The sequence below is a fragment of the Corapipo altera genome, unplaced genomic scaffold (assembly GCF_003945725.1).
Source record: "Corapipo altera isolate COAL_440 unplaced genomic scaffold, ASM394572v1 2b, whole genome shotgun sequence".
Classification (NCBI taxonomy): Eukaryota; Metazoa; Chordata; class Aves; order Passeriformes; family Pipridae; genus Corapipo; species Corapipo altera.
The window spans coordinates 11,076,753-11,148,841 of record NW_020884874.1 but is presented as its reverse complement, the minus strand read 5'-3'; the positions used below and the strand labels follow the sequence as shown (position 1 = coordinate 11,148,841).

Genomic DNA, 72,089 nt, shown 5'->3' with positions numbered 1-72,089 from the left:
ACAGAGATCGAATAGCTAATCTTTGTATAATATGCTTATTTATCCAGCAGAAATTGCAGGGCAGACAAAGCCAGTGAAACTGGAAGGTTTCCTGGAACCTGCTGTACCTACCTACCTGTAAGTATGGTACAGCTGTAGAATCTGCTGAGGCAGAAGAATTGCTTGCTTTCAATTTAAAAGAAAAATACAAGAGTAGCAACTGTTTGAAAGTGAAATAAGCTACAGTTAACTGGACAGAAGGGATTTAATTGACTTAATTGTATCAAATTTAGCTAATTATTGTTCAGCTGGTGCAAACAAAGCTACTGTTCTATGCTATACAACAAACTCTGTAGAACTTAAATACTTATGATTAGCTACTCTCCCATGAATTACCATAATGTTAATATGACTGTCTATCAAAGTCAAGCCTGAGTCCACTTTTCAGCTGTAGTGGTACCCCTCTTCTATAGTCACCTAGAACAAAAAGCTCTTCCCAGCAGCTCTTTTTTCTTGTAGCAGTATGGACCTTCAGGTTCTTGGCTAAATTTCAAGTTCCAAATATATGATGTTGAGGGAAATGCTGAAGTTATACCTCTCCACAGCTGATAGACCTTCCCTGCCCATTCACATTTACTGAGAAAAAAAAAAAAGATCAGTGTTGCCTGTGTTTTCTCTATGCTATGGCCTCTGGGATATGATCTGAGAAGTCCAAATATTTCAATCTACCTATGGAGAGCTGGAGGGAAATGGTAAGCAGCCAGGCATGTCTCTACTCACAGCCACAGTTTATACTGTGGAAGCCATAGTTTATACTTCAAAAGCAGTGCAATTGCAGTAGGATTTTTTATTTTTAAATGCAAATTGAATCCCTCAAGTAAAGGGATACATGTCTGATCTTCAAACTGTCTGACCTTCAAACTGTCTGACCTCAAAACTGTAGAAATACCCTGTACCAAACAACACTATATAAACCATCTTTTTTCTTAGAGAACATTTGTTTTGATTCTTCTTACTGTCTGCCTGTTAACTAACTAAACCCTTTCCTTCCTCACCTACAGCTTTATTTCCATGGACGTGCAACATACAGGTGTTGCAAACAGTTAATTTACTCTTTCATTACATTTATACAGCATCTTCTCATTACTGCTGGCCTCTCATTCATCACAATGTGCAACTAAGCAAATGCAAACTTGTAACATCCAGGCTGCATCACAAATTTCTATTCATGTAAGAAGAAATAATTCTGTGTCCCGTGTCAGCTGGCTTTGTGGTTTGGAAAGGCTGTAGTATCACAGGGTGATTAGAGACAGAAGGAAGAATGCAGCAAACACAGTTTGTTTTGCTACTGCTACCCCCACCAAAGCAAGCAGTTTTCATTTGTCTCTGTAAGAGGGAGCCTTCCCAATCCCAGGTACATTAAAAAAGAATGTGTGCATGGGGGAGTCCCCATTGTGCAGTTACCCTAATGTTTTCAGGACTTTTCATAAGGCTTCTGCTGAATCAGGTGCATAAGGGAAGAACTAATCTTGCTGAATCAGGAAATGAGACGATAGGGATACTTTGTATGATTCCCAGTAACATTATATTACAGCCTGCAAAGGCTACAGCTCTCTATATATGATACTTGTCTAATTTCCACTGAAACCAGTGGGAATTCAGTCTACAAGTTCAAATAAACTGCATTGGGAATGAGGAGGACCCCGGTGAGCAAAAAAAAACCATTTTCTGTGCTATTCAGGTATTTAGAGTCTGCATCTCAGTGCTTTGAGTCTCATCTATAAAATAGGATTATTGAGGCTTCAGAATAAGACTGTGAAACAATTTACAATCTTGTTCTCTGATATGCCTTAAGCTTCTGGTTGTGTACCATTAACATTTAGAATTACAAAGAAAAAGTTCTATTATAGAGCAAAAAAGTTCATTTTAACTGCAGACCATATGTTCAAATATCACCTATATTTCCGTACTGTTAACCAAACTACTGGCATCAGCTTGATCTGTTGAATAAATAGATTAATTAATCTAAGAGAGGCATGGTACACATCCCCATTATCTTCCATTCCCTACACAAAAATGGAGCAATCATGATGTGCACTTGTATTAAATTTTGTCAGTAAAATATGCTTGCTTGATACTGTAGGCATTTGCATTTTATATACTTCAGTTACCATCTGCTAATGGTAATTTAATCATTCAATAAATAACACTAAAGAGAGCAACATTAATGAAGATTGGAGAATTTTTTAATATAATGAATAATTTTTGGTTTATTTCTTCAAACTGCAACTGCAGCCAGCAATAAAGAGGATCATCCATTCAAACTAGAGCACAATAATGAAAGCTGTTTTTATGGTTCTGGCATAGTGGATGACCAAAAGGGATTGTAAATTCCCAGAGTGATGACTTTCTCTACCCTTTACTAAGGAATAATGTGTGAATTATTATGCTATAGATAGATGGGACTACTCCAGTAAGGCTAAGATTGCATGCTAGCCTAGAAGAAGTTTCAGGAGGCATTCATAGCTTGGATAATCACAATGTCTCCTGCAGGGAAGGAAGAATCTGGGTATGACCAGACTGTTACAGAGTGAAAGCTTTAGATCCCAACTCTAGAAAGAATGCCTTTTAGAGGGGGTACTTCAGGCCTGCTGAATAGTTAAGTCAGCTTGACTACCACACAAGTTTAAATATAAGCACTTGATTACAGGTTTTTCTTAGCAAATGTGTGCTGAAAAATGCTTATAGGTATTTATTTGCCATCTAAGATTTTCATTTGATTTTTTGCTCAATCCATCAAAGTATGAAAAATCTTCTTTAAAGTTTTAAACATACACCGACTTTGATTCTATTTTCTGAGGTATAGCCCAGATTTTTTTCATAAGTAAGGCTGAAAACTATTGTCTTAGTAAGATAAAAACTGACTTAATTCAAAATAAAAATCTGTTTTCCCACAGTAAATTCCAGTCTGCCAGAGCTCACATCTCCTGCCCTGAACATCATTTGTAATTCAAATACTGGATCCAAGAAATGTAACAGAGACACAACAGCATTAGTGATGTGTCCAAGCAAATAGTTAAATAAGAAGAATTAATGATAAAAAGATACGTCCCATGGATCAGAACAACTGTTCATTTCCCAAGTATTTTCCTCTTGGTTAAGTCAACAGGAGGTGCTACTTAGAGTGACAACATGAGCATAGTGCTACCAAGTACTCTTTTAGTTCATCCCCAGCATTCACAATCATCAGGGATGTCAGAGGGCACATCTGTGCCTGATTCTTTCCTATCTGTTTGTGGAATATTGTCAATGGATTTGTCTAAACCCTGAATGAATTTCCTGGTGTGGTCTATATCCCTCCATCACCCTCAGAAAAAATATCCAATAGTATGCAGGATCATAGATTATTGCAGGTTGGTCAAATCTCTAGAAACTACCTAGTACAACGTCCTGTGCATTTTAGGATTAACTTCAATGTTAGATCAGTTTGCTTAGGCCCTTGCCCACCCGAGGTTTGGAAATCTCCAAGGATGGATACTCTGCAGCCTCTCTGGGCAAAATGTTCCTGTATTTAACCATACTTCTTGTGAAAAACATTTTCCTAATTGGAATTTCTCTTGCTTCCCTTTCCTCAGTCCACTTTGTCAACCTTTCTCTTACATTTTTTATCTACTGTGTAAAAACTACTTCTTTTAGTTGTTTTAAAATAATCACCTCCTAATTTCAGAGATTGCCCCCTATAGTATTGTCATGTGGTGAGAACTGTCATGAGGTTTTTTTACACTAAGAGTGAAATTTCCACAAAATTAAGAGGATTTTGATATGAATGTATGAATATTGAATGCAGTGAAGTGGTCTTTGCTTCTGTTGAGGTGGAAATTTTGACTGCATCTCAGCCTTTGGATTATCTATAATCAAAGATGAACTATGACAGTAAAATTAAATATGTAACCAGTGGTTTATTCTTGGTTGAATGTGACTGATTACTGCAAAATAATTTATTCAAAATCAAGTTTGCACACTGAGCAGTGAGTGCAGGTATGGGAATATGCAACATTAGCAAACACTTTGTATGAATGTCCTTCTTTTGTACAAATCCTGAACAATCTGTGGTTGTAGCAACTACAGAATACTTAAGAGTGACTTTGGGTCTGGTCAGTAAGGGGTATAGTACTTGCTGGTCAGCTGTCTCAGAAAAGGGTAGCTATGGCCATGACAGCTGAGTCTAGATCAGCATCCTACCTATGCTAATCACATCTGCTTTATTTTGCTTGAAGTGTTTACACATAAATAAGCTTCCTCCTGAGAATAAATTTCCTATTATTTTTTCTCACTCACCCTGTAACTTTTTGTCTTTCAGTCAAAGATCTCCTAAGTATTTGCTCATCAATGAAGTGATTTTTTCCCACTGATTGATGTCATCCTGGTATAAACCCATAAAACAATCCCTCACCCATTCTGCAATCTTCAGAGGTAAATAACTTACCACGTCAACTACTGTGCTAAATAATCCTTAGTTTATGAGTTTCTAGCCCCTGTGGACTGAGGCACCATTTCTTCATTATAATTCTAAAATAAAATACAATAAAATATTTTATCATAGTCTTGAGTAAATGATGACCTCTCCGACATGGAGAGGTTTCTAGGACACAGTAGGGGAAAGATTAAAAACAAACAATAAATACAGACAATTGTAAGTAGAGTGCAACAATAATGTAAAATTCTATTGAAGAGAAACTTGTCATTCTTTCCAATGGCAAAAGGCAAAGGACAAATTAAAAAAGGAAATATATATATGGAATGATGTGCTGTAGGAAGTGTGCCTAGATTTTGGTTAACATGTCAGACCAGAAGTGGACAAAGAGGGAAAGAGAGTAATGGCAGTAATGGCCAAGAAATTCTGTCTGGGTGCATGTAGCATGAGAGGTGCTGAACACCAGGGGCTGCTCAGTATTACTGTGTCTGTGGTGGGTGAAATGGGGGTGTTGAGGGAGGAGCAGCTGCAGCAATTGCAGGTCTATAGGGGCCATTGGTCAACTCCCCACTGCAGTCTGTGCATTGTCCAAGTCCATTATGGATGGGGCTGGGCAAATGTGTGATGGCTGTGGTGACTCCGACTTCTCAAGGCCCTTTGCTATTGTGTTCCTGCTCCTGCCTCCACAGCCCTGCTGAAGCTGCAGCACCTGGCTTCTCTTTGGCTTCAGGTGATGCTCAGTACATGACACAGTTCAGAGGGTGTTGCCAGTGTTGTGGACCTCCAGCCTAGTGTTGCTGTCCCATCCTTTTGCATGTCTTAGCTCACAGTCTAGCTGTTGTGAATGTGGATTGGCCACACTAATGTACATGGGGTGAATACAGGCATTTGCTTCCAGTGTGTTTTGTCTCCTGTGATAACATCTGGGTGAACCTAGAGGGCTACCTTCAGGATATCCTGCATTTCTTTCTTCTGAATTGAGGCCAGAGACATTTGGGAGACAAAAAGATCTCCACTAGACACTGCCTCCCTCTAATTATTTCTTAACCTATATCCCAGCCCTTTAGCCCCCCACAGAACTGTTTTGGCAGTGAATGGACTCTGCAATTTTCACTAAACTTTTGCCAGTAGTCTGAAGGGAAGGTGGTTGTTGCCCTGAATGAACTAATTAGCCTGAACCCAGCTTAAGGATGAAGCCAACTATTCATGCACCAGTGAAAAGGAACAGAGCCGCCCCCACTATTTTTCATAGTTCGTTTTAGTGAATTTAGTTCCCACTGGAGACATGAAAGCAGATGACAGCAGCTATAGCCTGCTTTGTTCTGATTATTTCTGGCCTACTCTAAAAGTAATTTACTATAGGATAACCTGTGTTAGAAGCTTTGGCTCTGCAATCTTACACAAAGCAAGTATAGCATGAGCATCCTTCCTACACTGTCCTGAGAAAGATTCCTCGCCCATGTTGAGAGAGTGAATTGCTCCCAATACTCCATCAGCACCCAGTCTGTCTGCTAAAATTTTCAGCCAATGAGGTTGCCCCTGGTAACAGTGTTTTATTTTGGATACAGAATGGTATTTTTTTCTAGGTCTAAATGTCTGGTAAGCCTATTTATTGTGCCCATTCCAGCAAGAAGTTGAAGAGATGTAGTTATAACAATTAACATCCAAATAGTCATTCATTAAAAAAAAACAAACAACCAACCAAAACAAACAAACCAAACAAACAAAAAACCCCACAAAAAATAAAAAAAACAAAACAAAAACCCCAAACAAACCAACCAAACAAAAAAACAAAAACCCAACTTGAAATACCAGTTTCATGCTTAGCGCTAGAATAGTCCTTAATTCTTTCAAATCCATTAGATTGGAATATTGTTAGGCTGAGAAAATGCAATTTGGAGCTACACAGGCAGTTTCAAGGTAGGGTAAGTATTGGACAATTTGTCACTTTAGCATTATTTTACTAAAATCAAAGGGGTTGTCCTAGTTAAGGATGATTCAAGGATTTGCCTCATTGCTCTATTAGAATGTCAAGCCACAAATCAAGTAGGAAAGTATTGATGCTGCTTGAGGTAATCAAATGGCCATGTGAAGGCTGAAGTCATGCAAAATAATCCAGTAGGCTCTCTTAACCCTGTGTGGGTGAACTCAGCCATCTCAAGCAAAATCCCAGTGGTGCTGGAAGGCTAATCTATGTATAAGCTTAGCAAACCAAACCATTTAGCAGGAAGAGAAAATGAGATGTTATATTGTACCTACTTCAGGAATTCATTTGGATGACAGAGATTCGAGAGTAAACAACAAGCAAAAATAAATGCACAACCCAAACAACCTAAGGGACTATGTATTTGAAATTCTGAGGATAAGATGGACACTGCTGGGTGGATCACTTTACTCTTTGAATTAAACTCTGAGATATTTAACCACCAGATGAGTTCCTCTTGTTCCCAGGAGAGTCAGTGAACATTTATTTCTTATGCCCTCTTCATTGCAAACTGTTCAAACAACTGCAGTAGAACTCCGCCCCAGAGCCAGCTGAACCAAAATATCATAAAAAGCAATTTTTCTAGCATCCATTCAGAGACCCAAGAGTTCTCCTGCTGGCAAAAATAGTGATGTGTGGCATTTGGACTCAGCCAAGCTCATGCCCTATGAAAGATGACGGGCGACAAACTTGGAGCTTGGGAACAACAAGGAGACAAGGCAAGAAAATGGCACCTGCTGCCCTCCTCAAAGCCAGAGAGGATGTGTTGCCTTCACCATTTCTTGCTGTCTACACTTTATGCTGTGGGAGTTTTTTGTTCCTTAGTAATATAAAGGCAGGTTTAGCCTGCATGGGGAAAAACGTTAGGTTTAGGATTGCTGCCTCAGCCAGTGTGAATCAAATACTTGTTTCATCTTCTGAGAATAAAGGAAAGTGTGTAGTGATAGGGAAGCTTTTAGGAGGCAAACGTAGAAAGAAAAGCAGCAGCTTTTATTATTATTGTTAGAAAAGATATATAAGCAAGTCATCAGCTCAGACTGAGCATATTATGTACACCTTACATAGAAAGAAAAGGATTAAAGTATGATCAAATTAGGTTTAATACAAAGTAGTGACATGTTTCTGCTGTGGAATTGTCTCTGGGGAAACATGTAAGTAAATTGAAATGTTACCCCAGCTTCCTTCGCAGAAAATCTGTTAAAATGTCATTTTATGTAGTTATCCCAAATACTGCTGAATAGGACATTCTTTGAACAACATTGCCTCTCAAAGGGTAGGTGGTCTCCCTCCTAGGAGGACCGACATGGGCCTGCCTGTACACACCTGTTGTCCCAGTAAATAACCGGGTGACAGAGAACATTACACCTGCTTTACCACTGCACAACATCAGTTTATGAAGCTGAAAGGTATTACACTGACAGATAACTGCAATGATGTAGTTTGCAGAAAATGTAGTAATCAGGACTACATCAAAACCCTCAGAATTAAGGATCATATAAAAATTTGAATTGTAAGAGACTTAAAGATCATCTAGTTCCAAGCTCCCTGTCATGGGCAGGGACGTCTTCTACTAGACCAGGTTGCTAAAAGCCCCATTCAGCCTGGTCCTGAACACTTTCAGGCATGGGACATTCACAGCTTCTCTGGGCAACCTGTTTCGGTGCCTCATTGTCCTCACAGTAAAAAATTTATTTTTAATGTCTAATCTAAACATATCCTCTTTCAGTTTGAATCCATTCCTCCTTTTCTTATCACTACATGCCCTTGTAGAAAGCTTCTCTACAGCTCTCTTGTAGGCCATCTTTAGGTACTGGAAGGCTGCTATAAGGTCTCCTTGGAGTTTTCTCTTCCCCAGACTGAACAACCCCAGCTCTCCCATCCTATCTTCATAGGAGAGGTGTTCCAGCCCTCTGATCATCTGCATGGCCCTCCTCTGAATTTGCTCCAGAGGTCCATATCCTTCTTGTGTAGGGGGCCCCAGAGATGGATGTAGTACTCCAGGTGGGGTCTCAGGAGAGCAGAGGGGGAGAATCCCCTCCCTAGACCTACTGGTCATTTTTCTTTTGATGCAGTCTCAGATGGAGTTGGTTTTCTAAACTGCAAACGCACATTGCCAAGTCATGCTGAGCTTCTCATCAACCAGTCCTGTTCACGATGTATGAAAAGTGCTTAGTCTGAGCTGATGAACTACTTTTACATATTCTAAAGCACTAGTAAATATATATATATATATAATATATATTTATATATATATTTATATATATATATATGTATATATATATCAGTATCAGAAGATGTCAAAATGTTTCAGCCCACTTCCTTTGCCCCATTCCTCTCCTTATAGTTTTCACAGAGAAGAAGCCTGGACACCCAGATCTCCAATATCTGGGAATGTTTCTTGCTTCTGTAAGGGAAAATGTTCCAGCAGTCTGTGCCATTCACCCACTGCTTAGGTGAAATGCAGACATAATGATCCCTCTGCTTCTGGTGTGCCTTCATTCAATAAAATCTTGAGCTATATCTATTTCTTACTGAAATAACTCGGATGAGGCTCACCTTTCATGTAAAAATGTTTATGGGAATAAAGAATCCAATCTTGATGTTGTCAGTGAAATTGCTGCAGACTTACTTCAATGTAAGTGGACCAGAAATTGAGGTATAATAATTTGAAAACATTTTGAGGGTGTCATTTTCCCCAGAACTCTTTTATCAGTTTCACTTGGTGTGTTATTTATTCACCACACATTATACTGCAGTTTCCTGACCAGACTGTGACATTTTCCAACATTCTTTCAGCATTAGTGTCAAAATTGTCTAAACTAAAAGCTAAAACTTTAAAAAAATCGATTTTGCCAGTTTGTTTTAGTCTTATCTTTGCCTCTGGAATCTTTCCAAAATCTATAGCAGACTGAAATCAGTCCAAACTGCCTTCTCTGAATTTCAAAAGAAAGGGAGAAGAAAAGAAAAGAGGCTTTTGGAAGAAAGCTTAGCAAGTCAATTAAAAAGAAAAGTACAGTCTAAAGAAGTGGTTGCATGGTCTAGGGGAAAAAATCATTAGCAGAATCTTACGGAAGACATTCACTTTAAAGTCAGAATTGACACTAAGGACAACAGAGAGAATAAAAAAATAATAATAAAAAAGAAATAATGTTCCTTCTTCCTAATGAGAAAGAAAAGAGAAGACACTTAGTATTATCTCTTTTGAATGGCTTTTAAAAAAACAACCAAACAAAATACACCACTGTATGCCCCACTGACATGAAACTTTTTGCTTAATTGTGTTGTCAAGTCAATTAAAAAACGTCCTTTGTAATGGATGGGGCAGGAAAATAATAAACTCTCAAGTGTTTTTTTCTGAAACAGAACTTTCAGAGATAGACTTCATGTACAAGGATCTTTATTTAGGCTTGATTCTGGTCAAATTAAGCACTAATACTAAACATTGTGCATTAACACAGTAAGCCCTAAATACAATAAATTATTTTCCTATTTCTCTGCTAGTGAGTTTTCACAGATTTCACAGAATATTCTGAGTTGGAAGGGACCTACAAGGATCATCAAGTCTAACTCTTAAGTGAATGGCCCGTACAGGAATCAAACCCACAACTTTAGTGTTATTGATATCATGCTCTTACCAACCGAGCTAATCTCAGGATCAGTTAATCAAGGCCAGGGCAATTCTGTGGCACTGAAGTCAACTGGAAGAGTACAGCAAATGTTCATAACATAAAATTACCATACTCTTCAAAACTGGATGGCCTCATCCAAACTGCCTATTGGAAATTATCCATAATCATACTCAATTCTGAGCCATGTCCAAGGCCTATGCTTGGAAGACTGATGATCAGTCTGAGTCAAAACCAGTAATGACAGGCACTTGTACAGCACAAACACTTGAGGTGCAATGTCTAAGAAAACACACTGCAACTGTTCAGTTTGCTGCTATAGATGTAGAATTTGCAGGTATTAATTCCTACAGCAAATACAAAATGCTTGCATGCCATCTTGTTAAGTTTACAGTACAGCTCAGAAACTCAGAAAAGTTTCTGAAAACCAGAACTTTCAGTAAGTCTTCCCCCACTGTGTATGAGAGGAATAAGAATATACATCAGGTTGTATGGTAAATGGAGACTGTATAGGTCTCCAGGTTGATGGAAAGCCACCTACAGCCAGCTAATAAAAAACTCAGAAGCTCCTCCAAGGTAGGTGCTCTGCCTGTTTGGAACCCACAGCCTGCTTTGGATAGCTGGTGCTGACTGCAGTTTCTCCTGAACCTTTCCTCTAAAGCATCTCTGGAGCTGTCTTTCTTCCTCTGTATAATAGCTTACCAGATAGAATGCTTACAGTACAGCAAATTTCTGACAGCGATAGAAATGTAAGCAGCTCTTGTCCCTCATTATTTGCCTTACATGCACCCTGTCAGAGTTAAGCTTTGTGATTTCTTCTTTCACCCTAGAAACGGTGAAATTAAAAACAGATTCTGCACAGCCAGTCACAATTGGTGGTGAGTTGTTCCACAGTAAAAGCTGTGATTCACTACATGTGGACAGGCAGAGAAGGCTCTGACACCACCAACCCAGTCACTGGGTTTTATGGCTTAAATCCTTAGACATAAAACTTTTCCTAAGTAAGACAGTTATACAGGTGTGTGACCAGTACTGAAATTAGTAAAGATGAGGGATAAATGAAGAAAGTAAAGAAAGTAAAGTCACATTTCTGGTGACCCAGATGGTCTCACCCATGGTGACCTGCTTAATAGTTACCACACTAAGACCAGCTTAATAGTTAGCACACCTGTTGTCACCAGGTCTCAAGACCTCTCCTCCTCTCCCTTCCTCTTTCCTCCTCCTCTATCTCCTGATCCTCTCAGTTACTCTGTTCTCCTCACACTAGCTGACCACGCTCCTCTCCTCATTCCCAACAATGTCATGACCCTGTTTTTTGTGTCCTTTCTCCTGCACATAGGATTCTCCTATGAGCTAATTCAATTGACATATCCAACACAAAATCACTTGTTACCTTCGCAAGCTTACTTTTTTGCTTAGTGGTTTGAATTAGTGTGTGGAGAAACCCAGTGGCTTCAAGACAATCAGCATGTCACGAGGTCCCCAGGAGGAGGTGGAAGCTGCAGCCTTTAGTAGGGATGATCTCTCTTTGGAACTGCACCTGTAGGAAGCAGAGGCTTCTCTCCTCTTCCTCAGACACTATCACACATCTTCCCAGACATTAGAAGCCAGCTAAATTATAGACACAGGTCTGGAGGAGTGAAAAGTAATATTGTTCAAGTTTTTTATTGAGGTTTTGCAGAAAGGAACTCAGGATTTCTTGAAGCTGAAAGAGCAAGTATAAGGAGAAGCCCTATGCTGTGCCTATTCTTGTCTCTGTAGACCAATTTCCTTTTTATAGATTTAATTTCTTGTTTTCTTGGTCTGCATACCTTGCCTTAAAGGAATTAAACAGTGTGTAACTGAACTAAGTGTTCCCTTCCACAGGCTCTCTTTTAATATATGTTTATCCTCCTGATTCCTAACAGAGCTTCTTGGGGTCTTTTATAACAGATTCCCTGATATGTGCACTTAAATAATTGTATGTAAACAATGTGCTGGTTTTATTCCATTGGCTGCAACACAGAATTAATTCTATTTGGATTTACTGTGGTATCAATGCTACAAAAGTAAAAAGAGAGAACTTGTGGAGCCACTGAAAATTATTGCCTTGATAAATCAAAATCTTGAATCATAACTTAAAAATTGTTTTAAATTATGATTCACAGTTCTTAGACCCTAATTCTGTATGTTCTAAGCATGTGATGATGAGAACAATGCTACTAATAGATATATAGAAATATTTCAGAGCTGGGAAAACTAATTGAACATGCTAAACAAAAATATATATATAAAAGGTCAAATTACTTCAACAAAATGAATAACAAAGCACACATAACATTTCTTGTTATGGATGACCTATAACTATCCCATAATTGCAAGCAGTATCATTAAGAAATGCTTCTTCCTACTTACTGCTTATTTCTTGTGCTATTCTCTTTGTGACTGGCCAAATAGACCATGTAACGCATTTTGTCCCGTATGTTTCTCACACAGGAGAAAAATATTTCCTTAGATTTTAGGTCTTACATTGTTTTTAGCATACACATTTTTAGCTATTTACCCAAAGTGTATAAAAATATCTTCTGCATCACATGTATAAATATTAGCAGTTAGCATATGCACAGTTTAGATTTGGCAAGTAAGCTGTAAAATATATTGGCATCTTTTAAATGTTATTTCTTTGTTCTCCAGGTCATAAAGACTTGGGAGGTGAGGGGAAATATGTGTGTTTGTTGCTGTTTGCCTCAGAATGAAATCTCCAGCTAACATGGTGGGAGACATGCACTCAAACACAGGAAGAGGGTGTAACAGATGTAGTGGTATCTGCTTGCACTTTTGGAACTTTAACTAAAAATGTTCTGAGGAACAATTTCCTGCATCCTTCACAGTGAGCATCAACTTAGCTACCCATTGATAATGTTTTAAATGTCAATATCTGTGATGGATGAAAAGACAGAATGGGAGAGATATGCTGCCTGGAAAAGCATAAATGGACTCTGAATGGACTTGTTACTGACAGAGGACTGACAGTTTTACCCCAGTTTATTGTCAAAAGTTATGAATTCTGTTGAACCTCCATATTGTCCCCATCTCTCCCTCAGATTTTCCCTTCGAAAGTTTGTCCCTTTGTTCCCCTGTTTTCCCGCTCCTCTGTTACTGATTGGCTGTCGTGTACCACAGTGCAGGGAGAGCTACCATTCGCCAGTTCCCTCAGAGACCCGGGGATTCCACCCATCTTCCCCCTGTCTCCCTATCACATTTTTCCCTAAGCTGTCAATCTCTTGCACCTCCCCGGTTTGGAACCCACCCCTCAAACCTAGTTTATTTAACCCCTTGTTCCCCCTGAATAAAGAGGGCATTGTTACACCAGACCTCAACTGTGTCAGAACCCTAATTGCAGTGCCCGGTCCCATCCCCCATACCCCTGCGGACCGAGGCAAATATCTTTCTATCATTGCTTATCAAAGACAGAAAAGGAATGACTGCAACATATCATCAAATTTCCCCAACCCTCAGACTGAAAAAAACCTTAAAATACTTACCAATGATATTCTGCCTTTGCAAGACCAGGTTGAGCAAAGGACACCTGAAGGTCTGAAGCAGGACTGGGCTCAGGAATCCCAATATTAATTTGGAGGGTGTGGTACATATTCACAAGATCATGCATATGGCATTGGTCATCTGATCATATGACACCACTGGGTCTGGGGAAATATTTTTTATTAAAGGTTTTTTTTTACGTTATAAATAAAAAATACTATCAATTACTAACATGGTTGCTTCTCACATAAGGACAAATTCTCTTAAGAAGATTTGTGGAGGCAAACATTTAGCAACTATTGTTATGGATGGAACAAGAAATACCAAAGTTGGTTTTACTTTTTTTTTTTAATTTGGAGGTATTTTCTACTTATCATCCTTTATTCTCCCTTCATTCTCTGTCTTAGAAGAATTGGGAATCTGTTAAATTTACAACCTTGGGATTTGTAAGAAACAGAAACAAAAGTCCTTTGTTTCTATTCTACACATCAGTTAACAGGAAACTTACCGCCAGAATTATACTTCGAAGGCTCTCACAATAGCTTCTTTCAGAGCTTTTCCTTCCTACTCCAAGGACATTATCTAAATCCAGAAACTGTGTCAGACAGGAGAGTTGTGGTGGTTAACCTAACGATGAATAAAGCTCTGTGAAAGTTCCCTTATAATGGCTTCAAGACTAAATGCCTAACTTTTAGAAAAATATATGGGAACATCAGATATAATATATCATATCGGTGTGCTTGCTAGAAGATATTACAGCATTGAGATTGGGTGATGGCATTATGCCTTGATAGGGTGGCATTGAATAGAGGGGTCACTGAACATGCATGGTACAAGAAAAGAGAACTGAAGAAAGTCTTTACAGACACAATGATAGAGTTCCTCTCTCAGGATGCTCTGTATGCTGTTACCTACTCCTAAATGAAGTGTTTTCTGTCATCCCTTGGGGCTATAGCATGGATTTGAACACATCCCAAGAGCAATCCAGCAAAGCAATCCAATTTTATCTGTCATGATGCTACAATAAGTAAGTAAAAGGAAACCAGGGCACCAATCATCCCCCTGTAATCGGCCCTGGTAAGGTTACACCTTGAATCCTGCGTTCGGTTTTGGGCCTCTCACAACAGGAAAGACTGGAGCACATCCAGAGAAGGGCAATGGAGCTGGCGAATAGTCTGAAGCACAAGACTTATGAGGAGCGGCTGAGGCAACTGGGGTTGTTTGGCCTGAAGAAAAGGAATCTCAGGGGAGCCCTTATCACTCTCTACGGCTGCCTGAAAGGAGGTTGTAGTAAGGCCGGGAACAGGCTCTTCTCCCAGGTAACAAGTAACAGAACTAGAGGAAGTGGCTTCAAGTTACTCTAGGGGAGATTTGGACTGGATATTAGAAAAAAATTCTTCACTGAAAGAGTGATCAGGCATGGGAGTAGGCTGCCCAGGGAAGTTCTGGAATCATCATTCCTGGAAATCATAGAATCATTATGGTTGAAAAGGATCTCTAAGATCATTGAGTACAACTTTGGACCAAACACCACCATGCCAACTAAACCACAGCACTAAGTGTTACATCAAATAATTTCTTCAACACTTCTAGAGATAGTGACTTCACCAGCTCCCTGGGCAGCCCATTCCAATGTTCTGCTTTTTTGGAAGATGACTCAGTTTGTTGTCTGTACTGCTTCAAGAATCATCGGGGACAGAAGTACAGTGAGTTCTTCCTATATGCACACTGAACACTGAAATAGACCTCTAAATGGCTAAAAACACACAAAAATTAAAACACTTCCCACTGATAAATTTTCAGTTATATATAGCCAATTCCTGTGAAATATAGTCCCCCAAGAAAGTCAGTTCAAAGCTTAGAGTAATGCTTTAAAATGATACTGGACTTGTCTTCAGATGCAATAGAATTCAATATTTTTCTTCTAAAAAAGCACCAAGAAATGTGACTTGATTTGCTTCTTGTCTCTTGAAAAATATCAGGTTTTGCAATAAGTCTTTGTCAGTCTTTGGAAACTCCTTGAACTTTGGACAATGTGGAGAATTTGTCAGTTGACCAAAATGCAGCAACTTCATTGGGTGGACTTTCCTAACTGGCAAATTTATTTTCTCTTCTTTTCAAGTGCTGACTGTGAAAACATCTGTTTCCTTAGTTTTTTGCTAAAGAAATCTGTAGTTACTTCTTTCCACATCTGCCATAGAAAGTAGGCAGATGCAGCTTCATATGTTTATCTTATAGTTCAAAAATACAGTTCACAACATTGTGCATGCTGCATGCCAACATCTCAGTATATTTAATCATTGCCACCTAAAAATCTGAATCCATGGATACTTCACAGGCAGTCTTAAGTCCTGTTTTAATTCAGGATTCCATGAAGAAGTAAGTAGTGGAGAATTAGGCCATCAGGTTATGTATGACAGAGTAAGCTCGTTTTCATCTTGTCCAGGATTGAGTATTGAATATCTGAGTCGAAAAAAAGATATGAGATTTAGTTCTGTTATTTGTTTTTCATGTTAGAATTAGAACCTTTTGTTTGTACTATATATTGGTTTTAAAGTATTCATTTCTTGGGAGACTAAATATGTATTTGGAACTGTTAAAAACTTTTGACACAAATACACTAGCAGAAATAACTACTCAGTGCTCTCAAAATAGGTTTGGCTATTTAAGTAAACTGCAGTGAAAGTAGGTAGTTTGGAGATCACTTGGAATGTAACTTGTCCAGACCTTCAGCTGGTATAATTAGCTTAGGTGCTAAACCAGCTGTTTGCATAGGCTTAAGTAAACCAAGTTTGAAGAGAAGGTATGTTATAGGTTATAAATCCAAGGGGGGAATTTTTTCTTCCCCTGCTCCACTGTAAGAAAGACAGAGTTCGAATGGGAAGGGGGAAGGGGGGGCAATTAGCTTTATGAAAGATCTAACCAGCAGAGACGCAGTCCTAGCTAATGGCCCATGGAAGACTGAAGTGAGGGGAGGAGTTTTGTTTCCGTAGCTGGCCCTCCTCACAAAGAAGAAAAAAGAGGTTTTTGGGTCTCTCTCCCTGGAACGGGGACAAGGTCTGTGTGTGGGCATTTTAGAGAAAAATCCTTGAGGTCAGTTTTTCTGGCTCCCAACCTGGTCATCCCTGATCATTGGCCTCGGCTTGCTTGCAAGCTGCTTTTGCCTCCAGCCCGAACCTGCTGTGTTTTCATCGGAGAGTTTTGTGCTCACTGGGATAAAAGGGAGGAGCCTTGGGACACCGTCGTCCAAGAACAGCAGTGAGTTCCGTGGGGGTGGACTGCTTTTCTTTTCCTCTTCTTCCATTGGGGGAAGGGTCCCCATTTTTTTGGCTTCTCCCGTTATCCGATAGCCCCGACCCCCCCTCAGCCCCCCGTGCGGTGACCGCCAGAGCCCAACAGCGCCCCCTGCAGGCCACGACAGAGCACTGCAGGCTCTGCACCTCCAGTGATCCAACAGCGCCCCCTGCCGACCGTGATCAGAACCGTGCTGAAGGATAGAGAAGTATTCAGACTGTTTCTTTTGTTTGAAGGGGACTTTTTGGATACAGGACTATTGTCTAGTTGTTTTTTTGTGTCCTGTTACTGTCCTTGCCAACATATATATATATATTTTAATAAAGGGTTGTTATTTCTTCTTCTTTTTCCATACTTCCTTGACTAGAGCCCTCTTAATTTTGGATTTACAATTGCTGAGAGACGAGTTTGGTCTACCTCATAACTCACCCTCTTTAGCAAACATTCCAGTCTCATCAAACTGAGACAAGCTAAAAAAGATGCTTGATAGAAGCTAGCTAAAGATTAGAATTTAAGAATTCAGACCCTGAAACAGCTTTCTCCCTCTGCATCTCTCACGCCCTCAATGCATTTTTTTGACTTGCCTCATCTCTTCAGGTAGAAGTATCATGGAAAATCTAAAATACAGACATGACTGCCTACCAGGAGACTGGCATTTGTGATGCTGGGAAGAGCGAGAGACCACACTTGGACTTGGAGATATGAAAGAATCAGGCTAGATTTAGAGTCTGGCTATATGTAAAATGCAACTAGTCACAGCCTCTCAGCTATAATCTTGCTAATGCACACTTATTCCTTGTCCCTCCTGATCATTTTAGATGTAACACTTCTGTTAGTCTTACATCATTACATTTACTCTTTTTCTTAGCTTTCAGCTTGATGGACACTGACTATTATTGTAATATCATATGAGTACTCCGCAGATGTGACACCATATTGTTGTTCTCCTTGGAGAACACTGGTCCCAACAGTCTTCTCACTGGTGAAGCAATCTGAGGCACTTCCCACACACCTGCCTATTTGATCTTTGTCCACAGTGGCATTCTGGTGGGTGTGTCAATATGCAGAGACCTGCATAGAAACCAAGTAAGGGACTGAAGAGATGAGGATGGTGCATAAAGTAGACACTTTTCTTGGTCCAGGTGGCTGATTTTGAGGCGTACAGCCAAATCTGGAAAACGGAAAGTGCTGTAGGGTTTACTAAGATAGATTATGGCCATGCCAGCTGTCAGACAGCCTTCCAAGATGTCTGTTTATTTAACCCTGATATTAAATATATCATGGTCTAAAAATTATTAAAAAGTAAATAAAATGGCATGGGAAATTTGATGGGCAATAAAATGTAACAGGAACTTTCTCCTTCTTTCTTTTTTTTTAGTTTGCTCCTTGATCACTTCAAAGCCAAGAAACATCCTTCATCCTGCCCTTCAGATGCTTTGCTCTCCCAGATACCACCCGCATGAATATGATATTCCTGAAGAAATCTGCTTATCAAGTGGAGTGAGGTGAGGAAACAGGAATATTAACAGAGATGTGAGAGTACAGCCAGCACATCAGCTCTGATGGCTCCAGGAAAAATGATAGCAGAAAGGTGTAAAGAATTTGCTTCCTTTACTAAAGGCAGTACTGCATGTAAAAGGACACAATATGCACAGTATATATGATGCAGTATTTTCATCTGTATACAATGTGACACAATGTTAGAGATGGTTACCAATAAAGCACAGGTCCTAAAATGGAAAATTTATGTGGTTTTTAGAATGTAATATTGAGTCAGTGGGACAGAATGGATATTTTGGTATTTGGGAGAGATAATGATTTTTTTTTTCCACTGGGCTTCCTGAAAATAAAATAATAGATGCTTAAAAACTTCTAAATGATGACCTTTTTTGACTAGATTAAGAGAAGTAACAAGAAACCTTTGCTAACCTTTGTTTCTGTTCTTTGACACCCAGTTTTGCTGTGCTGCAAAGAAATGTTGTGGTACATTGCACCTGTGATATATTCACTCTGACAACGGAAGAGAAGGAACATTCATGACTTTGCAATAGTGAGATTGATGATCCACAACCTGCTGGTAATTCCCTCACAGTAGAAATAAAGTCCAATAGAATTGCCAAGGATCTCATCTGCATGCTGACAACTGCACATCTCCTCAGACATATCAATCCTCAGATCACTCTTTCTGGTTTTAAACCTTGTATTGGTATGGCTAAAGGAGTGATAAGCAGTCTTATCCTCTGAGCAGTGAACTGCCTATAGACTCCAGAATTCCATTTATTTTGTCTGGTTTTGTTCATCAGCAATTTTTTTTTTTCATTGCCAAGACTCAGTCAGATAGGAAATTCAAACTGATAGATACCATTTCTATGAGAAGTTTGCCCCTGTTTACCTTTAATTTTTTTCTAATTGATACAAATAACTAGGTGGATGCTGCTTTACATCAAATTAGTCCCCAAAGATTAGAGTCAGTTTATATTGAAGCTAACCCACCACTGTCAAATTGAAATAGTGTTTATACATGCTTCACAGCAGTATAAATTGATTTTAAATTGGATTTAAAATAAATTGGTACAATTTTCTTATGCAGATATATCTTTATTTGATAACGCTTCATGTGGTACACCTAATATGCAAAAAATATTAGGTACACCTAATATGACAGGATGTTTGCAGAGATAGTCAGTGCTCACTCATTTTTGTTTGCTTGAGATTTCAATGGTTAATCAAAGAATCAGGAGGAAGAGTGAATCATGTACAGACCAGAATGTCTTATCAGCTGTGACCTGCTCGGCTCCTGAGATGCAGGAGAAATAAGGAAGTGATTTATAGGTTATAGCAGTTCAAGGCTCACTCTTCAGGATTTGCTGGAGAACTGTGATACTCTGCACAGTGCTCATCCATGTCCTCTGGGGATTTTCTAACAGCAGACTGTTTCCCACTAGCATGGCACAAGTTTCCCATTACTTGCTGAAAGCAAAGACTTACCTGCCTATGTCCATACCAATTTCTATAAGTTATACTGTTCTAAAAAACAAACAAAACCCCCCCTAACAGTTTGCAAGCATACAGAGCTATTAAAACACGACTTATTAGTGAGAACACAAGTTTACTTTCCACCCAACTTCAGTGTTTAGCTCAGAAGTTGATAGGATAAAACAAAGTAAAGCACATACCAGCAAGTCACAAGTACTGTGTTTGATATGGAGGTATGTGGCTCTGGGAAATTGTGATGGATAGTTACTTTTTTAATCTATATTTTTTGAATGTTAAAAATATCTGCCAGAGTTTTTCTTTAAAAAAAAAAAGTCTATATTTCTTCAGGCATTACCAGATGCAGAGAATATAATTCAGTTAACTCACTGAAAGCCAGTGTAAGTTAAACTGTCTTTGCAAAGAATGAGCACCGGAAGACCAGGCACTCTAGCAGTCACCAAGAAACAGTATTTAAACTGAAAAAGCTAGTGACAGACATCAAAGTTCTTGTGAAGCTGAATGTATACCATTTTCTTTAGGTCTGTCAAAATTTTCAGTACAAATAGGAAAGGTTATTTATATTACTCTCATTATACTATACCTATAATTGCAGTTTGCTTCTAATCCATCTTCCTACTTTTAACAAATCTTTAAAAAGTAAGTTTTTAAAAGAAAATATTTGAGTATTGATGATTATAGCCATTTTTTTAAAGACAAGAATTGGACCTATTGCATTATATTATGCCACTTGGAATAAAAAGTGCATCTGCATTTACGTGCTGCGCACTGAAGACAGATTTTTCCTGGCTATTGGACTGCCAGGCACACAACTGCAGGAGCAGGGCAAGTTCCCTCAGCTCCCAGACTACTGTACAGTATTAAAACAAAACCACTATTAGTGTTAGCACTTTCCAGCAATGAGTAAGAATATTCAGCAGTCTACCCTCTTGAAATTCAAAAGCACTTGATAGATAGCAATATTACCAGTGCTTATTGCATAAATAAGCAAGGGAGAAAATTTGAACCTCACAGGTAATTTTCTATTTAGTTCCCTTTATTTGTTCTTTAATGACTTTGACATCTGCATAAAATGATTTCATTAGCAGGACACCTGCATGAAGAAGCATGTTTCCTTCTCAGGAAAGTGACCCTAAATCCATGTTCACACTTAGCCTTTCTAGAATTCTTGCAAGATCCATCAACAGACAATAGAACAAGTCAATAATATTGTCTCTGACTTTCTCCTTACATTTGTGTATGTGCGATTACAAGCTTGAAGCTGTGAATGCTGCTCATGGGTATTGCCTGAAAATGTTTCCTTTCACAGATAAAAAGAGTTGGCGGGGGTGTAAAGAGAGGAGTAGGGTTAGGGATAAAGAGGAGGAAGGAATTGAGTTGTACTTAATAGTATAAGGGATGACTCTTCTATGAGGAGGTGAACGAATCAGTATATTTTGTATGTATTTTTAGGTTAGGTTAGTTTGGGGTTTTGAGTGTATGGTCTGCAATGAGGTAGTTTCTGACCTTTGCTGGTGAGGAGACTCATCAGTTTTTAGGCTTTTTAAAGGCTTTTTTTGTTTGATTTTTGTTGTTGGTTGGTTTGGTTTTGTTATGGATTTCATTTGGGGTTGGGTGCGTTTTGGGTTTTCTTTGTGGGGGGGTGTTTGTTAACTTGGTTGGTTATTAAGTTCTGCTAAAGTGAACCGAGGTAGCTATACCTGTATAAGTGTGCATGGCATTGTACACTTTGGGAAGTAATGAGCTAGGTGATGGCAAGCTTTCAAGCTGTATCTTTCTGCTTCTAGATAATGCAAGGAGAGACAAGGAAGGTGATCTGCATATTTCTGTGGTGTGTAACGTCACTTTTCTATAGCAACTGCTAAGAGAAAAAAATAGGTGCTGTAGATCCTCCATTTAAGCCCTCTGTTTTGTGGGGGTGGGGTAGATCTTCTGGATTGCTTTTTGATAAGAAAAATATAGGGATAAACCTTTACTTGTAGAGCATTTTTCATTCACTATTTGCATTTCCTGAGTTGTCACATAAGCATTTCCTGAGCTGTCACAATAGATGTGATTTAGGAGAAATATGTAAGAAATAGTAATCCTTTCTGTTACAATGCTGGCTGCAAATGTCAGAGCTGAAAGTTACTCTTCTGTTTAAAAGATCCTTATTGCTGCTTTTTTTTTTCCTCAAGCAAATACTGCCTAAAGCTCAACATAAATTCTGTGTGAAAGAATGAGCTAATGTTAGTATAATGATGCAGAGACAGTGTTAAATAAATTCATTCAGTAACAGCAACAAGCAATTACAGGAAGGTATAAAAAAAAAATCTTCATTATCTTATAAAGTGTCTGTATGTTGCAACATAGTAAAATGGGATACTTTGTTATATGGTCTTTTCTGGTTTTGAACTGGTCTGGGACTCAAGTAGCTGATGTACATGCCTGTTTACAATGGGAACTGATGCTCCAGAGTTTCTTCCATGTCATTACCTCTTGTGTAGCATGGCTGCTATGCTGTATCCTTAACAAGTAGGTTTGAATGTATTTGCAAAACTTGCATTTCTGGAAGTGAAACTAGGCTAGGAAGTCACCCTTGCACAGATACCTGCGAAACTTGATATTTAAGCATTGCTAACCTTTAAATCTAATAGTATCCTTACTGTCATTCTGAATTAACTGCAAATTCAGTGAATGAACTCTTATCTCTTTGGCTAAAGGATAACTTTGTATGCTTGTTGATGCTTGCTCAATTCAGGAATGAGTTAGTATTCAAGGAGTTTCCCTAAATGAGAACTACACTTCCTTAAATTCAGGTGTTAGAAGAAAATGTCTAGTCACTTTTACCCCAAAGTAACACAGTTTCTCTTTGATTTAACCCATTTAAACCAAAGTAAGCTATTCTTATATGAAGTTGAGTACCCATCTGAAACCAATGGTATAACTTTCTAACGAAATTATGATTTTTTTTTTCTTCATATGAAGTCCCTAATAAGAACTTGGACAACATAACACTGCTTTCCTTGAATTCCCTATGTGGTGCAATAAAGGTATTCCTGATATTGAGCCAGCTGATGTGCTATTATACTGTTTGAATAGAAATGTTTATCAGGCAACTACAAAATATTGAATAACTTCATAAACACATTGAATTTCAATGGCCAAAGATAAAATACATTGGTTACCTAATATAAAATAATGTATGAAACTTCTGAAGTCCAATCTAAGTGTGGTCATGTGGTGACAGCATTAAGCAGGCTGAGATTAAAAGGAATTTAGTTGTAAGTGAATAATATCATGCCTGATATAGCTCATGTCAAGCAGGTATCTTGCTGCAGTTTGCACCAAGAAGCACCCATCAGTATGTTAAGCTGTAGAAATCAATTTTGTATGTTATTTCTAAGAGAAAATTTCCAAATGGAATATGACAAAAGCTTTTTAAAAATACTACACTACCTGGCTACAAGATAATATAGAATCCTTTTGTTACAAGGTGTGTGTGTGTGTAGGGGGCGAAATCCAGAACTTTTTTCTTAGTGTGTCCTAGGTTTATCCTCAGGCTGTTGTGTACATACATGTGGTTAACAAACTTATTTTACAGCTGGCTTTCTCTAACAATATGAAATGATTTTTTTTTTTCATCTACAAGAACACAGATTCCTATTAGGTATCTCTAGGACTAAAAACTGGGAAAAAAGATCTAACCTGTGTTAGGGCGTGTACTGTTTTTGACATGCGACATAAATTATACAAATGTCTACTTGTTATCAAGTAAAAAGGCAAATATGGCAATAATGAGGGGGCTTAGGTACTTTTAGAGACTCCTATGAATAAATAAAGGTTTGCTCAAGACTTCTATGAGTGCAAGTCCCTAAATGTAGCACTTTCCTGTCAGCTGAAGAAACAGTAACCTTTAGTGTAACTGATGCGCATCCCGAGACATAGGAGACCTCAAGTTTTATGAATTCCTGTATAAACGCAAATACGCAAAAGCTGTAATTACTGGCTAAGTATAAATGTGATTGTGTTAACTTTCTATATTTCTTCCTCCTGTATCTGTACCCGAGCTGAGGGAAGGAGAGAAGACTGCTGGTAGATCTCAAACTGAAATGGCCAAGACGTTAAACCTTTCTTGCAGAGTTGATTTTTGGAGAAATTGCTATGTGTTACTATGGAGTGTGCTTTAAACTCCTTCTAGAATAAGGATACTGAGGAGCGACAGTTGTCAATAGGGCCTGAGTAGTGACTGTAAAGAACACTGAAAAAAAAAACCCAAAACAAATCCCAACCACCATCCAACAACAACAAAGAAAACCAGAAACAGGTTTTGTTGTGGAAAACAGCAGTCTGGGTGAGTTCTCACTTGGAGAGGGGACACGACGCGACGCACCGGCATGTCAAACATCTGCCCCCGCCCCGCCGGAGGTACCGGCCCCGACGCGGCGGAAAGAGCTGCCCGGTTACTGACAAGGTAGCCCGGCGACTGAGGGGATCCGCTGCGGCTCTGGGGCCGAGCAGGGCCGTGCCCGCCGTTCCCCGGGCGCAGGAGACTCCCGGTTCCCGCTCCCGCCGCAGCCGCCATGTGGGACAGAGTGCCCGCTGCGCGCACGCGCCAGATGGCCCCGCTGGGGGGCGGGGATACACCCCAAACGCCCGCGGGGGACCGTACCACTGAGCACCGTGGGGGTGGACGAGGAAAGAGCCGACTCCAAGAGTTCGCTTATGAGGAATCCTGGTTAGCTTCTTTCCTCAGCTGTGCGTGTGTGTCTACATAAGAGCAGCACGGAGAAGGCGGGGGGAGCCCGTGCTCGCTCTTGTGCGTCCTCTTCGCAACCTTCTGTCCCTCGCCTACCCCCGTCGGCGGCGGATTGGGCGCGCTCCGACAGCGGCCCCTCCCGCCGGCCCGGCCCGCTCCCGCTGCTGGCGGTCCCGGCGCCGCGAGTTCCCGCTCTCCCGCCCCCTCCCACTCTCCGAGCCGGTTCCGCGCTCTCCTCGGCCTCCCGCTCCCTGCCCTCGGCCCCGGCGCGGCAGCCCTATGGCGTACAGTCAGGGCGGTGGCAAGAAGAAAGTCTGCTACTATTACGACGGTGAGCAGGGCCGGCGCGGGAGCGCGTGTGTAGGAGCGGGGGGTGCCCCTCTAATGGCCGCCCGGGGCGGGCTCTGCCCCCGGGCCCCGTCGGCACGGGCGTCCGTTCCCCATCGGGAGGAGGTCCCCCCGTCCCGGCACCGTGGCGGCTGGGGTTCCCCTCCGTGCCCCGCTCCCGAGCCCCGGGGCCGCCGGGCTGGGGGCGGCGGAGGGGGGGCTGCGGGTGTTGGTGCGAGTCGGGAGCTGCCGGGCCTGCCGGGCCCGGTGGTGAGTGCTGTGTGTATTGTTACACACACACACACCCCCCAGAAAAAAAAAAAAAAGGAAAAGTTGAGACACTCCCCTCTATCCTCTGAGCACGGAGGCGTTGGAGTAGCTGCCTTGTCTGGCTCCTCCTCTGCAAAGAAAGTCCAGGCCATGTGTAGCTCCGGCACCTGGTGATTGTTGGGCTGAGGCCTTTCCCTTTCTCTGGCTTTCAGACCGAAGGGTGCGGTGCGGAGGGGCAGGGGGACTCTGCTCCCACCAGTTCCCCAAACTGTGGTCGCATCGGAGCAGAGGTCTGGCTCCCACGAGCTTGCCTTCCTGAAAAACGCAAAAAGTTGTGTGCGTAGGTGTTTAATAGTAGTGAAATTTAAGTTGCTTGCAGGCCTTCTGAATTTGCACGCTTGTCTACTGGGGACACAGGGGGTTGTGATTTGCGTTGCTAGAAACGGCGAAGAAATACGTGAAGCTTGTGCTTGGTTTTTTGCAGCAACTTATTTGAGGTTTTCTCTGGCCAAAGCGGCAAGAACTTTTTGTTTTCTTCTTGAGCTTCAGTTGGTTTATCCCTTTTTGTAAACTCGTTGGTTAGATTAGTTAAGAGATTTTATTTTATTTTTTTTTTAATTGCCTCCTATTGTAACAATTCTGTGCAATGGCATTTGAGACTGATCTTGATAGTAGCCAGGAAACGGAGGTTGAGGATGTTTGGCCATAGGGCTTTGGTGTTTTCACCATTTTGGAAATGAAGATGAGTGGCTAAACCCACTGAGATATCAAAGATGTCTGTTGCTGTAGCAAATCTGCTGTTCTTTAAAAATGGCAGATCTTGTGGGGCCTGTCTTGGCTTTTTTTTTTTTTTTTTTAACCACACTAAAGGAGGCAGAGTGGTGGTTGCCGCCCCCTTCTCTTTGTTGCTAGCTCTGGTTCTTTGTTCCGCCTAAAGGGGAAAGGAGGCCCCTGTTAGGGATAATTTTGGTGAAGCTGGGATCTTGCTTTTCCTAGGGAAGAGGAATCACTTTTCGCCTTGTTGAAAGAAAGACAGCAGTGATAGTTTAGAGGCTTTCTCTCTGCAAATGTTTGCTTTCTTTTTTTTTTTTGTAAGTTTGCTCCTTATTTTTTTTTAATTAAGTCAAGTGGCTATAGTTTACTAGATATTGATATACTCAGTCTTCCTGTGATCCCTGAATTTTGATACTCGATGCTAGGATTAGATTCACATTAACAGCCAAAAAGCTGTGCTAGTGAAGAGAAACTGGAAGAGGAAGAAGTTTGGAGGTGGTAGGATAATGGCAGCTTAAGGCAGTTGAAGTTCATATGTTGCTTGAATATGTAGACTAGGATAAAAGCAGTTAATAATGCAGAGAAAATAGGATCTGTGGTGAAAGTAACTTAAAATAAATGCTTTATATATGACAGAAAGAGCTTTAGAATACTTTTGATGTCTCATTTAATTGCCAAATCCAACAGTTATTTTACATGTCTTTTGGAAACAGAGCTATTAGAAGAAATTTTAGAGTTAATACGTGCAGTAAATATTCCTGATGCTAGTGTGGGGTTCATCTGGCAATTCTGAGTGTTTTGTAACTGTATTGTACCATCAAAGTCATTGAATCACAGCAAAGGGAGTATTTGAAGCCCTAAATAACCCAAAACAAAAAAATGGAAACGTATCTCAAGCACACAACTGAGATAGTGGTGTATCTCTACAGGCATGTCATAACTGAAGTAAAATACCATTTTTTGTCACAATTAGCCCTCCACACATACTTTTACTCTCTTTCTTGCAAAGTATACACTAAAAAGTGTTGAAAAGTTCTAGAAGCATATACCCTTATCTTCTGAGATGCAATAAATTTCTCCATGCTTTTTGTGAAACTCAGTGTAGTTGTCATCTAAGACTGCTTTTTTTAAATTAACCTGGGTGTACTAAGTTTAAAAAGTGCCAAGTTTTCTCAGTGTGTTGCTGTTAACGTTTTTTTGATAGCCTTCATACTGTACTCAGAACGAATAAACTTTAAGTAGACAAAGCTTGATTTCATTACCCACAGTTTACTTGTAGTAGACAGCCAACCACATCCAGTTTCCGGAATCTTCCTTGCTTGTAATGGTGTTCAAGTCAGGAATTTCATTTAAATTTGAGCCAGTATACTACAGGAAGAAGTAAAAATCTACCAATTAAAATACTCTGGTGATCTTATTTGAAGTATTTTTAATACGTGCTTCTAGTCTTAGTATGTGTATGGCCTTAGCTTAGCGAAGTGTGTTCCTCACACTGCCTAGAACCATGCTAGATACGGGAGGATATCATAGCTTTTACTTTAGTCTCTTACCAAGTACCTTCAGGTTGTTGTCACGGTCTTGCAACATTGTGGCTCAGGTAGCTCAGCTCTTCCTAGATAAGTGTATGTATTGTACAGTTGACCATAGCAAGGGACCCAGATGGTCTTTCCAACTCTGTGCTCCTGTACAGCAAAGCACAGTTCTAGAGAATCACGCAGCAACTCACATGGTTACAGTGAGTGAATGTATTTATTCCATGCCAGTGCACTAGCAGTATTGTTTAGATCTCTGCTTGTGCAGAAGTTAATGTGGGTGTTCAAAGGGCTCTACCTTCATGAAAAATTTGAGAGATCTGCATCAGAGTGTGGTTGGTTCCACCCATAAAGACAAGACTAAACCTGTTTTAGTAGGGCAGTATGCTGCTATAGTTGGACATTGTTTAAATAGCATCTCTAGTTAAAGCTTACATCTGCAGATAAAATTAACTTAAACTGAAGTGTTTTCTGGAAATTCATCAATAGTTTGTGCAGTGGCTTCCAAACCAGGTGATGATGTCCATCCTCTGCTCAGGACTCAAAAGTCAGAGCTTTGCTAGTCTTCAGCTGTTGGCTTAATTTTAAAAATAGAATAAAATGCCCAGCCTTTCAGATACTAGTGCAGTAATTTTAGGCCTGTTTGAATAACTGTTTGTTTGATGGTATTTTTTACATTCATCTTTACGTGAGTTTACCTCTTACTATTGCTGAAGTCAATTCAATGTAACTGCTGCTATTAAGATATTTTTTTCCACGTGGTTTCCATTTTCGCAATTACGTTTCTGCTCATAGTGCAGTTCTGAAATACCTCATCATTCATGGCAACTAAAAATAAGCAGCAATGTGGTTGTGTACATAACAGTTTATCTGTTTAAAGTTACGAAGTAGTGTAACTTGCAAGTTGCAAAGTAAAAAACCAAGCATAAATGTCATATCTTGCTTCTATTCAGGCACTTAAACTGCTTTGTAATGGGTAAATTTAGTGGTGTTATTTTTCTGTATATCATAGTAACTGGAGAGACTAATATACTCTTTTGGGCACATAGCAGCACATAGTTGCTCAGTTGTATGTTTTTGGACACAACTAAAGTTCCTTTAGGACATGCAGCCTTTTGTATTTTTCTGTGTTTTAGAATATTATCTGTAGGCCTTGCTAAAGTCTCAGATAGAGAAGTGGGCGTCTAAAACTTATGTTCATCAAAAGAATCAGTTTATTTGTTAGCGCTCTTCATTTGGGCGTGCAAATTGTACGAATTTAGAAACAATTTTTTTTATATATATATATTTGAACTTAGGATTTGACAGTGTATATAACAGTCTTCAGGTGGGTCTTCTGGTCACCTGTTGGTATCATATTTTGCATCAGGTGCTGAACAGTACAGGGCAGTGAACTCATACTAGCATTAAATGGGCACTTGGTTTGTGTCTTTAGTTAAGGACTCAACTTTTCAGAGATTATGTGTTGCTACTTCTCAATGGGAGCCATTTAGCTGACATTTTTACTGATATAAAACAGTAAATTTCAGTCTTCAAAGCCTTGTTGTGAAAGACTAATAGATTTGCAAACTTTCTACATATACTACTTTGCATTTTTTCCCTCCGCTTCCTCATTCAGTTACGTTCTTTTCTTTTGCGCTTACTGTGTGTGCCCACACTGGTAAGTGATATAAATGTGCTCATAACACTTCTGTGTGATTTTTACCTTTGTATTAATAAGTTTAGGGTCAAGTACTCATATTATCTGCAGTAATAGTCTTGTGTGCTTGGCCTCACCGTAACCATTTCTCTTATACAAGCATACCTCAGTCAGAGTTAGGCTGGCACAATGTGCAGAGCTTTTTAGCTCCATTAGTGAGGGCAGTGTCCCATCCTCACACACACTAGCTCTTGGTACACATTGCTTTTGTCCCCAAAATGCCCCAATAAGGCTGTCACATATGAAGACGAGATACATAAATTTCAGGGTCAGTGGATGAAGTGTTTGTACCAGGAAGCCACCTTCTTTTTCAATGGGCAAAGGAGGAGAGACTTTTGACACCTTTGCCTTCATCACAGGATGATGAGTCTAAGATGGGTCCACTTTGTTGTGTGATGTTAGTTGAAAATCAAGGTGCTAATGAAGAAAAAGGAACTTCTTGTGTATCTTTTCCTTCCCCACCCCTGCCTACATAGACATCACTATAGTCCCTTGAAACTTGATGGACTTCTTGTCCATATGTTTGAATTTTTTTTTTTTAATGAGGCTAATGCCAAAACCCTTTTTTGTTGGTGATGTTGAGACCTGAAAGATATAAATGGTATTGTATTGTTTGTTGCTGAAGTGTATTATATTGATATCTATTGCTAGTTGCTACTGCTGGCCTCTAATCTGGAAGGATCAATAAGCTTCTGCCAGATACTCACCCACAGATCTTCTGTTTTATTAAATAAACTCCCATTAAATTTACCAATGTGCCAATTATTTTAAAATTCTCTTTTCTGGTAAAAAATAAAGTGACAGCTAAAAAGTATGCTTAATTTATTGATTTGTTTATTTAAGTGTCTACTGCAGTGTATAGTATATAGAATATGCATAAATTTGAATCTTTTTAGTTGAATAATTGCAGAATATTGAAGGATATGTTGCAATTTTATTTGAGAAACTTGTTAATTTTATTTTTTCTCTATTACATATGGGAAAAGTAGTGGATTCTACATTATACTTAAGATACAAAATAATTCTTAATTATCTACTTTCCTGTCCATCAGCATTCTGACTAAAATGTCAGTAAGGACTATATAAGCTGAAGTAGTTAAAAATGAAGTGACCTGTAAAAAAACCCATTCCTTAAGCCACAAATGCATTTGGAATGAAGTTTCCTCAAAAGCATCATATTATTTATAGTCACTATAGTCTTAAAAATTTCAATTTAAACTCTTACTAGCTTGAAGGTTTTTTTTAAATCTGGAACTTAACTTCAAAAAACAAAGTAGAGCTAGTGAATTGTTGGGTTTCATCTTCTAGGCATTAGTTTCAAAGAACCGTGATAGATTTTTCCTAAACACTAAATATAAAAGGTATTCTTTCATAAAATGCTTGAAAATGTTTTTAGCAGAAGGAAGGAGTTTGTTAATATTCTTAATACCTTTTGCTCTTGATCTGCATGTGACCAAACCTTCAGGTTTGCAATAAGTACCTGCAGACTCCAGGTTTTAATAACTAACAGAAAGTGCTAACCTTCTACTTACGTATCCAGGTTAGAAGGTCCAAGCTCTTCCAAGTTTTTCATGCTGAGACTTGGTGTTTCTATTGTTATGGGATGGCAAAGAGCTAGGTGTTGAGGGGTTGTTTTTCCAAATACCTCCTTGTTATGTTACATTAGGTTATATCTGTTTTCTTAAGTATTCTTACTCTCCTTGTCACTTTGAAAACTGAAAACTTGAAGGATTTTAGAATGCTTTGAGACTTATAATCTTACTGTAATATTTGTTTTTCTTGGTAGCTGATGATGCTACCTTAAGCTGACATTTACCCTTCCTCCACAAAGCTCATACTGAAGAGGTGAAACTAAAACTGTTTTTGTGGTAGTGCTTCTTCTTGCCTCTGACTGACAAAATTTGTAAAATAGTATGACTTTGTGAAAATAGTGTTTCTTTTGTTCCCAGTGGACAAGGCAGAGCATGTTGAAGGATGTGAAAGAAAAGTAAAAAGTTAAAGAAGGTAAAGTTCAGTAATCCTATTGGGAAATTTGGTCAAAAAGAAGAGAGGTGCTGTTGTGAAGAGATGTTATAGAATTCTGCAGCTAAAAACCATTGACAATTGGACATAATTTTTAGGCTCATTTACATTTCCGGAAACCATTCTGTTTAAAATGGTTCATGTCTCAGGAATATCAGTGCTCAAAATTGGGTTGTCTGTGTTCTAACATTACCCAAGCTTGGAAGAAAACTTATTACTAGCCCATGAGAGCAGACATTCTTTTCTTGGAAATGAGTGTCAAATTTGTTTTTTTAATTGTGTGTCTAGTTGCTCTTCAATTTGATAGAGCCAGGATAATCTGGATTACAAGGTTCTTGTTAAACTACTGTGGATCTCTAGCAGCAGGTGTCTGGGGAATATTTGTGCATGTGGTTGCCACAATGGATCTGAAGCTGACTTCTGGAATGTTAACTGCTAGTATTAGTAGTTCAGGACAGGCTGAGGATCTTAAAATCAGCTCCTGCAAAATGGTAGGTTTTACTACAGCCTCTGTTGTGGCATTATGTGGCAATGTCATCAGTAGTTTCTACTTCCTTGTTAATTCCAGTTCTGTTTCCCATTATTTATTCTTCAGTTCTGGCCCATTATTGGGCCAGAACGTCACTCTTGATTTGAAACCATGTCTTGTAGTCTTTGCTCTCTCACTACTGTCTGCTTGTAGTGAAAATGTTAGATTCAGGCTCTTTTTCACCTTCTCTTTCTTGTTTCTGACATACAACAGTTTGTTTTCCTTGTGGCCTTTTTGAAATAGACTGTACTCCCTTTATGGGGTTTGTTTGTTTTCTGGAATCGTACCTGTTTACTTATCTTCTGAGAATGATTCTTCTAAGTGGCAATGAAAACTTGTAATATGAATAGCTATTCTTCTGTGTAATATTGACAGGTGATATTGGAAACTATTACTATGGACAAGGGCATCCAATGAAACCCCACAGGATCCGAATGACCCATAACTTGCTGCTAAACTATGGCTTATACAGAAAAATGGAAATTTATGTAAGTATAAGCAATAGAATATCCATTGAAGTGTTTTTAGTTATTTTTAAAGATCTTGAAGTATTGTCAGACAAATGAGGGAGGTGAAAGTGGAAACAGAGAATACTTAGTGTATTCAGAGCTCTTTTACTTAAAAGTGAAGCAGTATTTAATGAAGTTGTATATTCACAACAGAGTAGCCCTTGCTTTTTGTAAAACAGCACTCTGTCACTTCACTGTTTTCATTTCAAAGTGGGTGAGATTTCTTTCAAATTACCTGTCTTAGCCAATTGTTAGCTGATTTTGCGGAGCGCTCTGATTATTTCTTTAATTTGTTCTTGTTATCAGCGACCCCACAAAGCAACTGCTGAGGAAATGACCAAGTACCATAGTGATGAATATATCAAATTTCTCCGATCAATAAGGCCTGACAATATGTCTGAGTACAGCAAGCAAATGCAGAGATGTAAGTGTCAACATTAGGCTAAATCTATGTGCGTGTGCTTTGATGGTTAGCATTGTTTAAAGCTCAATATTCACCAATACAGAAGTTAGAGAAATACTCTTAACAAGAATAACATATACCTGCCTTTAGCTGTGCTATTTTGGACTTTTCCATTAAAACCAACCATCTTGGAAAAAATGTTCTTTAAGCATATGTAAGAATTTTTGCCTCTCCTCTCACAGGATGTATTCTAGATGTGAAATACTACTACTAATAATAAGGCTTAATGCATAACTTAAACTTTATGTGTGAGCTGTTTAGGAAAGTACCTTAAAATCTTTCTGAAAACAAATGGCTTTTAGAATAGTAGAGAAGTAAAAATTAATGTGTTAAAATGTGTTTAAGTCAAGAAAAGAAGTTATTAATTTCTCTTGAAGGGAGCTAGTAAGAATTGTACATTTTTCACTGTTCACTCTTTCTGTTAATTTATTTTTCTAATTATAGGAATAGGCTCAAAGTGCTGTTAGGAATGCAGTTTGACAACTATTATCAATTTTAAAGGCAGTATTGTAACCTCTTTATGATGCTTTTTTGTCAGCAAATTATTTTTCTAAGTAATTGTGCATTTCTTAACATGACCTATGTTAATCAACACTTCTTCAAAAATCTAAAAATCATCGAACTTCTTGTTAATGAGTAGACAAATCTTCCCACAGAAACTAAAAAGAATTAAAGAAAAAAAAAGAAAAAAGAAGATAGTTTGAAGTCATCTTATACTATAAAGATTCTGTATTGCTTTCAGTGTTTGAAATTTAGCCTGGCAAATGAAGTGGGGTGGGGGGTAAGTAGTTAAAATGCTGAATGAACTATGCATCTGTGTTATCCATGTATATATCAATGCTGTTGGAATGGTGTTTTGAAAAAGTAATACATTTCTTACACAGTTAATGTTGGAGAAGATTGTCCTGTATTTGATGGCCTGTTTGAGTTTTGTCAGCTGTCAACTGGAGGCTCTGTTGGTAAGTCTAGGTTGTTTGCCAGCTCTTTTGTAGCTTTAGTAGGTTTATGTCAGCAACTTAAAGTTTTGATAGCGTATTTAAAACTGAAGCAAGTGTAAGGGTTTTTTAATATATTTATATATTATTTATAATATATCAGTTACAGACTGTAAAATGAGATATATTAAGTATCTCAGTGTTGATAGGAAATCAGTTCTAAGATCAGTTTATTAAAAAACCAAAATATTATTTCATGTATCAGATTTAAAGGCCATCAGAAATTTCTGACTCCCTTTTCTTTCATTCTTCTGTGTGTCTTTTTACAGCTGGGGCAGTAAAATTAAACAGACAACAAACAGACATGGCTGTCAATTGGGCTGGAGGACTTCACCATGCCAAGAAATCGGAGGCATCTGGTTTCTGTTATGTCAATGATATTGTGCTTGCCATCCTTGAGTTACTGAAGTAAGTTTGTGATGGGAACAAGGTAAAATTATAGAAAGTGTCAAATTTAAGTATTTAAATGTTTGAAGATATGGATTGTAGTTATTTCAGTGAGTTTTCATAGCCCATGTTAAACTTCTACAGTTTCAATTAAGAAGACTCCAATCTCTGCCTGGTTTGGCTTCATCAAGATGTTCAAACTTAAATACAGGCAAGCTGAAAAGTTAACTAGTAGGAGATAGGTTAAAAACAGATATTTAGAAATAATTCTTTATGCAGAGGATAGTGAACTTCTGGAACTTGTTGCCACAGGAGGCTTAAGGAAGCAGACAGCGACAAGGTTCAAAAGGGATTAAACGTAATCATGGACAAGAGATCTGCAAATGGATGTTAAAGATCCAAGCAACAGTGCACCATGTAAAACACCATGTGCTGTAAGTCTAGATGGTGGGGAAGTACTAGAGCAGCAGAATTCAGAAAATGGATAGGCTTACTTGCTTTCTGTAAATATTAATCTACTCAGGGGGACAGAATAGTGGGCTAGATGGATCACTACCCTGACCCCTTAGGGCAGTCATTGTGCTCATAATCTTACATCCATGTGGTTTCACAATATGCCTGCTTGTTTCCTATCACTTGAGTTGTTTCTAACCAAACAGGAATGTTCAGGGTAGATCGTGCACTGAGCTTTCCTGGATTATTACATGAATTAATGTGGCTGTTATGAATAAATAGTGAAATAACAGCTGTGCTTTTGTGACTGCAAAATAAAAAATGAGGAGTAATGAAAAAGTGATCGTATAATTAACTCCAAGCAGTAATGTTTCACTAAAATTCCAAATCCTGAATGTTGCTTTTACCACTTCAGAAGACTGTATCCCTTCTAATAACACATAAATCTCATTTATTAGAATAAATATTCTAGGTATTTGATTCTTGTGAATGGAACAGCTGAGTTTGCTGGTGAGGAATGGGGGAAGCAACTGTAATCTGGAAGTTTAGAGATGGAAAAGGTTTCTAAAGAGACTAAAAAAGTAGTTAATATTAACATATTAAGACATACTTTTTAATGTGCAGCACATATTCAGGAACTATCTCTACAGTCTATGAAAAGTGATATGATTTTCTGTGGTCCAGTCCTGAATTTTTGTTAGCTTAATGTGAATGTGAAGGAAGGAATCTTGCAAATAGTTACAGGTTATATAACCATAGGAGACTGTCTCCAAAATTATGGCTGCTCAGACTCATATTCTGCACAAAGCATGATGAAAATGCATCTTCTGATGTTGACAGACTTTGTTCTTTATTAAAAAACATAGAGTTTAAGGGCTGATACTGTTTTTAGTACTGTAAGGCTTCAAACCACTGGTTTCTTTATCCATCCCAAATGACCTGAAACTTGCAGTATTTAAGGAAATACTAAACAGTAGTGTAATACATTTTTGCAAATAGAAAGTGTGATACACTCGAAAGTAAGAATGTCCCTATCTTTACAAGCTGGAGAGGTGAAGAAGAAAAGTCAATGAAAAACAAGTATTTAATTTATTTTTGGGGGGCTTATGGAACACAGACTGTTGATAATTATTGACAAGGAAGAAAGAAATGTCATGTGAAAGGGGTGAATTCAGCAGATGTGAACAACGAATGCTATGAGCAGAAGCACAAGGTACAGCTTCTACAGAGAGAGATGAGTTGGGGTAAATACTAGATACATTACTTATTTTGATTAAGATAAACTTAATAATGCTGCTATTCAAACTGAACTGAGAATTCTGAGAGCATATGATTGCCTCAACCAAAATCATCAACATGATTGTAATCTTGGATTTTAATGTCTGGTTGTGGGTTTTTTCACTAGTTTTTTTTCTTTTTCAGTATCAGTCTTTTATAAATATAAGAGATAATGATGATTTCTCATGTTATTTTCTTCCTAGGTATCACCAAAGAGTGTTGTATATTGATATTGATATCCATCATGGTGATGGTGTTGAAGAAGCATTTTATACCACAGATCGTGTCATGACAGTATCATTCCATAAGTATGGAGAATATTTTCCAGGCACTGGAGACCTTAGGGTAAGGTTAAACATGAAATTTCATTGATGATAAATTCTCTCTTACTCTCTTCCTTGTCGACACTGTTTTAGCACTAGGCTACAATAACTATGTCCAATAATGGTATACAGCAGTAAGTTTTCAGAAAATATTTTGGTCTAGAGTGATAGATTTGTTAAGGAATCCTAGGAAAAATAATACAGGATAGTGGGGACTTCTAAGTGTAATCAGCACCTTAATTTCTGGATAAATTGGCTGAAATTTTTTGTTCAAATATCGTTAGTTTAATGCACTCAGATTTTGGAGATGTTTCTAAGAAGACAGTCTGGTATATTTATAATTATCTATACATTTCAGTTCTGCATCTACAGTGAAAAGTAGCTGTTTGGGGATCACATGCCTTCAAAACTTATTTCAGATTTTAGAATAACACATTTCACACCTTTAATAGTCACAAAGCTTCAGTTGCAATTTAAATGTGCTGTGTTCTATTTGCCTAGTAATATGAGTTGGCTCATTTTTGGAATATTTCTTATGTCATGAAGTTTGTTTTGAATTCTCATGATGCTCACTACCTAAGAACTTCAGCATGCCCCACAAGCAGTTATGTAGTGAACATTGTAGCAGCCTGAGGGAGGGAGCATTTGCCTGTGAAGAATTATCATTTGAGCTGTTGTAGAATCTCTGGCAAAGCTGAGAATGGAAACCCAATTTTCCTGGCCTCATATTAATTTTTAGTCATTCCTCATAGTAGACTTTTATCTATTAGAAGAGGAAATTGTTTTACTTCACAACTTGAAAGAGTATTTCAAGTATTAGGATTAATATATTCCTAGCTTCAAACTCATAAATTAAACCTCTTTTATCAGAGGTATTCTCAGGATAAGTTGCACCTCTGGTGTTAGGAACTTTGCACATCAGTTTATACACAGAGTTAGAAACTTTTTTTTAAAAATTGTAAGCAGTTTTGAAAAGTTGGCCTACAAAAATGGTGTGCTGGAAACAATTCACTGTTTTTCTACTATCTTTAAATTGATTCATGAGATACAAATGTTTGTGTTTTGGCTAACACTCCTGAAATGTGTGCTTTCCAGTGTGCTGATTGTACCCAGAGGACACAGGAGTAAGTGAAAGTTGAGCTTTAACCCAGTGGGATGCTAAGCATTCATTTCAGTGTGGTTGTTGGAGCTGAATGTTATTATGGCTGTTAGATTCTGTTAAACTGTGTTCTAAATTGATTTCAGTAGAAATCAGGTTAGAGTTTTTATCTGTGTGGTTTAACTTGACTGGCCACAAGGTGGTAGTGGTGCTTCAAACAAAAGGCAACTCAGACCAGGATGTTTATCATGACAAGCTGTTGTTGCTGAATTTGGCTAGATTTTTTTTTTTTTTTTTGAAGGGCTAGATATGTTGGCTTTTTAGAAGCAGCACTTCCCGTTGACAGAGAAGTTTATGGACTCTTCACCTCACCACACCCAGAACAAAGAATTTAAAGATAACACAGTTGAAATAAATAGAAGAATATTGTATGTTATTGGGGTTTTTTATTTTTTGGCACAGTGTCAGTGACAAACAGTACCTCAGGCATGGTAACTTTTATTCTGCGCTACTAGTATTTTGAAATTATTGTTTTCTGCATATGGTCTTTAGCAGGCTTTATTGCAATAATTATATCCCCATAGGAAAAAAAATAGCTTTTCCCGATGTCCAGAGCTTGAAAAGCAAATAGAACTAAAGGGAGAACTATTTCTCTGAAAAGTCAGTATTCCTTCTGGAGGCCAGTATTGTGCTGCTTGCTTCTACCTAACTTGATCTGCCATTGGTGGTTATTTTTATCAACTTTAACAGCCAAATCTTAAGTTTCTTTTGGTCGGTAGCATGTTTCCCAGCTTGTTTCTGTCATTCTTTAGTTGATCTAGATTGCTGATCAGGATACACTTATTTGATTCAGTTACATTGTGTCTCAGATAATAATTTTGTAATTGCTACTCCATCAGCGTAGCTGAATCTCAGTGAGATTTTCTAGTTCATCAGCATTCATCCATTTTCTACTGAAGGTATTGTTCAGTCTAAACTTCCAGTGTCCTTAGTAAGTTATTTGACCTTGTACACATCTTAGACCATAACACTAATTTTGTCATTTATATACATGGACGGATAAGTTGCTTTGCACAGAGGCCCAGGTCAAATGAGTCAGTTTGATCTGTAGGTGAATGGGAAGCTACCAGAATGCTATATTGTTTCTTTAGTCTTTATATCCAGCGCAAGTATCAGTTACAGAAAACATCTGTTGAGTAGCTCAAGCAACTACTCTGTTTAGTGGGAAATAGTCTGAACATTTGACTTTGCTGTGTTTTAGGATAAGATCAATTTAATGATTTCTTTTTTTTTAATCTATAAAGCAAGGCAAGAGGAGAAATAACCCCATGAACAGGTTAGGGGTTGACCTGCTGGAAAGCAGCTCTGTGGACCTGAGGTCCAGGTGGACAAGTTAACCCTGATCCAGCAGTGTGCCCTTGTGGCCAAGAAAGCCAATGGTGTCCTGTAGTGCATCAGGAAGAATGTGACCCAGCAGGTCAAGGGAAGTGATCCTTCCTCTTCTACTGAGCCCTGTACAGACCACATCTGGAGTACTGTGTCCAGTTCTGGGCTCTGCAGTACAAGAGAGACATGGAACTCCTGGAGTGGGTCCAGTGGAGGTCAACAAAGATGATGGAAGGACTGGAGGATCTCTCTTATGAGGAAAGGTTAACAGAGTTGACTCTCTTTATCCTGGACAAAAGACAACTGAGAGAGGACCTCATCAATCTCAAGGGCAGGTGTCAAAAGGATGGGACCTGCCTCTTTTCAGTAGTGCTCAGTGAATGAATAAGAGGCAGTGGTCACAAACAGAAACACTTTGAGGGTGACAAGAACACTCTAGTAGTCAAAGAAAGTTATTGAGTCTCCTGGATATACTGAAAACCCATCTGGGTGTGATCCTGTGAAACCTGCGTTATCAGGGGGTTGGGCTAGATGAGTTCCAGAGGTCTCATTGTCCGACCCTGACATTCTGTGATTCTGTGATCACCTCCGAAAATTCAACATCTTAAAGCCTAGATCATTCACTTTGGGAGACTGTGGATAATTTATGCTTCAAATCATCCAGAGTTGCGTTCAGCAGGGGTCTTCAGTGTCACTAGTCTTGCAATACTGTATGAAATATGAATGGTGTTCTGGTGGCAAAGAAAGTCAACTGTTAGCCCTGTGTTTATGTTTCACTGGGCCATTTGTTGCCCTCCCCATGTCCATCTGTTTCCCCTCACTCACTCCAGTTAAAAATATTTACTGGAAGTGACACTTTACTGATGCATTTACTGCTAAGGATGTGTTGTTCAGGAAGAGGGAAAAAGTCCATGACTCTTACAGTAGGTAGCGTTGAGAAGTTTAGTATTTGTATTGCTGGGTTATCCTACATGTGACTTGTAGCTTTTCAAGGATATTGGACCTGAAATGCAGATCTTTCTGCAGAGCCGCTGTTTGATAATAGTTTACAGTCATACTGAACAGATCAATTCTCACTGTCTGCTCCACTACACCTTTATTAGTGGCAGAAAACTGCTCTGTAGACTAGAGCAGTTTTCTGTCACCAAGACAGACTTCTTTCTGTCTTGGTGATGAAATAAAGGGAAGAAATGCAAATGTGGGTCAAGCAGAGATCTTTGTGTGGATGGATTCGGGGTGTATTCACTTGATTATTTTTTTTGCAAAGAACTTTTTCTCTTAATGCATAGGTTATCTAGGAAAACTGGTAGGATAAACTACTGAGGTTCCTGTCTTGACACCTGATGCAACTGAGAATAATCTACTTTTTTGTTTGTTTCTTTAAAAAGTCTCAGTTTCTTCAAGGGCACCTGTAAGTGGCCTCAGTTTGATTTTTCTTCATTCCCTTATGCTGCAGCTGCTTCCTCATCTTATGTTTGGGGCAAAATAATATGGTTTTAAAAACCTCTTTAAGTCCAAATCTTCTATACAACACTGAAAACATGCTTATCACGTTTCTCTTCTTGGTTTTCATACTTGCTTTTGCTTAACTATTTTTACCAGAGTAAACAGTTACTATTTGTCTTTTTGTCTTAAATCCTTGAATTAAAAAAATGAGTGTGTTTTTCCTATTTTAGGCTTAGTGTATAACTCCTGCGCTCCAAAATGGTTTTATGGGAAAACATGAACCAAGTAAACTTTGCCTTTTATTCCTCACAGATATGTATAATGATAGCTCAGCAGACTTGTGTAGATTTTTTCCATGATAGCATTCTGTGTTTGTATTAAAGTATTGTCATCTTTGCATATAGGACATTGGTGCCGGAAAAGGCAAATACTATGCTGTCAACTTTCCAATGAGGGATGGTATAGATGATGAATCATATGGGCAAATATTCAAACCAGTGAGTACTTTTTTTTTGGTTTTAATCTCTCTGCAGAGATGCTAGTTTAATTTTATTTTCGTAATGTCAGTTAATGACTTGCTATTTTATATCAATTGTAGATTATATCCAAAGTAATGGAGATGTACCAGCCCAGTGCTGTAGTATTACAGTGTGGAGCAGATTCACTGTCTGGTGACAGGCTGGGATGCTTTAATCTTACTGTTAAAGGTAAACAGAAAAGTGTCTGTTTGTCGTCTGTAACTTTTTACTTATTAGAAACCTCTACCCCTTATACTGTTTTTTCGAGACACTTGCATGATGAGGACTGGAGTCACAAAGATTTTGTTCATTAATGTGATTAATCACCTCTTTCTTTGCTATACAGGGGTGGCCAAAAGAAACCCAGAAGTTGCCTCTTTCTTTCTGTCCATCTAAAAAAGTTAAGAAGCTTGGTTTTCCATGTGCTTCCTAGCCACTCAAGTGATTCCCTTTCTTCTATGTACAGGCTTTCTATAGCTTTAAAGCAGCATCCTGGAATGACAGGACAACAGTCGTCTGCAACGCAGACAGTGATGGGCAAATAATAAAACTAGTTAGTAGTCCACTTAGACTACAGATGTTAAACATCAAACACCTTGTTGGGTGTAAAATAGGTATTACTGAAACGAGAAGACTCTCTGCATTGTTAAATTTATAGTGGTGTTTGTTATACTGAGCAAAATGTTTACATTAATTTTTATTAATTTTCATAGAATTACTGTATTTTAGGATTACTTAAATTTCTATCCAAAATTGTGATTCTCAAAATTGGGATAAGATGTTAATTTAGGAAATAGCATAAATGTTACTGTTATTATTATAATTATTATTATTATTTACTTAAGTGACAAAACGTTAAATGTATGTTGAACTTTTGCTAAGCCTTGAATCCAGCCTATTGGAATCATTCATTTTCTGGATTTTCTTGTTTTTATGGGGTTTCTTTAATGAGACAATTAGAGTTTTGTAGGCAACAAAATGCAGTATAGTATCTGTTGGGTCTGCAGTGTTTCAGGGTTCTTTTCTTGATTTGCACCAGGTGGCAAAGCTACTTCAGTTGCCCATACAGCTCAGATTTTTTTCCATCTTACATATCTTGGAAACCAAGAGAGCTGCTGCCTCCTACAGATGCCTTTCAGTATGCTGTATCTCCCCGGAGTGTGTACTGTCTTGGCACCAGTTCACTCTGTAAGCAAGACTTAGCAACCTCTAATACAGGTTCAAATTTAGAAGTAGAAAGGACCAAGTACTGATTTTGTTTTCCCTTTTTCCCCCATTGCATTTGATTGAGAGATTGTCCCTAGATTTGTCATTGTGTATGACATGAGTTATGAAAAGACAAAACACTGAACATTCTAAGATCGTTTCAGAGCAACAACAGACCATCATGCATCTCTGAAGACTGGGGTGGATGATGTTCGTTGTGTTTTGTACATTTCTCATCTGTAGGTCTTGACTTCTTGTGAGGTCGTGCTTAGCTCTAGGGGGAGACAGTTCTGTTTGAATCAATTCAGTCCTTACTTGTTGAGTGTGACTGCATATGTCTGATTAAATAGTTCATTATATATTTTTCTGTTCAATAGCTATTTTGCATATATTGTCAACTCCCTTTTTGCTTGACAGGTCATGCTAAATGTGTGGAAGTTGTAAAGACTTTTAACTTGCCGTTGCTGATGTTAGGAGGAGGAGGGTATACAATTCGTAATGTTGCTCGATGCTGGACGTATGAAACTGCTGTTGCCTTAGATTGTGAAATTCCTAATGGTAAATATTAATATTCAAATTAATATTTTATTAAGAAATAATCATGGGAGATTTTAAGTGAACAGATAGCAGATATGTCTGTAGACAGCTCTAATGCATCAGTTTAGAATAAACTATTAGAAAGTTACTGTTAGGATTTAGCTAATAAATTTTCAGTATCTTATACACTAAATAAACATAAGTATTTCGGGCTTTTTTATGCCTTAGCAAGAGCTTTAAGTGAGTGGATCATTTTTTGAAAATTCGAAATGTAAAACTTACGGAACCTTACTTGTAAGTATTTCTAGTATGAATATCATCAGTATGATAGAATATATACTGCTGCAACATGGACATGGTATTCATAAAAAATTAGCAAGTATGCAAATGTCTGCTTTACGTAGTAAAACTACTGTTTCTTCATTGTATCTGACTTAAAAGTAGCTGTGAAAGTATATGGACTTTCACTCTTCCATTTCACTCAATTTTGGCTACACAAGCTATCTAAAAAAATTTAAAACCAGTAATTTTTCTGAGGAAGATCCCCAAAGATCCTGCGCTCACTTTGCTTCTGGCCAGATATGCTCTTGGACACGTTTTTGGAATACCTTTTATATAAAATTGCTATTTGGGCTGGTTTGTTGCACATCAGTCACTGGCATTTTCCATGATGGATCTCAGCTTTTGCTGATAAACTTCTGCTATTCATGTATCACTTGGTAGATTCAGTGTTTCTGTCCATTGAGTGGAATGCTGTTGTCATTGAGAAAAGATTATTTGGACTGTGCCTTTCAAGATATATATTTTCCATCTTTCTTGTCAACATATATTCTTTGTCAGTCAAAGCTTTTGATGAGAAAGTAGTATTTCCTTATCTTGGGATTTTTTTCTTCCATTAGCATGCTCCTTTCAATTAATTATATATGTGCATATAAAGTTTTTTGGATTTTTTTTTTAACGTTCCTGTAAACTTTTTGTGTCACTGTTATCTTTAATCTGTTCTGAGAAATAGAAGTGCGTTTCTAAATGTTGCAATAGCAACTTAATCTTCCCGTGTGCTTTCTGTCCACCTAACAAGATCTCTTATCCTGTAATAATCATAGATGAAGAAAGATAAAGGTTTCAATTAAAAATGGATTTCAGTGTCATATTTCTTAAGGGTTCTATGGGGTTTTTTAGATTTCTCTTAATTTATCTGGAAAGATACAGTCATATTCAATATAAAATACTACTCTTGTCCTGGCTATCAAGTCTTCGTCACCTTCATTTTGGTGATTCAGTGTTCCACTCAGGGGACCATTATCTGTGAAAATATTAAAAGTGGGTTAAGGGAGAAAACCAACAGACATGGGTAGCACTGTACAGCCCTTACCAAGGATATTGAATTAGCTGTGATCTTCAACCTAGTAATGGGTATTAAAAGTTTTACTGAAAGAATATTTTGAATTGTTCACTCAAACCTTTCAAACTGGACTAATTTTGAAAGCAGCTACAAGAAATCGTCAGTTGATCTTCTTTCCTGCAGAAGTAGCATTTTTAATTATTTTATCAAATTTATTACTTATGTTGTTCTAATGTGTGATTACAGGAGATCTTTCACTTTGTGTTTTACCAGCAAATTTAAGTTCATTGAATAATATAGAGGGAAAACACTGAACAGTTCAGGTAATGCTCAAGTATTGCTTACCTGAATGCTTCAACTGTGATAGTTCTCTAAGTAAAACTCTGTCAAATCTACTGTTGTATTTAAAATCTTTTTTGGATCACAAAGTTGTCTTGTTTTTTTGGTTTATAGAATTGCCATATAACGACTACTTTGAATATTTTGGGCCAGACTTCAAGCTTCATATTAGTCCTTCAAATATGACTAATCAGAATACACCAGAATATATGGAGAAGATCAAGTAAGTAATGATTATCTTACCTATCAGGTAGGTCATGTGGATCATGCTTCTCCAGTAGTTTAATTGTTAGGCAGTTTCGAAAACTGAATGCCTTTCTCTGTTGCACACTAAAAATAAGTACTGAATAGATTTGACATGTTTTTCATTTCTGTCAAAAGAGGGGTTTTTTGGAACTCTCTTCCTACAACAGTATGTATGCTTATGAAGTCCTATGACTATAAATATGAAAATTTATGACCCAGCTTGGATTTTTACTTTTTCCAACAACTAAAAAGATGACCATTTTACTTGAGTTTCCATTTTAATTTTTTAGAAAGTTTATCCTGCCAGGAAGGAAGCTGGTGTGCCGTGATGATTAAGATTTCTAATTCTCAGCCCTGTATCTAAACGTGAACTGAGACTGTCACTCTTTGTAGCTGTCAGCTATAAAAATAAAACGTCATATGTGAGCTTGAACATCCAAAACTGTGGAAAGACAATGATATGTGTGCAGGCAGTTAAATGACTGTGGGTTGACAAATCCACAAGGTTTGAGCAGTGCTCATTGCCAAGCTACGACGGGTATGTGTTTTTAACCAGTGCCACTTTTGATACTCCTCACATCTTGAAGTTTTGATTGGAAACAAATATTTTACTTCAGGGATGGAGTAATGAATATGTACAATTGATTCTGTACTGACCTGACAGAAGATTAATTGGTTAGCCTAAAGTACTCTTTGCTTACCATGGTTTGTCCTTGCTCTGGGTTTAAAAAAATAAACCGCCATCCCTGCTGCAAGTTTTAACAGGCTGTTAACAGTGCACAGGAATTCTTTTGGTTACCAAAAATAGATGAATAAAGATGTGAAATTACCTGTATAAGTTTGCCGGTACTACTATAACTTTTAAACTCTCAAATTGCAAAATTCACCAAAGTGGTTAAAATACTAATTTTTGAAGTGATTGGTGAATAGACTGTGATGGGTATTCATAGCACAAATATATAAATCTCTATCAAATAAAAGGGTTTTTAGTAATGTGCAAGGGCGAAGGGAAAGCACACTTATTTTTCACTAGTATAACTGTACAGAATTTCTCTGTGGTAATGTAGTACTCCAGCTGGTGATCTGCCAGGCTCTTTGCTGTATGTTTAACATTGTTGAGCCTTTGTGGTACGAGTAGTCTGCAAAACTTGCTGCTGCATCCCTGGGTACAGATTGTATCTCTGTCAATAGAAAACACACAATCTCACATTCTTATACTAGCACCCACAAGGTCACTGACCCCTCATTTCAGAGGACTCTCCTTCAGTTTGTTGTGTGCTTTCATAGAGACCTGGCTTTACAGAGCTCCCTGGATTGGTGAAACTACTGTGCCAGGTCATGTGATTTAAACAGAGGCAAAGACTGTAAAGATTCCAAAAAAGCACTAGTTGCCTCTTAGCTCTTCAAATTCTGCAGAAAGATACTGACATAATTGTTGCAAATGCTGATATTTGATGCTTGCCAAACCTTGCTTTCTACTTGCACTTTGGAATGATAATTTTGAGTCCCAAGAGAAGCCAACTATCTTTCCTGCTCCTGCACATGGTGCTTGGAATGTGATGTCCACACATCAGGTTGCTTAGGCAGGACAGAACTTCTCTCTGTTCTCCCTAAAACAGACAGTAAGGAATCTTATCCAAATGGGTTACTTTTGACTCTGATGTCATTGCTGCACACAGCTGAGAAGTCATCATGCTTCAAGTGTCTTGACTTTCTTTCTAAGAAACTAGAAGGTAGTTTATTATCCAAGTTGATACTCTAGCTGATTATAAACAGAGAAATACTGTTGCCAGTTCAGCACAAGTGGTGGCACTTGTGCTGACCCTGTGGGGAATTGAAGGTTGAATTAAAATAAGTATTTGAAAAGTACAAAGACAATGATATTTAAGTACACTGAGGACACTAATGATCTCATAGGGATGGAAATCTTTCTGAACTTGGCATGACATTTTTTTTAAATTGAAAAATGAAACTGACTCTAAAGCGAAGCAGGTTAAATTTGAATGAAGAGTTTCCAGAACTTAATACAAAATTCAAGGAAATGTTACTTCTGTGAAGTAATAACTTTTCTTGTCTGTTACTTGCAGGCAACGCTTATTTGAGAATTTGCGTATGTTACCCCATGCACCTGGTGTACAGATGCAGGCCATTCCTGAAGATGCTGTTCATGAAGACAGTGGAGATGAGGATGGAGAAGATCCAGACAAACGCATTTCTAGTAAGAAATACCATTTCATGATAGAACATGTCGAAATATAGTAATTTTAGATTTAATTGTTCAGAACCTTAGGCGTAGCAATGCGCAGTATTGGAAGACTGGCAGTTTTGTTTCCTACATGAAACATTTTGCTACTAGTCTGCTAGTCTTGGTGGTTTTAAGGTGGTGTCTGTCTGCAAATCTGAACCTGCTGAAGTGCCTAACGAAGCAGTGGAAGAGCATGTCTTTATACATCTTATAAAACAGTCTGGCAGTTTCAAACCTATAATAGATACTTCAGAAATCTCAATGAATTTTAACGAAAGAAATACAGTACTTTTTTGTGAATACCAAAAGACAGAAGCTATGTCCCCCTCTGATGTAAAGTGACATATAGTGTTTAAGGAAAAAACCCTTTTATTTCCTTTTTTGATATGAGACCTTTTTCCACACTTGCAACACTACCCTTCACTTTGTTACCATAACCTTTCTATGGACTTTGAGTTGTTCTTCAGCCATAGCCAAGGATTTTCTGCTACATTTAACCTTTTTTGATGGTGATTGGAATAATTCTATAACTTCTTATTGGTGCTCTGTCCATTTTCTGAACTGTTGAAACCATAATGTTTTCTCCTGCCATTTAGTTTTCAGGGTTTGAAGTTTATTTGATACATGTTAAAATATTCCCCACTCTCACCCTGTGTCTCTGTAAAGCTATTTTCTGGAAAATATTGTTGAGAGACCCAGAGTATCTTGAAAAATAGTGTTTTAATCCATAATATAGTTCATCAGCATTAAATTACTGTAGTATATTATTACTCATTCTTAATTTGGTAGGTTTTTTTTAATTAGGGCTGTTGTGGTTGGACTTTATGATTAATTATTATCATAAATCCAAATCCTAGTTCGAGCATCTGATAAGCGCATAGCCTGTGATGAAGAATTTTCAGATTCTGAAGATGAAGGAGAAGGCGGACGACGAAATGTTGCAGATCATAAGAAAGGAGCAAAGAAAGCCAGGATAGAGGAAGACAAAAAAGAGACTGAGGACAAAAAAGCAGGTAGGACTCTGATGTGATTTCATCCTGTACTTAGAACTGCAAATGTCAGTCCTACCAGGAGACAGATTTTTTTATCTGTTAACGGTTGATTAGCTGTTGAGATGATATATTTTTTCCATCATATTTAAGGCCTCTATTTTAAATTAATCAGTTTCAAGATACAACTATTCACACTAGAATAGTGTTTTCAGACAAGGGATATTGCTCCTTCTCCACAAGCTTGAAATCTTAGAGCCAGGGATCTCTATTGCTCAATGAAAATAGAGATAAGAAGGATTCTCACTTTAAATATGTTGGACGAAGTGTTTGTTCCTGTTTGTGTTTGTGGGGTGAGCCAACTAATTTTCTCTGAAACAGAAGCTGGATAGAGTTCTAGGGACAGTTTAATTCCAAGGACTCTTGATTTTTCGAAGAACAGGATACATCTTAAAGTTACAACTCTACCACAAAGAGCTCATGAGAACTCCGGGTCTTATTACTGCATGCTGTCATTATGGCCAGTCAAGAGAGACCTTTCCTTGAGGCATTTTGAGTCACTTGGCATTGTGCCCAGATCCCTCCTTTGGAGGGATGTATTTAACACTGTATGTTAATATGTAACTAGTGACTTCTTTTAAAAGCTAATTCCCTCTGGCTAGAATTATATACAAAAAAACCCAACTTTGGTCATGCTGTATACTTCTTAAGTATTTTAAGGCTTTCTTGCATCTTTTGGTATATTTAAAATCTTGTGATTTTTCAGATGTTAAGGAGGAGGATAAAGCCAAGGACAGCAGTGGTGAAAAGACAGACGCCAAAGGGTAAACACTAATTAATGAATGACGTAATCTTTTTGAAGAGTGTTTATTAATTAAATCCATACTTTATAATATTTTAAATTCTGTAGCGATCACTTTAAGTTCCTCATAATACTAAATATTTTAGAATGATGACTTCTAATTCAAAATTGCATTTCTAAAAAAGTAAACAACTTAACAGTTTATTTTTGCCTTTGTACAGAGCAAAATCAGAACAGCTCAGCAACCCTTGAACAAAAGATAGCCTCTCATCAGTTGCAGAACATAATACCAGAGTTGGAGAATACCTAAAAGGAGAAAAGTTTTTGTATGAAGAGAGACTGCTGATTTCATTTTGTACTATTTGGCATGGACTGTATTTATTTTCAAATGGCTTTGTTCTGTTTTTTGGCAAGTTGTATTGTGAGTTTTCTAATTATGAGGCAGAAATTCCTTTCTTCACCATGCTTTATGTAATAGTATTTAAAAATGGATGTGAGTTATTATGTTAAATGTCTAAACTGATCTATTAAAGTAATTTGCCTTTCCTGAGCTGATTTTACCTTTTTTGTAATTTTATCTTTATTAAAAAAAAAAAAATTGGACTTGATTGTCTTTTGTCAGTCATTGAACTACAATAAGGAAAAACTCTACTTAATTAAGCAGACTTGTACTTATCTATGAGTACCTAGTGAATATAAATGGACAGGTGGTGAACATGCAAGTTGAACTGTGTTGCTTTCATTGGCTCCACACATTTTGGTGTCTTCTGCAGGAGGTGTAAACCCATTTGAGATTTGAACAGGCTGAATAAATGGGTGAAGGGATGTTGGGATAACGTGGTTGCATGAACTCACATTTTACTGTGAACATTTAGAACTGCAGTCACATGCCTTGTGCTTTCCAAGAACCTTTCCCACCATCAGTTTCTATCTAAAAGACCGATTCATTTGCTGTTTATGAAATCAGTATGTGGTCATATTCCAAAGCTTGCAAGATAGGAATTGAAAGTTTGGATTTCACTTGAAGCCCATTCCAACATAAAACTTTGTCCCCATTAAAAAGAAAGGATTTTACTGCCTGTCCCCTTCATTGATTCATTAAGTTAGTTCTGGTGCCTGAATTCAGAGACCTGAGTGCACCCGTTCCCTTTTTTTCTTTCTCAATCTACAACAATTGTCTTACAGGTTGATGTTTGATGAAATGTATAAGCTTTGGTATCAAGAGTTTAGAGCAGTGAGCACAGAAGTTAGCAGAATTGCAGTGCTACTCAATCTTTTTTCTTTTTTTCAAATAAAAATTATTCTTGCTGCTTTTTTAACTATTCTATCTCTGTGGCTGTGGTCTATGTCCCAATTGATTCGTTCATGTTAAAATTCCAATGCACAACTTTTAATTATTTCTGCATTTCTTCTGTCCAAAAGGAATATTCACTGAAGACTCTTCTGAAGGCATGTCATGTATTGACAAATTAGACTTTTTTTCCAATGAGAATAACTTCCGCTAAAACTAGGACTACTTGAATATTATAGGAGGGGAACAGTTTCTTAATGGCTTTTTAGTATATGTTTTGGGGAGGTTTTTTAATCTCTAATATTTCTGGACATTTTCATTTGGACTCTTGGATAAACTTAATAAAGCTTAGATTTTTAAACATGTAAGGAGAGCTATACTGGGGTTTTTCAACACCTATGTACATGTGCTGTGTTCTTTTTTCCAGGAAAGTACCTGTAGGATTCCCATTAGGGTATGTCTAACTCTGCAGCAAGAAATTTAAGTCTGATTTTTTAATACAGTTTAGTTTAGCTGACAAGTGCTTCCCTGGCATTTGCATAGTAATCTTTTAATAGTAAATCTGCCCAGTGATGTAAGTATTATGCTGACTTATTCCTATATATGACTACAGAGAAGCCTTACAAGTAATTCAGTTTTACAAAGAGTACTATGAACTCTTAATTGCCTGCTTCAAGTGTTAGTTACCTTTTTGACTGGAGTTTAAAAAGAGGATGGCGATTCTCTTGTTTAAGATGCTGTTAGTTTTAAATATTTCGTGGGTTAATTGCTGGTTCTGTTGGAAATTAGAACTAAGTATAGGAGTAGAATTAGTGGAAATACTGAAATACAGTATTTAAGGGGACAAAAGAGTGCGGGGGATTATAGGAATTGAACTGTTGCTGGCAGTGGACTCTTTGACATGTTTCTGCTTGGACTGAGAACCTCCTCATTCCAATAGTACCCATATAGTGAAGTGTTGCTTTTCTGTTTTATTTGAGATAGTTAAAGTACAAATGGTCTGTTAGCCTTAGTCTCATGTTATCTCTCCCTGTATTGGATCAGCTCAATTTTTCTTTAAAAAAAAGCAAACCACAAATGGAAAAAGAGAACAAACAAAACACACAAAAAAACCCCCAACAAACAAACAAACAAACAAACAAAAACACCACCTCCACCCTTGGCAAAAAAACCAAACCAAGCAAAACAAACCAAAATCCCAACCCACCTCAAGAACAAAACTGTTTCACTTAATGTTTCAAATGTTCCCTCTGCAACCTTTGTGTGCTGTAAGAGGGTTGTCACCTGCACCTGACCTCTGTGAAGATTGGGGAAGAATGTTTGGTCAGGGGAATGGGAGGTTGCTTTGAAAATTGACTTATCTTTCAGTGAATCATATATGCCCTCTTACAGTACCTGGAACTTCAGAGATGCTTTTTGTGACCTTAACAGTCTTGAGGAGGAATTGCTGTGTTTTTGTGACTGAATCATGGATTTGGAGACAACATGTGGGAGCAGGCATGCAATCTCCTATGTGAGTCTAATACTTACCTACTCTCTAGCACAAAGAGAATGAAGGCTGGATTTGGGGAAGTGTTAGAAAAGCTGTAGGATTGCACCAAGAGGCTGGGGAGAGGTCAATGACACCATAAGTTCACTATTACTTGTAAGGAGTTTGGGACTCTAAATTGTGTTACAGAAGTTGTCCCTTTACAGAACTCAAGGCAACACATATGCCTGTATTTGCAGCGTATATACAAGTTAGTATTTTTTTAAAGTTATATACCTTCTTCATGTCTATTACAAGGTTCTTGTTCAAGTAAGCTGTAATCTCTGCCACCATTACAAGTAGATCAAGAACTATACTTTTCATTAGCTGCATTTTCCAGATCAAAGTGTTGAAAATAGTCAAACTTGTGACTTTGTCCCGCTTCAGCACAAAGCAGCAGAGAGAGTAGAGACCTTAATATATGAATGAAATCCAAGAATGTATTCAAGTGATACCCTCAATGCACTCAAGGTAAGCATAAAGATTAACCTTTCTGCTCCATCCATTAATTGTCCATTGAAAACTACAATGCTACTCATATCCTGCTGAGGATTGATGAATATCTATTATTAAAGGGAGGTGTAATATTTAAATATATAACCTTATATAGCCTTGCTACTTAGGCAACTTTCCTTAACTGTGCAGATTCTCAGGACCCAAATATTTTACTTCCCATCCTTAAAAAAACACTCTTGCTCACACTTGTACAGCTTATGCAGATTTACTGCACAAGATTCGATGATCTCTTGTGCTGTGTGTAGTTACTTTATGCTTAGTGTTTATGACTGGAGAGAAGCTTCTTTCTGTTTTTCTTAAAGACCTGATCTGTATAATTTCTTTTTAGTTTTGCATATCCAAGAAAAGATTTTTTCTTATTCATAACACTGACAGTCACCATCCAATTTTTAAAAACCCAAAAGGTAAAAATAACATTTTTTAAAAAATGTTTATGCTGGCTATCAATGCTGAACAATTTTTTTATTCATTGGTTCTTGTATTTCATTTACTACTATCATCTCTGTTATTTTATGAAGGATCTTGTAAAACTTTTGATGTTGTCACTTCATAAGGAGTTTGTGAATTATTTGTTTTGGGAGGAGCTTAAGATACTCAAGAGTGTTTCCAAAATACAGTGTCATTGAGTATCAACAGCTCATTGAGTTGTGATTGAGTCATGAGTATAAACAGCTATTTCTTGAGGAGGAGTGAGAGATTGGTCAAGAATTTTTTCTTTTAATTTGGTTTCCATCTTCCATTCTTTTCCCTCAGTGACTGCAATGTTTGGCTGGTCTGTCAGGGAGTACAGAAGTAACCAGAGAGGAGAAGCCCTTTCTTTCTAGCAAATCTTCTTCAAAATGAACTTGGAATTGTGGCCAAAATGATTTGAATTTATCATGATTTTACATTTATGTGTTTGCAAGCCCCACTGAAAATGCATCTCAGGAACTCACAGCTTCCCATTCTTTCAATGAGTTTAAGTTTGAGAACATGAGTTTGTGTGTGGAGAGGAAAAAAATCTAAAAGGGAATTGAGAGTCCAGAGTTTCTTTTACCCAGAGCATAGTATTGCCTAGTTCTGTACATATTTATGCTAGTGATTGAAGATGGATGATGTGGCTGCTCTTAGCCAAGCTTTCAGTGTGATTTAGAAATCTGTAAATTGAACTGTATTAAAAAGGATTATTATTTATGGTTAGTAGGTGTTGCAAACCTACAGGCTGTAAGATAATATTCAGAACACAGCAGCAGAAATATTACCTATTATCAATACAGTTACCAACCACAAGTGTTTTTGTTATTTGTGCTTTATTTTTTTTTGTTTGGTTGGTTGGTTCTAAAAAAAACCCCAACTAATAATTTGTAATAATTATCTATTTGTGAGGAGAAGACATAACACGTGGAAACTAATGTGCGACCTTTTTTGGTCACGTTATAATTCACTCCAAATATTTGAAAGTTTACTTCAATAAATGTAGTTGTAAATGCAAGTGTAAACATCTGTTCTTGGGTATGGTTGAAGCACTGGCATGAATGATGTATTTGCAGAAAGAGGAGATTTAGTAGACTGCAGCCATCACCCTTGTTTCCTCAGCACCACCAAATATGTTCTTTGTTCCCCGTCCCATGACAAGAGAGTAGATGCAGCCTCTTCCCCCTCTATGTCTGTCTCAATTTAACCACCTCTCTGTTAGTAATTTTCTTTTTTAAGTGAGATAATTTTGCAGTTTTGAAAATGTTTCTTTAGCTCACTAAAACTAGGAATGGTTGCAGACATTTGCAAACATTGTCTTTTAAGTGAAGGGTTTGCTACTTTTTGCTAGAAAAAAAGTCCTTCAAAATCTTTCTCTCTTTTTCTGGCTCACTTGTGTCAATTTGTTTAGTCTTATCACCTCTGCAAGAGTACACTCGACTGAAATGGGGAATTATATGAGTTTATTTTAAAAAATGGTTGTATACCACACTCAGCATTAAATTTAATGAAGTGCTCAATTCTTTTCAGCCTACACTAGAGGATACCATATCTTTGAAATGGCATTACGTGTAAACAGATGCAAAACCATCTAATGAAACTGGAAACCAGCAGGCAGAAATAAAGAATAACTTCCTAGGTTAGAAACTTGTATTAATAACAGTCTGAGCCCAACGTTTTCCATGGTCATGCTGCCAGAAGCAGAATCAGGGAAAAAAAAAAAAAAAGGAAAGAAAAAAGCTGTGGGCAAGCTTTAAGTAATTCCATGTTGCATTTGCCAAACGAGCTCCACATGGGTAATGCATATGCTGAATTGCTCTTTGTTTTTTAAATCTATTTTAAAAACTTTCTTTATGTGATGCTCTTTTAACAATACTTCATTCCATATAATGCCCCAGAGACTTATCTGGTGGAGGAAAAAAAGTCTGTATCATTGCAGATTGTATCGTGCTGCTGTATTAAGCCTAGAACAAAGTGGACTCAATATTTTAAAAGCAGTCTTTTTCAGCCTGGTGAGCAATTGAAGACAGACAAATCGACATTTAGGATTTAAGTGGAGGGAAGATCAGAGTGAGTGAGAAGGGTTATGAGTCAGAAAACTGGTGTTTTGTGGCTGACTGAGACCTCATTTGGTCAGGAAGGTTTTCAAACACAATAGCAACATACTTTTAAAGTGTCTATTTAGTACCTTTCTGTGGAGAATGAAAGTATGAGCGAGATTTCTGACAGCTCAGATTGGAAGAAAAATACTCAAACACCATGGATTTTAAAATGGAGTCCTTTTCTGTGCTAATAGTCTTCATGTTAACCTTTTCATTATGTGAATGAAAGGGCAGTGCCTCCCTACTTACATCACTGTGCAGGATTTTTTGGTTGTTTCCCTTCCCTCCTTTTTTTTTATTCCCCTACTTTTGGCAGTGTTTTTTCATTCCATGGTCAGTGAGTGGCAACACTAAAGGAATCCACTTCCTTTAGGGGAATAGGCAGTGCTTCTGTAACAGCAGACACATTTGTTACGAGTCTAAAGAATTGTGCTATGCACCTGAACATCAAATACATAGATGCTTTCCTTTTTTCTTTTTTTTTACCGTAAAGAAAAAAGCAGGGTATTTCTAGAATTGCCCTGCAGAATCTCACATTCTTCTTTTACCTAGAGGGAAACATTAAAACCAGTTAAGGTGGTACATTCTCATCAGACCAGGTGTTGTCCTAAACCATTGACAACATGGGAATAATACATAAATGCCTGATCTGTCTACCCACAGCCAGGAGGAGCCCATGATCCCATGTGTACACAAGGCACAAGAAAAACAGTCACTGCTTTTGTTTTGCAGAACTAAGGAATTGTGCAGTATGCATTTGACTTACGAGATGAGGAAGAAGCACCACTGCAAGGCTGTGCTACTCTGCAAACCCTAGTGAAGTTCTCCTGTATGTGATACCTTTAAAAATGCTTGCTCAGCTTTCAGCAGCAGTCCAAGGGGTCTGGTGTGGGTCTCTATTCAGCCTAATTTAAACTTTCTCCTGTTTACCCTTTACAGGCAGGTGTTGCTTAGCCTGAACTGCATTTGCGGGACAGTTCTAAGGCTCATGTAAGCTCTGCAACTGATTTAGTTTGGAAACCATCTTCATTCTTCATGCCTCTGCTTAAAGCTATGTCTGTTGTATCAGAGGGAAGTAAGCTTGGAGGAAGAAAAAAATTCAATCCCTGGTATCTGTAAAGTCTGACATAAGTGTTTTCTGTTCTGTTTACCTTAATAGATATTTCCTTTTCCCAGATGGATGATGCCTTAAGTCTGAAAACGATGAGTTAAATTTAAGATATGAGCTATTTTGAGTGCCTAATCTGAAAGAGCCATTGGGATTGATGTTGAGAGGAAGATAAGCAGCAGTTCTGCAAGTCAGCACCTCCAAATGAAAGTTACTGTGGAGAGCCTGACATTCTGTAGTTTCTGAATTGATGAACTGAAATTTTAGAACATGAGTTAAGTATTTATGTGACAGCAACAATGATTACTTACTGCATACATGCCTCTCATGGTTCCTCTACACAATGACATGAAAAATTTCTTTACGAATTTCTATTTTTAATATTAAAAATATTTCCAGTACTTTACAAATCCACTTTGGTATGAGTTCATTGTTTGTTTTCTTTTCTCAGATTGCTAAATTGCCTTCTGAAAGCAGGCAAGGAGAATTGTAATGCAGGTCTTGGCATGTCCCTATCAGGTTCATTGTTAAGTGTGTGGTAAACATGCCTAGGCCCGCCACAAAGAAGCAGCAGTGCATGATACCATGACTGGTTTGGCTCTTTGAAGCCCAGAATAATGCAAACTTTGATGAATAGTTGGGGTAGCTCCTGCAGGGAAAAGTGTTGAGACAGACCACAAATAAAGGCGCGTCTCTTCTAACATGCTGGCTTGAAATGACTTTGCTCAGTTTTCAGTAACAGTCTTGCCAGGAGAGAGCTCAGCTCAGGTTGATTTAAAATTAGGTCTCAGGTAGGCTGAGCTTGTGTATAAATGAAACAATGCTTTTGAGGTGCTGGCTGAATGCATTCCAGCAGCAGGGTGTTGAACTCTAGTGTTAAGACCGAAACTAAGATATGTGATAAAAAGGAAACAAATAGAAGGGAAATTTGTTGCTGTTGCTGGTCATATCAGAAGGTACAACAATGCAAGTTTCACTTTTAGTCCTGGAGACCTTGCTTCACCAGAGCTGCCTCAGTCTCCCCCACAGCAGCCTCGTCTGTGCTTGTCTAAAAACAAGTAGGTCCTGCCTGTGCAGGCCCAACCATGGTATTTCCTGGCTACCAGGAGCACTGAACCCTGTGAGAGGGGCCTTTGGGTATAGGTATTTACAGAGTTTGTCATTGCAGGTTGGCGAGGGCACACTCCTCTGTTCCCTTTCTTCTGTTGGATCACTTCTGTTTATGGGGCACCACGTAGCTTAGTTCTTCATGCACTCCTTGTGCTTTTTGAGCTTGTGGGAACAACCAGTTTTCTGTGACCCTCCAGAACCTGGAATCATTTCTGGGAAGCACAAATCTGTGCCTCTGAGGGGGTGGGAACCACTGAAAGAGGAGTCAGGGGCTCCACCTCTTCCCTCTTCCCTGTGCAGGAAGTTATATGGGAGTTTACTAGGCTGTCACCCTGGTGGGGACACTGCTCTCCAGGACAAACAGAGGAGGTATGACCTCAGTCAGCTCTGTCCTTTGCAATGAAATGCTGTAAACAAGGGCTGCCTGCATGTAATAGTTCTTTGTTAATCTAAACACAACTAATATAAAAGATGTGCAAGGCCTTGAGAAACTGTTCAGCAAAACAACAGAGCCAAAACCCTCATTACCAAGCACTTAACTAACATGCTTCTGATTTCTTTGAAAAGAAGTTCAGAAAACACCCAGTGAAATCCTGCAGCCTTTTTCCTGAACTCCTGAACGGTCATTAAAATCACTGTTGCTCTGTTTAAGGAATTTGAAGTGTGATTCTTAAGGCCAAAAATGTGTTTAGAGTATCCCCATCTCACCCTGCTGCAATAAGACCCCAATCCCAGAGACTGAGAGCACTGGATGAACTTTCGTCTCCATAGTGTCAGTTCAAGCATTGTTTTCTTTATTTCTCCTTTTTCACTTGCCCTCACACTTCCTCAGCCTGTGCCAGTAACCTAGTCAAAGGTGACATAACAAGCTGCTTTGGGGAATAGTTCTGAGGCTCAGAATAACCAAGCAAAAAGGTTCTGTCCACTCATTTTCCTACAGGCTGGCACCACTGTAGTGTTGAAGGTAGGTGGGAAGAGGCAGAGGTCACTTAATGTGGTACCAGTACTGAAAGAAAGACTTACCAGTTTTAATTTGGTGTTCCTTCTGCTTGTTACACATAGACCTCACTTTTCAGAGTACTAATCGCATCAGTTTAAAAGCAGTATTACTGAAGTATTCTATATAGAACGTGACCAGTCTTTTCAGTATTGATGTTCAAGTGGTGAGTAAATGAGTCCTTGCTTAACAAGAAAACTAGAAAATATTAACTGATTTTTAGAAGGATTTTCTCCTTCCAGTTTATCATTTCCAATTTAAGGTAACCTTGAGCATTTGATGCTTAAATCCCATTGAGTTCCTAGGCTACTTCTCTAGCAAGGACATCTTGTTAAGTCAGTGATAAAAACTTGACGAGTTTATCAGGGTAAAACCTTACAGACTTCATCAAAAAACAAAAGTGAACTATCCACAAAATAAATTGTCTTGTTTGATCTTTTCACTATTTCAGCTCTTTCTTTCTGTCCACATTCTCCAGCTCCAGGTAGTAAGGCAGGGAAATGCTGGTGTGTGTTACGGGTGGAGCACTGAAGAGCTGTTGTAAACAGCTCTGTTGTGGTCCTACTACTATGCGTAGTTCTATTTGTTGTTTCACTTCTGCCTGAAGTTTTGTTATGGATGAAGGGTTTGTAAATTCCTTTGGAGTTTCTCTCAGTGGGTTCTGTAGGGGTGAGGGTTCAGTGTGTGATTGACAAAAACACTTGGATGCATCCTTCAAATATTTATTGCCTTAGGCTTCTTGTAGCTGCTTTTATGTTTGGGGTTTTTTTTTCTATTCCTGCTTTTACTACTGAGTTTTTTCTGATTCATCATAAAATCCCACTTTAACAGTCATGGAGACTGTGCAGAATTATTTACTTACTAATATAAAGTCCCTTCTTACATTATTTTATAAAACTTGTTGGGGTGATCTGGCACTTAGTGTACTTCTGAATGAGCCCTTATGAATTGACTTCTATTGCTTCCTCTTATTGATGTGAGCAAGGAGGCAACAGTTAGCAAGTATTAACCCAGTGCAAATTGAAGACATTCTTTTATTGATTTTTTTTCCTTCCATCCCATCTCTTAAGTTTTCATACCACCACTGAGTCTCCTTTTTACGATCTGAAGCAGACAATAGAGAAAGATCCAGTGAAAATAGCTGCAAACGTGACGAATGCCAGATATTGGAAAAGCATGTGTAGCACAGGGTAAAATATTAGCAACTCAAACATTCATGCTGACCTTTCCCCTTTAATGCCAGAATGCTTGTGCTCCTTGAAAGCAGAATATTGAGAAATAAATCAATTCTTATTAACCCCACCTTCACAAAATGAATAAGACAGTTGTAGCTCACTGTCACTGTCCTGAAACGGAAACACATTATACACATAGGTGGGAATGCATTTTGGAGATTTTAAAAGGCCTGGTTTCCGCAGTCTGAACCCCTTTCCCCAAGCCCCAAAGTTTTCTGGAAAACTGATATTGAAATAGCAGGCCAAATAACCTTAAGCAGAATGGTGATTGATTTGTGTAGTTTGGATCTATCCTTAGGAATACTCTAGTGAAACAATTCCCTATAAAATTCTATAAAAATCTTTAGAAATATTTTCCTTTTTCAATTATGTAGATTTCTATCAGGTAAACTTTTCCTTTCTGCTCAGCAGCCAAGAAAGTCTGCTCTGCATGGAGTAGCTGAGAGTTACACGGGTAAACTGGATTTAAGTGTTGTGAATTTTAGCATGACTGTACCTAAATTTTGATTGCCCACAAGAATGCAGATTCTGAAATGTTGTACCTAAATTTTCTACGATGCAAGTGAGGCAATACCACTGGAAGCCTACTGAACAAATAGCTCTTAAAGTAGGCCTTAAAAAAAGCTGATGTATGTTTTTAAACTACCTCACAAACACCCCTTAGGCGACACAATTTCTTCACTTTGGACCTCCTGAAAGTAGGTACACAAATCTCAGATTTTAAAAAAGCAAAAAAATTACTTACTCAGTCTTCAGCATTGTGTATAAAGTGAACATTCTGGCCATGATTGCATTTCAGAAAATAAATCTGCCTAGACATGGAGAAGCGACAGGACATGGAAATTCTTGAAGGGTTTCTAGTTCAAAAAAAAAGTTTAGGGTATGTCAGCATCTCACCCCAGAGTGAGGATGGGGACATTCCTAATTTGTCTTTAGAGCTAGATGCAATATAATCATATTTGTTAATGTTCCCCTCAATTAAGTTCTGCTGAAGGACAGAACTGGTTTGGTGCAGAACCATATGGGCATGGTTGACCTGTATTTAGCTGATAAAACAGTCTCTGTGCAGTGCTGCACTGAGATGTGCATCTCAGTTGGCATTCCATTGCACAGCTGATAGGATCTTTCAGTTCCTGTTTCAAATCAGAAAAATAGGTCTTAACAGGCTTAAACAGACACTTTTAAAAATCAGTTTATGAAAATCATTGTATTAGTTCTGGTGATAAAATCAATAATTCCCTTTTCTCATCCCAGGAATGGCCACACTGAAGAAAAACACCTTTAAAAAAAAAAAATTTTAAAATTCTAAACCTCATGTAGGATCAAGACAGAGCAACCAGTTAATTAAATTATCTGCACCAATCTGAGTCTCAGGTTGAATTCACCCTGTATTATTTTAGCATACAGGATGTTCTGCATTAACTGATCACAGTTTCCAAGTAACTATCCATAAAAAAGGGACAAATAATTCAAAATTAAGTATCTGTGCAATACAGAAGCTACAGAAATTCATTCTTTAAAAGGTCAAACAGACTATGAGGAAGTGCCTCATTTGGGAAAGGGTGGTAAAAGTGCTTTGTGGAAAATTCTCGGCTGGTGTCTATAAACCTAGTCATACTGACAGTAGTAGGCCTGTTGAATCCTTGTTATCTTCACAAAACAAAAAAATGTATTAACACATTTGCTTGCTAAATGGTTGTTTACTACCTTCAAATACACAGGTGTTTGCTACTTTGATAGCAGAGTGTTTTCCATAGAAGACAGTGAAACTGCATTGTTCAGAATTGTGAATAGACAGAGAATACTCTGCCACATATGTGTTTCAAAGTTGAGTTGAATGTTTTGGGGTTTTTTTCCACCCATGCATTATACTCTAATTCTGCTCCATCAGTCAGCAGATGCATTTAATTCTAGGTGTCAGTTCTGGTCTCTGTGTATTAGCTCAGTATTATTTTATTAAGACTTTTTCTTCCATGTGAGAATTGTGTGGGTGTCTGAGTCCACTTGATCTTGAATTCAGTGTGAATGTTTGGGCTTACTGTTTCTTTAAAAGGCTACTGTACATTAGGATTTTAAAGACCTGGGTAAAAGCTTTAAGCATCTTATCAATCCACTCTCATTGGTCTGTTTTAGCAGAATGTACAATAACTTGCCTATTTTTCTGGAATCACTGAGATGTCTTTTTTTTTTTCTTCCCTTTGTAAGACCATATGGACCATTACTGTTTTGAGGGAAAAAAAAGATTTTTCTTAATAGAAGACTGCATTTGGATGCAAATGTCTTTTGAGATGCTGTCATGGGACTGATGTTTTCTCCAAGAAACACTCAGTACCTGCAACAGCTTGTATGTACAGATAACATTTTCTTGTTGTACCAAAGCAAGGCTGTAAGGGTGTAAATGTGTTGATTGTGAAGAGTACCTCGCACTTGTCTTTGTTCTGTTTTACACACAAGCTTGATCTAGGTAGGCACTGAAGAAATAATTCTCAGTCTAGAGAACGAGCATACTCTGTTTTAAGGAAGAATGATCTATGTTTCATTTTATACTAGTGCTTCACATAGAAATCATTGTATCTGTGGACAACACAATTCTTTCCATCACTGGTGCTGCTGGTGGGTTCCCTTCTTATTCCAGGAGTTTTGCAAATAACTTAAGGCTTTTCAAATGCCAAAGTCCTGCTTCTAGCCTTTGTCTCAGTTCAGAAAATATGTTTCTCCTTCTTCAAAAACAATTTACTTAAGTAAATACTAAGGTCCTGGCACAATCCTGAAAAACATCACTTCCCTTCTTTTTTTTTTTTTCTTTTGTGTTGCTGGCTGTTGTAATTTTTTAAACCTTTGGCATTTGGTGCTTTACCAATCTATCTGAGGCTCTCTGTCGTTCTCTGCCAAAAACCCACAATATCCTTTTTTATAGACTGATGACTTAGCAGATGGTGTATATTACCGTCTGCAGCCTTGCATGGGAAATGAAGATTTGTACATTTTTGGAAGGCATAAAGTTTTCTGTAACTTCATATGGTTGTACATACACACACATATATGTTTGTTCTGATAGTGATGCTATGCCATTACTGAAACAGTACGTCCTTGATCAAGTTAATTTAGTGAGCTTGGAATAAGGGAGTTAGTGGAGAAGCTACACAGTTCTCTACCAGTTAATCTGCATTAGCAGGAGCATGTTTCTCTCTATGAAATAAAATGATAACTTTACTTTTTGGGCCAAGTGTCTCCACAATTTTGCTTCTTTTTGATGTTACAGTGTTTGTTTTTGAGAGGAAAGGCATTAGTACCGAAAAACTGTTTGACATATCAAAACCTGTGACCTGCATGTGCTCTTTATGTGATGTTTTCTGCTTGATATTTGATTATTTGCAGAGCACACCACACACAGCAAATGCAGGTTTCCAATATCTGTGTTGATAATCTTCACTTAAGGAACTGAGCCCAGAATTCTATGTTATGAAAAGTTTTCTGTTCTCTTTCATTTTTCTTTGCAAAATCAAAAATATTTTACAGTCCCTTCCTGCCAATTCTTTTCAGGCTTTCTGCAATCTCAGCAAACCTTCTTCTTGCTATTTCAAGTGGACTGATTAGACATGCAACAAGTTACAGATTTCAGTCCTCTGTACACAGGGAAGCTGCTCTCCCTTTCTCATTGCAGATACCACGACATGCTGGACTTATCCACTATCACAGTCCTCACTTAAGCTCTTAGACTTGTAAACTATTTCCAGATTTTTAATTTTTTTTTTTTTTTCAATCCTGGTTCCAGCTGTAAAGTAGGTCATTCAGAGTTAGGAAAAAGATTAAGTTTTTCAGATCTTATTCCCAAAATATGTCACTTAGTATTGACTGAAACCATTTTGAGAACATACAAAAGCTAGAACTGTGCAGATTAGTAAAATATTTAACTTAAAAAATATTTTCTTTTTTTTTAATCTTCTTTTTAACAAACAACTACCTCTAAGTAAATGTTGAATCTAGAAGTGAACTTGAATTAGTGGTGAGTACTAGCTTTATAACTTTCTATTGTCAAGAAAAAGTGAAAAGCCAAACAAAACTCATCCCAGCTAATATTCACTTTGATTAGTGAGTGAGAAAATAAACTCAGCAATCTTCAGCACAGCTTTGCTGCCACTTCTGGTGCTGGAGACTGCACAATTGTCTCACCCTTCCCCACAGAGCGGGGGTCACTCCTTATTTTGTTCTCTTAGTCAAAATTTGGACACACTAGGCATATGAGGATCTGTACAAGGGTAAATTGAAAGCAATGTTATATGCAAAATGTGAGTATATGAGTAGTCACTATATGGGAATATCTCTGCAGCTGCATCTCATTTCCAGGTTGCTGTCTTTATTAACTGCATACAAATACACCAGCCCTCCAGATGTTGTTGAACTGGCCTGCCTCTTGAGTGGAAGGCAGACATATGAATAAATATGATAGGATTTCTAGATGTTATGTAACCTCTTGATTTGAGAGCTGAAAATCTGTGCCAGAATATGTAATAGGATCTTTCCTTGAAGAGAGAAAGGAATGTTTTTATGGATAGGTACTTACTTTTACAGTGACATTTGGAATGATCTGCCTTGAAGAAATAGATATGAATCTCAGTGGAAGGGCAAAACTCTTTTGAAATTAGGTCTCTGGGAGAATGCTGGATAGTCTTCTGAGATCTGCTTAAAATATGTTAATTTATCGTAATGATAATTTGTTGGATGGATTTAATATTTTTAAGTGCAATGGGACTTCAGGTTTTGTAATGCTGAAACAGATCATACCATTTTTCTAGCCAAAGAAAGGGGAAGAGCCTGAATGTAAATCTCATCCTCCTCTTGAACATTAAAATGTGGCTGGAAAACAGCAACTACCGAAGAGGTATTTTGTTCATTGTCCTGCTTTTCATACGAGTGCAATAGCAGAGTGGTACTTCTGGAAATATCCTAACTTTTTGGGATGGGAGGGTAAAGGATATTTAGAGTAAAGGATGTTTCATTAATACAAATATCAAAATAGTACAGGCAGCAATCTGAACATCCATTCCTACTGAAACTACCAACAGAACACTACTAGACTAAGAAATGAAAATACTTTAACTGCTTCGAGGAAGTAGGAAGAAAGATGGATTTGAGCACATGCCAAGAGATGTGTAAATAATAACTATGATTACAGTGGCCTTCCTGCATAACTAAGGCCAAATGAAAAACATGTTTTAGCTATCTTTTCTGAGCATTTAACCCCTGAATGTGTACGGTTGCAGCATGGTCAATTCAGGCACCTATAATGGGGTGAATATTCTAAAATGAGACATAAAAAAAAACATTAAAAGTTTGGCAGCATGGTCTTTTCTAGCTCACTCCCGTTACATTTTGTCTCCTTCCTCCAGGACAGAGTCTGGCACAGCGACTCTGAACACATGACAGTATGTTCTGCAGGAATATAGCTAATTACTTAGACATGAGTAGCCTCATTTTTAAGGCTGAGCAGGGAACAGGTCTGAGTACACATATATTATTACTGCTTGCACGTATTTCTGCAAGAGAGGAGGTTGAGGTGAGCTTTTGCAAAAGATTGCTTCTTTGTATAAAAACAATTAGTTTAAGTCTCTTAATTCTTAAATTTATTCCAGAAAAAAAAATCCTAGCTGCCCCATTTCTGCTGAGGTGAAATTGTCAGCATTCAGCACCACTAAGTAGCTTAATGATAACCATAAACCTATGCTTTAGAAAAGCCATTATCCTATCTGTCCTCCAGTCTAGGGGTGCTCAGAGTAAAGCTGTTCCCACACAAAGGAGTGAGAAATGAGTGGCATCGTGCATGCGTCCTGCCAATATTTAGATGTTTCAAACCTTTCAATTGGGCATGATGGATGTTGATGTCAACTCTCTTATTAGAACTGGAATATATTTATTTTCTCCTTTTGATGCTAGTCTACTAAACACAGAGTACTAAGTAGTGGGGTTTTTTTGCATAAGACTGAAATCTAAATTATCCTGGTGAGTTCAGAAACCACCAGGCTCTCACTGAGCTCTTGAAGTTCACCTATGCATATGGCCACATGTGACTGTCTCATCTGCTAAACAGGGACTCTGATGTTAGACACATGCAATAACGAGGCTGGTCATTTAATGTCTACATGTGTTGAATTCAAAAAGAGTCTTTCACATATCATAAAGGCAGTGATCAAATTATCTATAGAGATATTCAAGCATAAACCAAGAGTATACATATGACACTGAATGGGGAGCTACTGATAGATAAATCAGTACTAAAATTTATAAGCCCCATCCACTTCTTATACAGATTAAAATCTAGAAAAACAGTTTTAAAGTCCAGTGTCTACTATCTGACATTATAATGGGGATGGCACATAACTGCAGGGAAACAACAATAACCATTGACTGGGTTTCAAACTGATCCTAAGGTGTGACAGAATTGATTCATTATTTTCTTTCCAAAAGCATAAAATATAACAAATTATCACGGGGTCTCCCTTCAGGGATGAGTGCCATCTGCAGTCTTTATGGAAAAATACGGAGTTTGGAGAAAAGCTTTCCTCAAAAGGTCTTTACATCATTCCAGGAGTGTACAATATTCATATTTTAAAGAGCTTGTCACAGTTCTCCTTTTACTTATGCAAACAGAAAAAAAATGCTTAAACTGTAGGCACAAACTGTGTTGTATGCAGATCCCAACAGAGGATTTATTTTTATTTCTTCTTTAATTTTTTTTCCTCTGCATAAAAGCTGTCTACATGTAGGTGACAGGAAACATTCCCTATCTCTGCAAAGACATGAGAGGAGAATTTCAAAGATAGCACTAACTATGAAGTTTTACTTTGGCATTTCAAACTGTGTGTGCCTCTGATTTAGCTGAAAATGAAGAAGTCTGAGGCAGACTAAAGTTTCCTCCATTAAAGAGTCCTCATTCTGTTTTTCATGATGGGATAGAGGAAGGTCACACTATCTTATATGTGGTTCTGGATCAAAGCCGAGTTGCTTTTGAGCCCCAGGAACTGTGTATTGCAGCTGACCAGCCTCTTAAGTGCCACGGCTTTTTCCTTAATCCCAACCGTACCCACACAGCTAAAGCTTGCCCTATAAATTGAAGATACTCACTTGTTCAAGAATCACCATTAGCACAAGAAGCTTGGAAAATGTCTTTTTTGCTATGAAAAACTGCAGTTACATACATTGCAGCCCATTTGTTTACTTCTTTCTGCTTCTAATTTCATGAGGGAGTGAATATTACCTGTGGTAGTAACAGTTACAGAAGGTCCCGGTGCCGCTTTTGTCCCACAGGTGTCCTCCATCATGCCCCAGTGGGGAGCAATCCCTTCTGCAAAGCAACAAGCATTTGTTGAGCTGGATTTCTCCCCAGCAGAGCACGAGGAGCTCAAAGAGGGAACTAAATCAGTGTCAGCTTTCTAAAGTGCTCTCCTTACTAAAACAAAACAAACAAACAGACAAAAGGAGTATGTTTTTCTTTCACTCCAAGAGCTCTGCCATGAGTAAGCCTTGTCCCCTATCAGCTGAAGCCATTCCCTGGCGCAGGTGAGACTCCATGTTTCAGGACCCCCTTGCACCCTGCCAGGTGCCTCCAAGTGCTCTTAGATGCACCCAGGCAGCCCAATCGCAGGCAGCTTTTGGGCTGTAAAGCAGGCAGCTGGGTAGTCAGGGTGCGTCAAAGCACACTGGGCTTGGTCCTGCTCACACCCTCTCCCTTAGCTGCAGTGATGCCATAGGCTGACTGTGGGTTTTTAAAGCATGCAGCAGCATTTTTGACTTTTACAGGAGTATTTTGGGATGGTTTGACCACACTGGTAGCTTCTGGTTCAGTTTGACAGAGCAGTGTGAAGAAGCAAACCATAAATGGGTTAAAAGCAAATAATCTGCCCCTGTATAACTTGCATTCTCCTGATTTCCTCTAGTGCTTTACCTACACAAGAAAAAGGCCACAAACCTTGCAACCAGCCTTGTGAGCTCGCAGCATTCCCATGATGGGATCCAAGTGTTTCTGAGGCTGTTTCAGGAGCCTTTGCTCAGAGGATGGTGCACTGTCACCATGTCCTGAGAGCACTCTCTGCAGTTGCCCAAGGCTGCTGCTTGTGCATCACCACACATATGCCCAGTAGCCCCAGGAACTGTTCTGTGCTGTTTCCAACTTCAAGCTAATTTTGATTTGAGATAATCAAGTTCACCAGGTAGGCAGCACTGGGGCACAGATACTCCAGTGAAGAAAATCTTCTGTGGAAACAGTTACTATAGTAAATTTTGTGGATGAATCATTTTCCAAAGTGGTTCAGTTAATGAATTCTCTCGGGTACCCACAGGTACTAGAATTAATGATGGTTCCTATACTGTGTAACGACCGGGCCTTGAGCTAACAAACATCATGTATGAAATACAATTTTACTTAATTCAATTTTGCTAAGGGAGCAAAAGTAGTGGCCTGGTAGACTTGTAAACCCCAGAAACATTCTTTTAATCTGAGGTAATACAGTTTCTTTGCAATGCATAAGTTGAAAGACCCATAGTGATAGAGACCTAAATTATGAGCATGAGGAAACACTAAAGAGAATCACAAATTAATGTACATACAAAATATAAAAGTAATGATCATTCAACCACAAGAGCTTCAGTTTCAGGGTAAAAATCTCCATGTCAGTGCTGGAGAAGGAATGGAAACCCAAGCATCCGAAGCAGACAGAGAAAGAAGAAATTAATTTATGTGGGAAGGTAAGGTACTTCCCTCAGATGTTCATTCACCTGAAAAACAAACCAGCTCAGACTTCCAGAGCTTTAAATTTCTTCCACCCTGAGAGAAAGTGGTAGGTGTTTTGCTGCTGAGGACAAATCACATTTGCAGGCAAGGGTGGAGAGACTGAAGGAAAACACCACATTGCTGAATTTACATTATTTAATAGTCTAGAGGGAGGTTGAAGAGGTTTTTTTTATTCCCATCACAATAATAGTAAAACCAGTATTATGAATGAGATTTTCGTCATCCATATAAGTGTGTGTGTGTGTGTGTGTGTGCGTGCACACATTTGTTGCTCTCCCAACACAACCAAATTGAAAATGGTTGTTTCAGCCAGGACTGCATTGTTATGATGACCCTTTCAGACAGACAAGCTTACAGTTTAATTTCCTACAAGCCCAGTCAACGAATTGAGAAAGTATAAAACAGACATAAGAAAACTGAAATGGAATAGACCTGTTTATATGACTTTTCAGCAGCACCCAGATTGACGACAAAATCACTTACTGATTGACAGCTTAACAGATTTGAACCTCTCCAACATTGTCAGCACTAGCATTTTATCCAGGTATACAGTAGTTATTATAATAGTGAGACTGGAACTCAGGGAATGAAATATTACTTGCAAATGGTAAGAAACTGTACTTTTTCATGGTGTGAGGCTAATAAGTCTGTGCCACTGGAATTGGTATTTGTGCCTGCATTTACCTATTTGAGTGAACAATGTGGTTTTAATGTTTGTGAAATTACGGTTTCCGTTCTTCATCCAGGAGGTATTTGAAAGAAAACAATAGATATAAATCCGTATTTTGCATCGGCATACCTGTGTTCTGTTTTCAACAGGCTGTGCTCAACACTAGTTACTTTGAGCTGCTTCAGCTTGTTTCAGAAAGCTGCTGCTCCTCTCTATGGGTTTGCACATGAGCAACCAGCCCTTAGGCAGCCCAAGAACAGCATCACCCGTCCATCAAATTCCTGTACAGAAATCACAGCTGGAAGTAAAAACTTACAGCCCACTGTCCATCTGTGTTGAGTGAAGGAGTGAAAAGGAGAATGTGTTTCTGAGAGAGACGTATTTCCCCTGGGAGTCAGGCTGAGCACATCCCACATATTTCACATAAGGTACTGAAGAACCCTCACGTAGATAAGGACTCTGAGTGGTTTGCTGAAGGGGTAGGATCTTACTAGCCTGAGTGTAGGAAGGCATCATACCCCATTCCTATCTCCCTGAGGTTCCCCAGTCATCCTGACATTCACTTTTTAACGTGCCTGAAACATCATTCTAAACTGGATTCAGGGGGGTATATCTTCAGAGGCTAACATACCAAGACCAAAAGCTAAAAGAAGAGACTAGAAAATCTTCTAAATCTCCTTTCCAACCCAAAGAGCCCCCTCCAGGCCCGCTAACAGCAGCCTTCACAAAAACAAAAACCCAGAACTAAACAATGATCACAAGTATGTTTTGTGCTTGAAAAACCAGTTAGATAAGTGATACTTCTAAGAAGGTAAACTTTTTCTATTAATGCTTGCTACAGACTTAAGCACTTTCTGAAATACAGTGGCTTGCAGCTAGAGAAAGAAAATACCACAAACATTTATATGTAATCATTAAGAATTATGTTAAACAGATTGATGGGAAGAAAGTACAGTTTTCCTGAAGAAAAATTTTGAAAGAAAAAAGATTTTGGAAATAAGACCCAGTGTACCAGATGACTTTGATAAGGCTAAGTAATTTCAAAACTTTCTTATTGTTATAACTTGTTCAGCTTTATAGGGTTCAGTAATAGTAAGTGCTTTTGCTCAGACAACTTTCAAATAGCCCTTTGTATCTCCACTACAAGCTTGATCAAAAACCCACTGAAATAAAATAACCAAACCACTTCTCATTTTCCAGTGGGACTGAGTTGGATGGAACATTTTATGCAACTGGAATAAATGGTTAAGATAGAAGTAAAGGATTATTGAGGATTTCTTAGGAACAAACTGCAAGACATCATTGATTTTTCACCATTAAGGATTGATTCTTCATCATTAAGGAGTCAGCATCTTTTAGAAATCCAGGATGTGAGTTTTTTTAACCTGATGTAACATTAGCTGCTCCAAGTTCTTGCATCCCTCTGATGCTATTACCCCGCCCAGTCTTTGGAGTGATGCTATCAGATTCCCTTTTAGCTTCATTTCCCTTGCAAGGGACAGAGGAAAGAGGACAGAGATAGCAACAGAGAGTAAATAACATTAAAGGATGATATTAGTAAATATATTTGTTTCCTGTCAATCTCAGTACAAACTGGAGCAAGGTGATAAGAGGAACTACCACTCCTGACTTGTGCCAGGGCCGTTTCTTCCAGCTGTGGCAGACCAAGGGAAAGAGCAGATGCCTCCTTGGGAACAGCAGAGATGGGACAGCTGACAGTTGTTTCTTCTTATGATGCATTTAATCAAAAACAGAGGTTATTTTCTTTTGCAAAGCACATTGCCCTACATTTCTCTTCTGACATGGGAACTTCCTGCTCAGCTTTGAGGTTTGTCACACTTCACTTTTCCCAGCTTGGTAGCTATGACCAAAGATGTTAGTCAACAGAGGCTTAAGGCAGACTGATTTCAGATTCTGCAGATCCTGTTGGTGAATCCTATAAAGAATGAGAGAAATCTTCCTTTGACTGAGCCTGCTTGCTGATTGAACACACTATGTTCATTCTCTCTCTGTAGGAGCTGACATAATTTTCTCTGGAAAAAACATGGGACAGAGGGACACTTGGACAGATGTATCTGTCCCTCTGCCTTTAAGATGATTAAGTTTAGTCCTGGAACTTCTTGGCCTAAACCATCCTTTGGGGGAAGGGAAAGGAAAAAAATTAAAAAAAAAGGAAACCTTGAGAAAAAGGATCCTTGAAAAAGAAAAGTTATTCAACAAAAGGATTTTATTCCTCATTTAGTACAGAGGCGAATCTGACATGCAGAACATCTGCTATTAAAACAGTCAAATAAAATACAGTTTGGTCGAGGCAAAAATAAAGATGGGTTATGTACATATTTTAAATACATATTACGTGGCATATCCTTTCAAAGAAAAAGACTGTCAGGCTATGATGGCTAGATCAGCTGCATGAGACCTTCTGTTACCAAAATGTAGCAGTGAAATAGTTAACAGGTCTGGCTTTTACATTGTCATAAGGAGACTTCATTGCTAGCATCCCACTGAGATGAATGAAGGCAGCTTATGTCTAGTGTTATTGTTTCCATGTGTTTGGCTCCAGACTCAAGCCAGCATTCCCCTCAGTTTATATTTGAAAGGTTATCTTCACAACCAGAAGAGAGAGAAACTTTCTGTAAATATATGTATGTGTAAAGAGGAGGGCAAATTCAGGTTAACTCCACTTACCCAGTTACAGTTTTCCCAAATTAATGTTTTGATAGTTATAGCAAAAAGAACTTTGTTTACAGAAACTTCTGATTATCTGAGTGGCAGAAATCTCCCTTACAGCACATTTGCTCTGTTTTAAACATACAGGGTGATCTGATCAATACTAACACAATTTTATCTCGTGGTTGATAATTTTTAGTCTTTTAGGCTTTGCAATGAAGTACCAGCTAACAAAGAGCACAGGAAAGTATGCAACAAGGAACAGCAAATGGAAGAAAAAAAATGTCTGACTGTAATTGTGAAAGGGAAAGGCAAACAATCTACATTTTGGTAAATGAAAATACACTGCTTGTAACAATAGTGGTCCAGAAGGAAAATGTCTATAAAGACTGGAAATATTTCAGTTGGCTTGAGTTTTGCCATGTGACTCTCTCTAAAGCCTGGGGGGTTTTTTCCACTTTCTCCATCAGTAATCTAACACCAAAGTCTCTGCACAGAAGAGTACCCATAATTGTTCATTACCTGTGCTTCCCTGGAGACAAGAAGGGATGAGAAACAGCTCATGCAGATTGGTATTTTTACCCTACCTTGAAAATTATCCTTCTCTGGATGACAGGATTCAGATAAAGCATAATTATAAAAGTACTTCTCTTTGGGAACACTAAAAATGTTTCCAGCAATATCTATTTTTGGTTTTTTGCTGAATCCAGAATTCTTCTGATATGGAGTCTCATAGGTATGCCCCAGCTAAAATATTTTTTCTTTTATTTTCTGTAGTACTAGTTAATAGCTCAGGATTTTTCCTCTTTAGAACACGAGATTCTTATTTTACTTTAAAACTGATCTAGGAGGATAACCTTCCTCAGACTATTTTATTAGACATCTGGCAAGAAAGGAGGTAACACATTGACAAGGGCGATGTAGTGCCTAACTTCTAGGCACTCCACCTTCTTTTAAGTTAGTAAGAGCCTCTTACAGAGAGCCATTGGTGGCCTCAATTTCAGCCTTGTCCTGAGCCCACAGTTTCTTGCCAAAAAGAAACGGAGAGATTAATATTGCCATGAGAAAACACAGGTTTAGGTGGGATTTAGGTTGTCTGAATATGGTCCTTGGGAGCTCAGAGAATCAGACCCACAAAAGCAAGCAAGTCTGCAGACTGCGATGCAGACCCGTAAACCAATTGGAACCGGGAAACAGGGCTATGCCTTAAGTTTGGTCATTTCCAGAAGCAGATCCAAAACAGGACTTTAATACTTCTATTCTGTGGGAGGTCCTTCTTTAGGCACCTTAGTCC

General features: G+C 38.2%; 1 protein-coding gene across 1 annotated transcript; it reads left to right on the top strand.

Moving 5' to 3' along the window:
* The first annotated feature begins 24,847 nt into the window (after positions 1-24,847).
* Positions 24,848-49,055, top strand: HDAC2 (histone deacetylase 2). The gene is made up of 14 exons (XM_027633841.1): positions 24,848-24,942; positions 32,140-32,252; positions 32,580-32,697; positions 33,621-33,695; positions 34,001-34,139; positions 36,053-36,194; positions 40,508-40,600; positions 40,702-40,810; positions 42,245-42,385; positions 44,160-44,268; positions 46,379-46,509; positions 47,394-47,549; positions 48,292-48,349; positions 48,549-49,055. Exons 1-14 carry the CDS (start codon positions 24,891-24,893, stop codon positions 48,577-48,579), a joined length of 1,467 nt encoding a protein of 488 aa, XP_027489642.1. The 5' UTR covers positions 24,848-24,890; the 3' UTR covers positions 48,580-49,055.
* Positions 49,056-72,089: the final 23,034 nt, after the last annotated feature.

Bases quoted from the DNA above. Each gene is read 5' to 3' on its own strand.
- HDAC2 (XM_027633841.1), top strand. From the start codon at position 24,891: ATGGCGTACAGTCAGGGCGGTGGCAAGAAGAAAGTCTGCTACTATTAC. The intron at 33,696-34,000 runs GTAAGTCTAGGT...GTCTTTTTACAG, and splicing joins GTCAACTGGAGGCTCTGTTG to CTGGGGCAGTAAAATTAAAC. The intron at 36,195-40,507 runs GTAAGGTTAAAC...CTTTGCATATAG, and splicing joins CAGGCACTGGAGACCTTAGG to GACATTGGTGCCGGAAAAGG.